This window comes from Quercus lobata, chromosome 12 (genome assembly GCF_001633185.2).
Source record: "Quercus lobata isolate SW786 chromosome 12, ValleyOak3.0 Primary Assembly, whole genome shotgun sequence".
In the NCBI taxonomy this organism is placed as follows: Eukaryota; Viridiplantae; Streptophyta; class Magnoliopsida; order Fagales; family Fagaceae; genus Quercus; species Quercus lobata.
Window position 1 is genome coordinate 36496770 of NC_044915.1, and position 64975 is coordinate 36561744.

Sequence of the window (64975 nt, forward strand, 5' to 3'; positions counted from 1 at the left end):
ATGTAACACTTTTTTTTTAAGGTGTTCGATTGATTTAAAAATTTTTTTTTTCCAAGGTGAAAAATTAACTAAGAGTTTTGTTAAGAAAAAAAATTTGTTTACACTCGTTTATTTAGCAAATAAGTTATGCAAGGTTAAGTCTACATTTTTGGCTCAATTATTAATTAGTTGAACTCAAGCATGGTAATTTTTTAGTGAACAAGCTTGTAAATATGAGTATCTTTTATATAATATTATATCTTAATATGTATACATATAAAAAAATACTTGAGTATGAGATGTACAAGTTTGTAACTAAGTATATAAGATATCAAATTATATTTTATAATTTATTGATAATATGAGCAATCAATTTTCACCTTTGAAATTAAAAATATATATATTACTTTTAATCATACAAGGTTAATGAATCTAATTTTTATAAGTTCATGAATGCAATTATTATATCTAATTCACTCAAATAATATAAAGAAGAAAATCAACCAAACTAACATATAATCTAGCTTGGTAATGAGTTCAAGCTCGGCTCGTGTTTGTAATATAAATGAACAATTTTGAACTTTTAATACTCTTAGTTAATTTAGAGTCCTACTTTTTTTTACCCTAAAAAAAATTTAGTTAAGATGGTGACATTCCCTTCTAATCTACCAAAGGCACAGAAAAAATTTCTAAAATAGTATTAATTAGGTATGGTCTCTTATTGTTTTAAGTGTAGAGAAACCTTTTTCATATTGCAAGCAATGTATACACACACACATAGTAGTCTCTAATATGTGCAATATATGAGAAATGTTTAACAAAATATTTTTTTTTTCTCTAGTTTATTTTTATCTAAATATGATATTGATAATTATGTCAATAATTAATTGTTATTTATTATGATTGTATTTGTATATATAACTATATTTTCTGTCATTTTAAGAAAATATGACATGACAATATTTTAATTTAAGGTTTAAATATAGAATAAATTTTAAAATCAATTAAATATATATATAATAGAATAATGATGTGTAAAATATTGATCTTCAAAACTTGTGCAGGAAAGTTTCATGAGGTTAACAAAATTTTAAACATCTTAAATTTATATGAGAGAGAGAGAGAGAGAGAGAGAGAGAGAGAGAGAGAGAGAGAGAGAGAGAGAGAGGAATAAAAATTGTATTTTATTCTATACTTTACTAACCACAATTTGCCACACATTTTTTTTCATGCATGGTATATAGAGGGACAATATTAAATTGCATATGATGTAATTCTTTATCATCATTACCTTACTTAATAATTTCTTATTAAATTAATATTTTTATAGAATTTGTGTGATTAAGGGTTTTTCTATTGACTAAATTTAACACAGACATATATATATATATATATATATGAAAAAAATTTGGAAGAGAATTTTTTTTTTTTTTTTTTTTTTGAGTTGGGAAGGATATTTTCTACTTCGATGCTACATGCAAATTGAAGAAACTAACTCTCCATTTGTTTGAACTTTGAAGGGTTTAAATAAAGGATTAATAGGAAGAGGGAATAGTGGAGGGGGAAGGAAAATCATCATTTGAGAGATAGGTGAAACGGTGAAACTCCTCCAAACCCACTAAACCCACTTTTTTTTTTCTTTTCTTTTTTTTTTTCTCAACATTCACTATGAACCAGGTAGAAACTAACCACTTAATCACTCAATTATTGCACATAAAAAATTATTACTTAAACCACTTTTTCAAGTGACTTGAACAATTATTGAGTTTTTTTTTTTTTTTGGAGTAAAGAACAATTATTGAGTTATGCAAGCATGAATCACGAAATAAATTCGGGTTTGGTTGGAAAACCTTCCTAAGGACATTTCTCCCTCTGTCCTTCTAGATGTTCGTAGAGTTGTTTTCAGTTTAATAAATTCAAAAGCGTATTGTCTGGTTTTTAATAAAATTAAAATAAAAAGAATCACGAATATATTATATATATATATATTTTTTTTTTTTTTTGAATGAAATCTCACTTTCCAAATCGTTGGATTAAATTGCAAATAACAGAGCATGTGAATTGAATAGGTATTAAAATCTTTTGATTAAGCTTCACGTCTTTGGATGTTATATTTGACAGAACCGTTACTCACAGACATATGACGCACAAAACGACGTCAGTATCACTTCATGCTTTTTAGAAATTTTTTACAGCAACAAAAATTTGCAAAATTGCAAAAAAGACTAAATGGGCGGCTTAACCGGCAAAGGACGCGAAATAAGGCGGATGGTCCACGTGTATGGTAGGATGGGGCTCCCACGTGGGCAAAGAGTGGGATTGATGGCTAGCTGATAGCTGTCTCATGATTATAGGCTCCTTTAATTGTAGTCGGGAAGGAACTCTACGTCTGTGCGACTGAAACAATTTGCATATGCGCTCACCTACTAGTCCCCAAAATATATAATCATGACTACACATGTTGATGTAGTAGTTGCCTTCAATATATATATATATATATATATATTTTTTGCATAAACGGGAAATATCTTAGATAAACAGAAGTCTTACAATAGAAATATTACAACAGGACTACAGTGCAAGAAACCGCATCCGCACACAAACTAAACTAAAACAAGATAAACACACTCTGAACAACACCAAACCAAAGAGAGGAATAGCTGAAACCAAACAAAACACTATTGGGTTCTTATTAACCGCAATGACTCTGGGATGAGACAAAACCTATAGAGTTCCATTATAGACATTGTCACAAAAAGGTGGGGCGTGTATCATATAACACTTCCCTTTTCGATTGAGAAGCACCCTTCTTTGTCGATAAGTCCGCACAACTATTAGTTTCTCTCCCTATATGTTTAATGCACGCCTCCTAATCCCTGTTGAGGAGCCACCAATCCAAAATCAAGTTAAAAAATTCCATAAGATACTTCTCATTAGTATTCAACCATTTGTAAGCAAGAAGAGAATCTGTTTGAAGACAAACTCGATGATGACCATTGGCCCATGTTTGAACCAACGCCTCTCTAATACCCCACAGTTCAACCATAGTATTATTAGTGACTCCCAAGTGCAAGGAGAAACCCCATAACCATTCTTCATTAGCTGAGTGTGCTATGCCACCCGCACCGAACTCTCCTTAATTTATCCCAAAAATAAAAAACCCTCCCTCTCCTTACCAATATATCAATCATTTCAAATTTTATAATTATAAATAAACAAATATATAAGTTTAATTCAACTGAAATTTCAGTTAACTCATCTGATAAAATTTGGTCAATTTTTTCATTATTTTAGAATAAAACACAAGTTTCACTTTAAAATTTGAAATAATTTTGATAAGTTTACTTTTAAGGTTATTTTTCCATTAAAAAAAAAGTAAACCATTATAAAATGTTTTTATCTATCTATCTTTATAGTTTTTTTTTTTTTTTTTTTTTAGTATATAACATTTTATTTGAGTTTGTTTGTAAGGATATTCTTCTATTAATTTCTATTAATGTGGCTGCTAGGTATCAACTAAATTCAAAAGAATATTATTAGATAAATGTTATGTTCACAATATTTTACAACAAATTCTAAGTGGTAAAATAGTAAGTTTAATAGTTTGTTCAAATTATAACTAATAATAACTTACTATCTAAGATCTGTTGTCAAAGTATTATAAAAATATTGTAAACATAATACCTCTCATATTATTAAGCAAAGAGCATATCATTTTAAGTACAATTAATTCACCACCGTGCACCTTGGCACAATGGTTACTCCACAAGTATAAGTGCTTGTGAGATGTGGGGGACAAGAGCCGAAATTCAAGTCTCTAGAAAAAGTTTTTCATATATATACACTTATATTAAACTAAAGTAGAATTTATATCTTGTATAAAAAAATATAAAAAAAAAGTACAATAAAATCATGCTATACAAAAACAAAAATATTTACTTATTATTACTTTTTTCTCTCTCTTTTTCCTTTCTTTCTTTGATTGCCACTAGTGTGCTCACCCAAACCCCTTTTCATCTCAAAAACTAAAACCGTTCTATTAGGTTCGAATTAGGTGGTGACAACTTTGTATTTTAGAGCCAGTTTCACTTCCCACAACCTTTTTTTGTCCTCATCTACCCTCTTCCTTATTATCATTCACAATACCACCATTGTACCCACATACAACTAAAGCACCTCCATGAGGACCAAGCTATAACCTCCTCATTATTGCAGCATATACACACTCAAAACTACCGATCAATCCATCCATTGATGACCCATAAACTAGTACCATAGATAGCTACCATGGTCAATTGTCCAACTTTACCTAATAATGACTTAATTTTGTATAATTGTAACATTATTATAGAACATTATCATACTTATTTTAGGTTAATTCATGCATTTCATACATAGATTTAAAAATAATTCTCGATAATTAGGCCAAAATTGGCAAATGCTCATTTCACACAAACTTTCTAGCATTTTGCCTCATTTCCCAAATTAATTAGGGAAATGCCCCTATAGAAAATCGAGTTTCAAATATAAAACTCGATTTTTGGAATATCGAGTTATAAAGAACGTGGACTTAGAGAACTTGAGTTCCATGAACTTGAGTACTTCACATGGAACTCAAGTACTTTACATGGAACTCGAGTTCCCAAAAAAAAAAAAAATTTAAATTTTTCAGCGTGCTATAACTCGATTGTTCAAAAATCAAGTTTTAAATTGAAACTCGATTTTTAGGAAATTGAGTTTCAAAACAAGGACATTTCTCTATGTAGTTTGGGAAATGAGGCAAAATGCTGGAAAGTGTGTGAAATGGGCATTTGCCAATTTTCTCCCGATAATTAATATAGTTATCAAAATAAATCTTAACGGGTCGATATATCTTTTGTATGAGTTTGGAACTAATTTTAGTGCCCAAATTATAAAATAAGTTTATGATAAATTTTTTTTTTTTTAATAGGGTGATCTAATGGACTCAATTTTGATATGGGCCTTAATAAAAGCTTAAGAAAGGTCTACCAAGGATTAGGAATTTAGGATTCGAACTGGCCTAGGTCTTATTATTTTGCACGTACCGTTTGGCTCAAATATAGTAATGAAAAAAAAATAAATAAATAAATAAAATAATATCCAAGGATGTGGATTTTGTATGTTTTGTTCTTGTAAAAAATGTCATTGTGTGAGTTTTATCAAAGTTCTACTCATTAGAGGTAGTATGGGAAAATGTAAAATACTTCCAAAGATCTTGCTTTTTTTAAGTTTGACTAATGAAAGGTGAGCAAATCCTTCTTTCTTATGTTCATCATTTCCTCTTTCCAACATTAGTATCAAAGCACATGATTTAGTGATTTTCATTGTATGTATGTCTCATAATGTTTTCTTGATAAGAAAACGTCAACATGGACCACGCTTTGAATCCGCACACCATTTTTGTTTTATAATGAATTTTACATGGCACACGCCACATTTTATTGTGTAATACCACACAATATCTTTATTTTAACGAAAATAATGTCGAAAACATGCCTCTAAGATTTCAGGGTCATTGGTTATGTGATTAAAGATAAACTTTAGACCCTAGTTTTGTAATTCGAACTTTGTGCCTCATTTTTTATGAACTAAGTTGGTTTAGAAAAAAAAAATACGGATAGAAGCTACATCCCATAAGATTCTCAACTGCATATATTTGCTTGATTTTAATAGGAATTGAGAATGTTATGAGAGATCAAAATTTGGATCACCGTGACCTTTGGTGTGATGGTCATTTTATAAATGTTTGTGGAGTATATGGGGGCAAGGATTGGGGTTCAAGTTTTCAAGAGAAAGTTTCAAACACATATACATATAGATTAAGTTATAGTAGAATTCTATCTTGAATAAAAAATAAATAAAAAATAAAAGTTTGGATTAAATTTTGAGAAATTTCTAGAATGAGTGTTTCAAGAGTTTCAAGACCTTCCAGAACCTCTCAGGCAAGAGAGGGTGTACTCCACCGCTTGACAGATTGTCCAAACAGTTGGTCTACGTCTATCTAGCTTTATAGGGTCTTGAAATATCCTAATTTGACTTTCCATGATTTTCAAATAAATAATTTTATTAGCATTGTTCATTAAATTTTAAATCTTAATATATCTACTTGGAAAATTCATATGTTTTATTTTATTTGTTTTGGCGGTAAAGGTGTAATATTTTGACTTTAGATTGGCCTCGTTTAATTTTTTAGAAGCCTGAGTTAATAAAAATTATTTTTTCTAACAATTCCCGGCCAAAATGGCCCATTAGCATTAATTTTTGAAATATTTAGTAACAGAGCACTGTTTCGGAAATAATTAGGGAAATATCACTTTTTCGGGTCCTATAGCGGCGTTTTCTTGCAAAAATTTTTTATAAGTCCCATAACAGGTTAAGGGGCCCTATAGTGGCGTTTTTAAGCCATATAGTGACGTTTTTGGGCCCTATAGCGGTGTTTTCCTGCAAAAATTTTTTTTTATAAGTCCCATAACAGGTTCAAGGGGCCCTATAGTGGCGTTTTTAAGCCCTATAATGACGTTATAATGACGTTTTTGGGCCCTATAGCGGCGTTTTCCTGCAAAAATTTTTTATAAGTCCCCATAACAGGTTCAAGGGGCCCTATAGTAGCGTTTTTTATTAAGCCCTATAGTGACGTTTTTGGGCCCTATAGCGGCGTTTTCGGAAAAAGTGATATTTCCCTAATTATTTCCGAAACAGTGCTCTATTGCTAAATATTTCAAAAATTAATGCTAATGGGCCATTTTGGCCAACAATTCCCACTAAAAGAAACTGTCTTATCAACGACAGAAAGTAAGGGAAACTGTAGTTTATGGTATAAATACTAAAACTTAAGACTATTGGAAAACTATCATATAACTAGAAAACCTTAAGAAAAGTTTGGGTGGAAATATTGTTGAGAAGTGCTACAGTAAAAGAGGTTTAAAACTTATGTTATGTATCTAAGAGTTAATCTTTTTTGGATATACATCGCTGTAAGTTTCCTTAAAAAATACCTCCTCCTATTTTCTTATGTTTGTGTTAAAAATACTTAGTATTCTAAAATAAAAAAATAAAATAAAAAACTTATCCTATACATGTATGTTTAAGTTTTAAATCACTCTTTGCTTCTCATCACATATTAGTATATATCAAAAAAAAATTAGAAACATTAGTATTTATCACATTAAATTCACAAATTGAGCTATTTTAGCAGGGTAATATTATTATGAAATTGTCTTGCGCCAGTGGGCGCACAGGTCAAAGATATCCTCGGCTTGAGAATTTAAAATATATATACTTATAAAGTCTTATAAACACATATGCATACAGAATCGGATAGGGAAGAAGGATATCTTCCGCAAGCCCAAGTCCATTTTTACCAGTCAGCTAAAGCCCAAAATATCTTTGTTTTTATTTGTATATAATTTTTGAAAAGCCCAGTATCTCATAATATTCATATTTGGATTAAGAGGGGGAGAAGAGTATAATTGACCAAAAATTAGAATTTTTGGCCAATTATACTCTACTGATTAAGGAGTGCCCCATCCGTAAGGACAAGGAGTAGAAGATTCTTGAGAGAAATTGAGCCTATTCCCAAACTTAAAGTTTAGGCTCTAAGCCCATTAAGACTTCCTCAAATCAAATTTCCACGAATGCAAATGCAGAAGCCATTTTACAAGTCATCATGGACCCCTCAACGTAACCACAAAACACACACAGTTCTAAAGCAATTAGGATTGAAATCTTTTCAGTGCTCCTTGGACACATGCACTGTAATTTTCTTAAAAATTTTATTTATGGGTCTAACGTATTAAGAAAGAACTTGGATCAACACTGTAATTTAGATCTTTCGCAAGCCCAGATCCATGTTTACCTGTTAGCAAAAGCCCAATTCAATCTCGGGGCAAAAATAGCCCATTACCATCAATTTTGAAACTAATTTGCTCAGAAACACTGTTTCCGAAATATATAGGTATATACCACTTTTTCGGGTACTCGAGCTTACCAAGCTCGAGTACCATGTTTTTTTAGTCCGCCTGGCACCGTGACATGGAAATAAGGAATTAAAAAAATAGCTTGGTACCCGAGCTCAGGAAGCTCGAGTACCAGAAAAGCCCGTTGTCCCCCCTGTTACCCACAAACCAAACCATTTGTTAGAGTGCTACCCACACTTACACTTTCTCAAACTCCCTCTCAATCTCAGATATCACTTTCTCAAACTCCCTCTCAATCTCGCCATCACTTTTTCAATCTCCCTCTCAATCACGCTATCATCTTCCTCACGCTCTCATTCTGAGTCTCGTTCTTGTTCTTGCTCTCGGTCTCGCTCGCGGTCTCCCTCTCAGTCTCGCCGGTCTCGCTCGCGGTCTCCTTCTCAGTCTCGCCGGTCTCGCTCGCGGTCTCCCTCTCAGTCTCGCGCTCGCTCGCACTGTCACTGTCGGTCTGCATCTTCAGTTTGGATTCACCAGGTATGTCTCCTTATCTCAATATTTGTTTCAGCATTGGGTATTTGTGGGTCTTTGTGGGTATTTGTGGGTATATGTGGGTCTTTGTGGGTATTTGTAGAGGAGATGCTGTAAATGTTATTTTGTAGTTACAGAACCATTCTCTGGAGCCAGATTGGAGCATTGGGTATACTTAATCGTAGATTTTTGGTTTCAAAATTATCTTTCCATTATAGCTTATACAAATTGAACATTTACTCTACACTGACAAGAAGAGGCTTATGATACATGTGTCAATAAGCCAACTTATATTGAGGGTAAACCTTAACTAGGAAGTGACCTATGTGTGATTTGTGTTAATTTTCACTTGATTTTAGTAGTGTTTAAATTTAAAAATGCATATAGTTTTACAGACTGGGATTGGGTCCAGTGCTCTAGTGCATTGGATCCAAGCTTTGACCCTAGTTTTACTAAGATTCAACATGAAGTCCAAGATGCTAATGATGTAAGATAACGCTTTTTTTTTTGGAAGCAGACACGTGAATTGTGATTTGTGAGTTAGGGCCATATTTGTCTCTTAAGTCATAAACATGTACTGGAGCTGAAATGCTGAACTCTGGATTAGCAACTCAGTAAGCTCAAACAAGAAGAGTTGTTCAATTCGTATTTGGAAACTCTCTAACCTAGAGAATGGTGTTGAAAAGTAATTCAATTGTTAGTATAAGATTCTATAAAATATAAAATTTTTATTTGACATATATTAGAGCAGTTCGTCCCTATATAACATAAATGTTTTGTTCATGCTGTCTCATAAAAAGCTATGAGTGATACCGAAACAGTGAGAATAATACTTTAGGAGTTTGTTGCAAATTAACAAAATTTGACATGGTTCTGCCCCATTCTAATTTCCTGGTAGGGCTGATTATATGCGATGGAAGGAATGGAAATATTCTTTACTTGTCTCAAATGTTATAGAGAGATGAGGAATGTTTATATTTGATTAAATTGCACTTTGTTTCTTAAAGTACGTGGTCATTTTGTTTTGTCTCTAAAGCTTAAAGTTTAAACATTTAGATTTTGGATCCGAAAAGTATAATACGCTTTGATATGCGTCCCTTTGTCAATACCCGTTGTTGGGGCCGTTGTTAAATTCCTACTAAGCTGAAAACAATGTAGTTTTGATGTACAGTATTAAACCACATCCTGTAAACTATGCTGTTTTGAGCACATAAAAATTATATTATATTTTTTTTTCCTAGTAAATTACTATTTTTTTGGTTTGTATTTTTATTTATTTAAATTTTCTCTCTATACCCATTGAATCCATACCCATCCATCCACAATTATTGCCACCAACCTCCATCAATGCCACCAGTCAAGTGTTGAAGAAACCCATCTTAGCAGCCTTGAATCCCATCAAAACATCTCTATAATCAGCTTTCAAGACTCTTAAGAAAGAGAATGATCATTGCATTATGTATAAGCAAGTTTGTTAGGTTTCTTTTTCTTGAAAACGAGTCGTCTATTTGTACTTGAGGCCCTTGGCAGTTAGGTGAGAGACTGACAATTGTTCATTTCACGTGTTTCTCTTCTTGGGCTTAAATGACAATTGCCATGGAGTTAAATGTTGTTTGTAATGGTTTCTGTTGGGGTTAAAATAATTCTGAAGTGGGATGAAATAGAGGCACAGTAAGAAACGTACAACTGAAAAGGTGTAGGTGATGTGGTGCCCCCAGTAAAAATAATTGAAAACTAGGACTAATGCTAGGCATAGTAATACTCGAATAGTTGAGGGCAGGGTGGAGCAATTCCCTCAACGTAGTTAAGGGCCTTGAGCAATTTTTGAAACACACATCTGCAAAAGCGACACATGGCATTTATGCAGTTAACTTTGGAATAATTGCCTCAAAGAAGTTGTAAGAAGTTTACTGAGAATAGTTGAAAATTTGGAAAGTGTCATTAACAATTAGCAAGGAAACACATGGAAGGCATAAATTGATAAATGATAATAACCGCTAAAATCTTAAGTATTAATAGAGGCATATTCTACAGAAAATAACACCGCGAATACACTAAAAAATTTGTTGAGATCATTTGTACTTAGTTTTGTAGGAGATATTGTAGTTCTTAGGAGTAGTGAAGAATTTATGTTTGTAAGTGCTTTCTGTGAACTTTGTGATCAAGTTTAATTAAGTTAGTTTCTTGTATCTAGTTGCTGTGCTTGCTTTCAATTAGTTTGGTTTTAGAATGATGATTAGTATATGGTTTATGTAGTTTACTTTGAATTGAATTAGTTTGTTTACTTATATTTCACTTCAAGCCAATTTATTTCGAATTAGATTACTTCAAATCCATTGCATTGGAAATAACTTAGATATCGGTACTTAGTTTCTTAGAAATTGTAGTCATTCTAGTCTTTGTCTTTCATTGTTACTTGCATTACAACAAGGGTCCTCTTAAATGAGGTGTTTCCAAACCTCAAACTCTAATCCACAAAGTTAGATCTCATTTCATGCCAAAATTTTGTCCAAATGGCCAATTTAGGCTTCTGACTTTTGACAAAGACAAAAATATTAGGTATATAGTGTACCTATTTATGTACCAGAGCGGAATATTCTGGTTAGAATGGAATGAAAGTCAAAATATTACTGATAAATGCAAAACAAATAGATGGAAAAAAAAATAGTGTTTAAAAAAAAAAAAATCTTTTGACAAATGTGAACTAATTGAATGGACATGAAATATATTTTACTGTTTTCTCCACAAGTAATTAGTATTTCTTTTTTAAATGCAAAGATTAAGGAAATAAAAAGGGATCTTCATGATACACATATATACACCATACAGGGAGCATATCGTACTATTTAGTGATTAATAGGAAATTAGGAATTATCTGTGTAATCTTATGCCATGTTTCAAAGTGTGAAACTATAGGAGATAGGAGATATTTAACAATAGTTTTGAAATATTTATTATAACCTAATATAGGCTTATTAAAGTAACACCTATATATAGAACAAATTCATGTGGCAGTGTTTTAAGATATATAGCCTCTAAACTCTTACACACAAATAGAATTCATTGTCGCACTTCTAATGTTTCACTTTTTTGCATTAAGCTTGAAAGTTGAAACAGATCACATATAATGATGTTGCATATAACCATAATGATGTTGTTTCCAAATGCCAGATATGGACCCACATGGAGCTATACAGACTTTGTGCACGAGGCAGGATAAGCATCGTTCAAGTTTGCTTTTGGATGCTCATTTGGAAGGCGAGGTATGCCCTTGTAATTATTTTGTAGTCGAAATATGGGCGGAATTTAACTTTGAAGCGTACTTATTATGTGGTACTGTAATTATTATTAATACTACGCTGCTCTATTTGCAGGAAGTGCCAGGTGTATTGACTTGTCGTAACCGAGACAAAGGTCTGCTTCAAGGAGGGGTAGATGGGTTAGATCCACGAATTCTCGCTTATATCACTGATGCGGGGTTAGATGGGCTGCTTCGGGTCCCACGTATGGACATTGACCACGCATTGATCACAGCGTTGGTGGAGAGATGGCGGCCGGAGACGCACTCATTTCACTTGCCCCACGGTGAAATGACTATCACACTACAAGATATGGAGGTTATAATGGGGGTACCTGTAGATGGCTTGCCGTTGGTGGAATCTATACCCTCGACGGGCAGTTGGCGTGACGTCTGCAGAAGATTGCTAGGGTGTATACCGCCGCCACATAGAGAACTTAGAAACAACAAAAAGAACACTGGAGTGCTGGAAGGGGCGAGCATAAAAGCCAAATGGCTTGAGGATCAGTTTCGCGACCCTCTCCCGGTTGACGCCCCTGAGGCGCTTGTGCAGAAGTATGCTCGTTTTTACATATTGGAGTTGTTAGGTGGTACGCTATTTATGGATAAGTCTGGAGAACGGATCTCAGTTAGGTATTTGCAATATTTCGATCCAATCAGCAACGGAAAGAAGTATAGTTGGGGTAGTGCAGCACTAAGTTGGCTCTATAGACACCTCTGTAAGGCATCAGAGAAGACAGCCAAGCAGATTGGGGGTGCACTACTATTGGTGCAGTTGTGGGCGTGGGCGAGGTTTCCCCACATATGTCCTGTGATGAGGCATCCACACCAGGCACTGCCTCCAGGTCCACTTGCTGTCAGGTATGTAGCATCTTAGCATATGTACTGATTTTCCTTTTCCTCATTAACTTTGTTCGCATGGGAATTATGTAAGTAACTAATATGAAGGTTATGTCTGTGTTGTTTGCTAGATGGAAAGGGGCTAAGATAACAACTGAACATTCGATGCACGTCCTACATGCCTATCGTGTGTCGCTTACTTCACTGCGGCCAAATCAGGTATCGTGTCTTACAAGTGGGAACCGTTTTGGCATGTAGTTTTTGTACTTACAATTCACTTTGGAGTGAATAAACATTCTTAATTTCATATCTTTCTTAGTTATCAAAAAAAAAAAAAAAACATTCTTAATTTCAGAGTTACATGTATTGTTCACATTTGTTACACAGTTTTTCTAATTATATTGTTAATATGGTTGTTTGCATCTGTTGAATCATTGCAGATTGTTTGGGAGCCGTACAGAAATTATTTGCGTTCTCTACCCGCATACTGTACGGCAGGCCAACGTATATGGAGGTCTATTGTGCCGCTGATACATTTTTGGGTGGTTGAAGGCCATCATCCCGAACGTGTTCTCCGACAGTTTGGGATGAAGCAAGGCATACCACAAGATGTTGATACTTCAATTGAACTGCACAAGATCACCCTCCAGGGCAAGCACGAAAAAGATTGGGCCCGAATACATGCCCCGCATATTGCTAAATGGGCTGCGCACGCCAGAATTGCCAATGCACCGACCTTTCATGGGGAGATGAACTACAATGACGAGTATTTGGTTTGGTTTCGTCCCCGCACTATTCGCCATATTACAAAAGAGACTTCGTACTGGGACACTTTGGTAAATTTACAAAGACTGTTTCGTTATAAATGTACTTTGCTTCGCATAGTTTAGTTAAACCTACAATTCACTACTCTTGTATATTTCTGACAGGTTGAATCACAGTTGCACATTATAACGAAGTGCGAACCAGGGTCTGAGATCTACACCGACTGTATTAATGCCTTGCAAGCTGTTGAAGAGATCGGTCGGTTATCCTTGGACCGTGCACGTGTCGTGGGCAACACAAGTTCACCAGCTGTACGACGTGGTCGGCAAGCAAGTGGACGTCAAGGGCGTGGAGGATCCACTTCTAGCCAGCGTCATACATCTAGTCGGCCTCCCACATCTGGTCAGCGTCACACACCCGTGCCCACATCTAGTCGACGTCCCACATCTGCTCAGCGTCCTACATCTGGTTCGCGTCACACACCCGTGCCCACATCTAGTCGGCGTCACACACCCGTGCCCACATCTACTCGGCGCCACACACCCGTGCATGACCACACCATGGAGGAAGCAAGTCAGACAACAGATGAGATGTGGGACGACACTGCTTATGACGTAGGCTCCATGGCACACGATGATGCGGGTCCATCCCATACGTTTGCCCAGAGAGACACATTTGGGTCCCCATCCATGAGGAGCGATGGTACTTGCCCACCCACACCCCCTAGTACATCTTTGTTGCCCACCACCTGTACGTCTCCCCCACTGACTGCCGGCCCTGCCCCCGGAGTTTTAGATGATAGAGATGAGATGAGGTTCATGCCCACTCCTGGGCGACCCACCCCTGTTGCTGTCCCCCCTGAGTTTGTGCATACCGAGTTTATCCAGACACAGATACCCATCCCCCCAGCAGAGCCTTCGCACATCGAGGATCGGCCACGAAGGCCGCAACGCACACGGACACATCCTCCTGACTGTGGGACTGGACATGGTACTATAGTTTGATTCGATACCGATTACATATACATCGCTTTATAGTTAAATCATTTGCATATTAATATTTGCTTGTGTTGTGTTCTTTTCAGGCAAGGTGAGACCAGTGAAGGAACCGGTGAGGAGAAGAAAACGAGAATGATTCAAGGGTAGAATTTGTGCTACTTTGGGTTGGTAATGGTATAGGATCTTTTTGTCATGTATCGGATCTTCTTGTATATATTTTATATGATGAGCCACTATTATGCAATCCACATGGATTACAAGATATAGACTGGAATGTTATAGGCATTCTTATATAGATGATTTCATGGTAGTGGTTGATAAGCATTGTGCATGCTTTAGTAAGCATTGTGGCAACAATCAGTTGTTATGGGATGTTTCTATTAATGGGTATTTGCTAATTGTAGAGATGAATGTAGAATGTTTAGAAATGCAATACAAGGAAACTTTTTGTTGAAGTTGGGCGTAACGAATGTAGATGCAATTAAAACTGTGAATTTTATTATTAATTGTGTGTTCAGCCTCTAGAAAGGGTCTACGAAGTGGAATTATTAACATTGTTTAGATTTAGGTCCAATGTAGAGTGGATTTGGCAACCCAAACCTTTCAAATCTCGCCTGTCAAGGGCTGGAATTTTTATTGTGTATTTGTATATTTATCAAATTTTTCACCTTTGAAACTTATGAGGAACCCTTTATTGTAAAGGTCAGCTACTGCCATATCAAATTAGACGGGGGGGGAATTTTCAGGTTCAGTTGAGCAGTTACAAGTTTTGGAAGGATTTTTTGTTCAGTACCTACATACTACTAATTTTTTTTTTTGGTAAAAGGTACCAAAAGGCTGGGACAAGTTGGTTGTATCTATTATCTCTATTGAAACTGGGAAAACAATTGCGAAGTCAAGCAAAGCACTTGTACATAATGGAAGTTGTCAGTGGACGGATTCTATTTCAGAAACTATATGTTTTTTGCAGGATGACTCTTCAAAGGAGCTACAGGATTGTTTCTTCAAGCTTGTTGTCTCCATGGTATTGTTGTTTCTACCACATACTCTTTCTTTTGGTCATTAACCTTTTTTCATCTTCCTTTTTTCTTTCCTGCTAAATGAGATATGATTCATGACATTCTCTCTTTGCCAATTTTCCAGCCTCTAAATAAATTTTGATTGTGCTTCTTGTACTTCTTTTTTATTTCAGTTTATCTATTAGAATGTGTGTGTTATAGACTTGTAGTCATCAGCTCCATCTGTTTAACCATTCTGGTTATCTAAATAATTTTGGATGACTTTCTTACTGTAGGGTTCAACTAGATCTGGCATCCTTGGAGAGGCTACAGTCAATATGACAGGCTATATGAGTTCACCTGCTCCTGTTCCAGTTTCACTAAGATTGAAAAAGTGCAATCATGGGACAATTTTACAAGTGAGTTGTACAATTGTATGCTATTTGTTTCTTGGTGTTTGTTTAGACTTTGCCACGTTACACATCATTAGAAAAAAAATTAGGACCTTCTTCTTATACCTATCTGATTCTTTTTCCCCCTTTTGGGATAGATATTTTATGTCTTTATTATGAAAGCAACATCCTGTTCTAATTTTAAACCTTCTTCAAAGTTTTTAGATTTGGTCCACTTTGTCATAACTTCATATGAAGCTAACGAAGGCCATTATATAACATAGGTATATTATCATTCCTATCATAGCGGAGAAGCACATAAAGAGTATTGTGTGATCATAGAATACTTATGAAGTTGAAGGAAAATTTTTATTAGACTGCTATTAGACTCCGTATGCGTTGTGGTATTGAAAGTGAGACTGGGAAGAAGTAACATATTCATGCAAAAACGAGAATATTAAAATGAATAGGTGGAAATACACAGAAAGATAGGATTCGAAATGAGGAAACTATTTTAAAGATCAGTGTGTAACAAAGGTTCAAGCCCTTGAAGAAGAATTAAAGCTGATGAAGGACGGGAAGCAGAACCACAGGGAGTCCAGCACTATGAAGGTTCCTAGTTTGTCTAAAACCCATGCTAAAGTTACTCCTGTCCATGAAGATATGAAGCCCTCAAAGGTCAGTTTCATTTGTTCTGCAATTGCATGGTAATATTCAGTGTCAACACTAACTAAATAGCCTTTTTACTTGTACATTGGTTTAGAAGAATGAAGTGGTGAAAAACACTAGTCAGCAACGTGATAATAAAAATAAGCAATCCTTGAAGAATGCTCAAGTACAAGAACTTGCAAAAAGATCATCAGAAGCTTTGTAGCAACCAATATCAAAGAGAGGTAGGGTATCCGAATAATTGGTTTATTCAAATATTGCCCCATAGCTATTGTACATTAGACTCAACTTATTTAGATAGGGCTAAACGGATGGTGGAAAATCTGCTGATTGTCACCAAAAGAACATTTTCTCATCTCTTTGATCATGCATATATCTCTTGTTATATCTGCATGAGAATATTGAATTGCAAAGGAATCCTTTAGTATGGATGATCTCATCTTAAACTTTTTTTCACAACATATTACTCTGTTGTTTAATTCTTAAAGGATGGTAGTGGCAATGAGATTCTTGATGAAAGTCCTCTTGCTGTTGGAGTCGATCCTGCTTCAAAGATTCAGTTGCTTGAGCATGAACTTGCCAAGGCTATGGAAGCAAATTTAAAATATAAAGTTGAGCTTGACAGGTATCTATAAAATAAGGATCTTATACCTTCAAAACACATAAATGTGCATATTTTATTGCTTGGTATGGTATCATCCGTATATGCTTCTCGTGCTTTGTGAAGGAAATCTTCATTTAAAAACAAGCAAAGATGGATAAAGAAAGGGCTTTTCATTTGTAGTTCCTTGGATGCAATTAGATTCTTCTCATTAATTCTAATTAATTTTGCAGAATGAGAATATGAGAAGACGAGATTCCCAAAACTACAAAAAAATGATTCTTACTGACTTCAGCCTACCACACTTATACAAATAATGTACATTGATCAAAGCTTTTAATGTTGATTCCTTGACTTTTTCTGAAATAGTGATCAAAAACAAACTTCTTAACCACAATCATCATAGTCTAGGAGTCTGATTTTTAATCTTATTACTCAACAATAAATAGCAAATAAAAGAACTGTAATTTTTTTTATTACAGGAAACTAGCATATGCCTTAAGCATGCAAAACTCTACTTAATTTTTTTAGTTCTACTTTTCATTCTCAACAGAATTTTCTGCATCTTTGCTGCAGGTTGTCTAAAAGCCGAAACAACCATGCACACTCCTAAAAAATCAATAGCAGAAGATGACATAGTGGCAAAAGAAAGTAATGGACGCACAAAATCATCACTAGAGGCAGAGTTAATAGACATTCGCCAGCGATACCTCCACATGAGCCTCAGATATGCTGAGGTAGAAGCTGAGCGTGAGGAACTTGTGATGAAGCTCAGGGCTAGCAAAAATGTAAAAAGATGGTTTTAATGAACTCATGACCATAAACAAGCAATTTCTTGTACTTTTTCAGTCTCCCCAATTCAGGTAGCTTGTTCCACGAATTTTTGAAGTATCTACGATTTCTCAATCTTTTACGTATATTCCAGAGTGTGAGTTATTGTAAAGAAGAATAATACACCCCTAGCCCAAGTTTGTAAATGAAGGAACAATTGAGGCTGACCGGATTATAGAGACGTAAAAGAAATAAAACAAATGGTTTTCTTTTTTCCTTTTCTTTCTTAATTTCTTTCTTTCTTCTTCTTTTATTTTTTATTTTTATACAAACAAGAGGAGGAAAAAGAAGGAAAGAAACCCCAAAGTATAATGTTTTATAATGTGGGAAAATGGAGTAGGTCTACTTTCCTGAACTACGTCTCAACAAGATTTTTAAAAGTAATACAGCAAAATCCAATAGCATTTCAATTGTCACTAAATAAATTCGAATATCATTTGAATATTCTTGTAAGTATACTGTATTTGTTCGTATGGAAGCCATTGGTGGTGCAAAGAGCTTACAAACTAGAGTTGAATTTTACAATGGCCTTCTTCTTAGAGGTGAAGATTTTTTTTTTTCAACATAATTTTGTCATGTTAAATTGTTAGGGTTGATTTCTTTTTGATTGAATTTTATAATTTTTTTTCAGTCCCTTTTTTTAAAAAAAAATGGCAGATTAGTACCCGAGTTTAGTGAACTCAAGTACCAATCTGCGATTAACCAAAAAAACCAAGGTACTATGCCCTTTTTTTTAAATATAGGCAGACTGGTACCCGAGCTTCCTAAGCTCGGGTACCAATCTGCGTTTAACCAAAAAAACCAAGGTACTATATGCCTTTTTTTTGAATATGGGCAGATTGGTACCCGAGCTTAGGAAGCTCGGGTACCAATCTGCGTTTAACCAAAAAAACCAAGGTACTATATGCCTTTTTTTTTAATATGGGCAGATTGGTACCCGAGCTTAGGAAGCTCGGGTACCAATCTGCCTAGCTTCAGAATCACCCAGGTTAAGCCACCGTAATTTTGAAATTACGCAGATTGGTACCCGAGCCCACGTAACTCGGGTACCAATCTGCATAATTTGAACTTAACGTTGGCCTACTACGGCGAAAATGGCAAAATGGCCATCAAATTCTAAGTTTTTAGATAATAGACCCATTTTGGAACAATATTACTTATTAGCAATTCGAGTTTGAGAGGCTCGATTTTGGATTTCAAAATCGAGTCTTCACGACTCGATTTTCATCATATTTCAATTGCAAAACTCGATTTATAAGCCTAAAATGAAATCAGATACAGAAGAAAAAAAAAAAAAAAGAAAGACGACGAAGAAAAAATCAGGGGTCGCGCGGCCAGCTCGCGCAAGGGGTCGCGCGGCCAGGCTCGCGCGAGACCTGGGGCTCGCGCGGCCAGGCTCGCGCGAGACCTGGGGCTCGCGCGGCCAGGCTCGCGCGAGACCTGGGGCTGCGCGGCCAGGCTCGCGCGAGACCTGGGGTCGCGCGGCCAGGCTCGCGCGAGACCTGGGGTCGCGCGGCCAGGCTCGCGCGAGACCTGGGGTCGCGCGGCCAGGCTCGCGCGAGACCTGGGGCTCGCGCGGCCAGGCTCGCGCGACGGCGTGGCCGCGGCGTCGCGCTGCCCAGGTCGCGCGACCCAGGTCGTGCGGCCTCTGATCTGGGTCTATTAAGCTATATACTTTAAAAATGGGTCTATTAACTACCTGCATGATCATGGACTTACGCAGATTGGTACCCGAGTACCCTGGGCTCGGGTACCAGTCTGCATTCACCCAATGTACGGGTGAGTTGGCCCTGTAGTTTTTGAAATTGGCAGAGGTACCCGAGTTTCCTGGGCTCGGGTACCTCTGCCTAATTTCAATAACTACGGGCCCACCAAACCTGTACATTGGGTGAATTTTTTAAAGTTTTTTTTTGGGTTGACAAGACTTTGAGAATTAATACAAAATTTACTTCAATATGTACAGATGTACAAAAAAAAAAGAATTATAATTTTTCTTGTACAAGTTTTAAAATTTTGAATTGTTATATGATAGTTTATTATAAGTATTAATTGTTATTGTGGGTAGCTATGATCATTTTATTTTATTAAGTTTATCTAATGTTTTTATTGTTATGCAATTGTTATATTTTCCATGAAAGTAGTGACAAAACATTTCTCTTATATTTATTAAGAATAATGCACACACATTATTATTTACACAAATAACATTATAACAAAAAATAATGCACATAATCAATATTACATACAGTCATACACATCTAATATAAAGAATAATGCTAGAGATATCCACTATTTCTCAAAAAATTTTACAAACTGCTGATGTAGTGAGTAATTATTAGTAAATGAAAAAATTTATATTAATAAACAACAACCAATAAGAAGTTCACCATATTAACATTTTGTAAAAATTGTAAAATAGTTTGTGGTTGTAACATTACTCTAATATAAATTTATGACAAAGTGACACTTACAATCTACACAAAATTACTCTATTTGTTACTGTTGGAAATATTTGTTATAGGAAATAAAGTTTTTCTTGCATTCTTTTCAGCCTTACAAAGCTCCTGCCCACTTGTCTGACGCCAACTACCAACTTAATGGTATAGAGTGAAGCCAACTACTACTAAGTTAATGGTATACACTGAAGCCAACTTCAGACATATTGGTAGACACGCAGTTCAGTACGTTGACAACCACCCTCACCAGCTTACTTCTACAATTTATGAGATGGCTCTTGCACTTGCCAAGTCCATGTGAAGAGTCAGAATACCCATGTGAAAGAATACTTAAGCAGAAGCTATTGTTGGGTCACCATCTATGGATCTTAGTGTCAGTGTTTTTCCATTGAAGACAAACCATTTAACTGTTGGGTCCTGCCTGCTGTGTACATAGAGGTAATATAGTTAAATGTTTGTCTCATTGTGTTTACATGTGTGGTTCGTATGAGATTTTTTTTGCATGACCACCATTCATGAGTTGAGGTTGTGGCAAGATATCATTTTCACATATACAACTGCTGATTTATATATATATATATATATATAACTTTTTTCTCAAACAAAATGGAGCACAAGTATATTGTAACAAAATAAAATAGAACGAAACAATTGCAATTAGAAGCATTTTTTTTTTTTTAATGAACAAAACAAAATAACCAATTCATAATTACTAATAGTTGAAAGAGAGATAGTAAATCCATAAATTATTATATGCTCTAGAAGAATAATACATAAAGTTTAGACATGTACTTTGATTCGTTAAAATAAATGCAGAAAACAAAATCATCTATAACTTTTTTATTTTATTTTGTGACATGAAAAAATATTAAAAATGTAGCAAATACTTGTAAACTTGTGTATATATCGTACTGTCTGATTGCTTCTTAAAATATGCCCCATTCAACATTTATTTCTCTATCCTTCTAGATATTTAAAATTTAAGTTTACAACAAAAATTCAGATTTAAAAATTGTAAAAAAATTATGAAATAACAGGATTTCATCATTGATTTATGGGTTAAGCTATTTATGAGATAAGCAAGAAAGGCAAGTGTTGTGAATAGTGATAGTGGAAAAAAAGTGAACGTGTATACAATATCACAATCCCATTGGGGGGAATTTGAAAATTACCATAAACCATATGTGTAAATAACAAAAAACTGAAGAAGAAGAAAAAAATTTGTGTCATTGTCATTATATTTGCCTATGCTTTGAAGAATTCATTTCATATTTTATGTTTCTATGTATTTATTTATTTAGATGTAAAAGAATACTATGTCATTGTATATTGTTTATTCTATAATTTACAAGTTATCTAAATATTAAATAAAACATAGTTTTTGTTAACAATTTCCTAGCAGCCAAGTATTGCAATTAAATATATTATAAATTATAGATATGTGATTAAAACGTTTGAAAATTATTTATATCTCTATACAGAAAGTTTACAAGGTTGAGTTTGAATATAAATTGTTTTTATCATACCTCATCTTTATTTAAGTGGTTATAGATGATGACAACTTTTATATTGTTAATAACAGGTCGGTGATGGATTTTCACTTTTTCTATGTGTACTATGACGGGGAGATGTATTATCATGAGTTGCACGGGTTGTCATACCAAGGCTCGAACCAAAAGCAAAAATACGTTAAGGTGAAACGTGGGATAGGGCTTACGAACTTGCAACGAAGAATATTGAAGGCGATGGGGTTAGACCACTCTAGGCATAAGATTTCCATCGTGTATCGAGCACCTCAACGGGTTGTAGACACACAGGTTTTCTACAATTCACTACAATTATCGGGTGGCACCGAAGTGAAGATGATGTGGGAAATGGTTGCACAAATGGTGGCTCGAGGATTCATTGCTTCGGATCTCTATGTCACTATTGAGCCCGCCACAGTAGAGGCTGGAGAGGGTTCAGAACATACTGTTTTCGATGGAAGAGTAGATGAGCACATTGAGTCAATACCAGAAAGATCTTATCAAGGGTGTGTACAGAACACAGGAGATTTGTATGGCAGTGAACCATGGCAGACATTTGCCCATGGGAACTCGATTGAGGAGGAGGAAGGGCCCCAGCAAGTGCATGAAGGAGAGCATTTAGCTGATGATGAGCTCCATAGGGGCACATCCGACAATAACCATAATGATCACGGACTTGGTGATGATGCAACCCATATCGATGTTACTAGGGATGACTTCGAGGAGCTCCTAGATACCATGGGTGAACATGAGGATGTTGATCATATCGAAGATGTAGTTGTAGAAGAAAATAGAGAGACATGCCCCGGTCCCGATCCTACGCCGGAATGGTTCACCCAAAACAGTTGGGATAATATGTTTGATCCATCACCGGTTATGCAAGCGGAAGTATTACCATGGATGCCTGGGGAGCAACCAATTAAAGGGATGGTATTCGCGACTAAATTGGCGGTGCGACGTGCGTTGACTTGGTACGCAGTGCGAGAGAATTTTAGCTTCAAAACTGAGCATTCAGACTCAGAGAGGCTTATGGTGAGTTGCGAGAATGATTCCTGTCCATGGTCAGTCCGTGCGATATGTTGCAAGGGAGACAATATCTGGAAGATCGCAAAATGCAAGGGCCCCCACATGTGCGACAAAATTCAGAATGCTCATGATGGTCGGATGATTGATTCGGTGTTCTTAGCATATGTACTTGAGCGCTATATACGAGAAGACCCTGCGTATAAGATAAAGAACTTACGCCACGTTGCTTTGGCAGAGTTAAAACACGAAATATCTCATTACAAGGTATTCTATTCTTTAACTTGCATTATATTTTCAATACAACATAGAGACATCAGTCTTTTCGGAAGTATAATCATGATATTTTTTTTCCCAAAACCCATGAATACTTTATATTATGAAAATTGAAATTGAAAAAAGAAAAGAAAAAAAGGAATGCGGAGCGAAGAAATATTATAGTCTTACAAGTCTTGATTTGTTTTGTTCAAGTTTTTTAATTTAACTTGTATTCATTTCTAACGTAATCATTATGGTTCACATACAAGGTATGGGATGCCAAACAAAAGGCCGTTGCATCTATATACGGGGATTTTAAGGAGTCTTATGCGGAGTTGCCGCGTTTTTTGGCAGGACTGAAGGACGCAAGTCCGGGTACAGAGTATAAGTTAATAGTCGACGATAATTATGAACAGGGAACCTGTACATTCAAGTCCGTATTTTGGGCATTTCGTCCATGTATTGTTGGGTTCAAGAAGTGTAGGCCTGTGATTAGCATTGATGCAACCCACCTCTATGGAAAATATAAAGGGAAATTGATGATTGCAATGGCGACAGATGCTAATAATAAAATTTATCCAGTAGCCTTCGCCGTTGTCGAGAGCGAGAGCACAGAGACTTGGGGTTGGTTCTTGGCTTGTATAAGAACATATGTTACTGACCGGAGACACCTGTGTGTCATATCTGACAGACACCCTGGGATACAAGCTATCTTTAGAGACAATAATCGGGACTTTTCCCTGCGGCCTCCCATGACAGAACATCGTTACTGCCTTCGTCATGTATGTAGTAACGTCAACACTAGATGGAACAATGAAACTTTAAAGAATCTAGTATGGAGGGCAGCAAGTGCTACCCAGGAGCGAAAGTTCAATGCCACCTTCGAGTTAATTGAGAATGTCAACCGGGATGCGCACCAATATCTAAAGGATGTGCCCAAAGAGAAATGGGCTCTAAGTTTTGACAAGGGTTATCGTTATGGGGCAATGACGACAAACGTCTCTGAGTGCTTCAATGGTGTTCTAAAGGGTGCTCGTAGCTTGCCCATTACGGCAATGGTGAAATACACATGGTTCAAATTGAATTCTTATTTCGATGATCGTCGCAATAAGAGCATAGCACAGTCAACTTCGGGACAAAAATGGACTAAATATGCCTTGGATATCTTCATGAGAAATAAGGCGAAGGCGGAGCGTCACAGGGTGACAAGATTGAGCGCGCAACAACAATCATATCAAGTAGATACACCGCATAATCCAGAGAGTGCTGGACATGGGGATCACACACATGGAGTTAATTTGTTGCAAAGAAGTTGCACATGTCAAAAATGGAAGTTGTACAAGATACCATGTTCACATGTCATTGCAGTTTGTATTAGGTATCGACATGATGCAGAGCAATACATTGACCCATGCTATAGCGTGGATGCATTGTTTCGGAGCTATGCTCCCGTTTTCCCTGTGTTGAAAGATAGATTATCATGGCCGGATCCTGAAGAAACTCGAACGGTCCTCCCTAACCCCCGATTGATTCGGGAGAAAGGCCGCCCTGTCTCAACACGAATCAGGAATGAGATGGACGAGGGTGGGAGACGGCCGAGAACCACACCGTGGAAGGAGGGGGGGAGGAAGGTGCAATGCGGGTTGTGTGACCAAGAGGGGCATAACCGAAGAACATGCCCTAAGCGGAATGAGGTACCGACAAGTGGTGGTGTCGCAGACTAGGTACGCTAGTTTTGAACTGTGGCATTCTTCTAAATGCAATTTGAAACAAAATGCATGCGTTATGCCATTCAATTATGTATTTTTATAAATGAAGAAAGATTGGAAAAAATTTGAAGGACCAACTATGACACAAATCGTTAAAAGATCATCTTTGCTTGTGTACATGTGGTAAGGAACAATTAGTCTCTTGACGATGCATACCCAATTCCAAAGTTTTGGGACTAAGACTTTCTCTTCTTATGCTTGGTGTTGATGACTGCATTATTTCTAGTGTTGATTTTGTATGTGTTGGATCATTATGTGTAAAATGGTAATGCCCATTTTTTACAAGTGTTTTTCGGGTCGTATCATCCATTGGATTGAAACAAAAAATAGGATATGATGTGAATGAAGTGATAAGTATTCAAATTCAGCATGCTGAAGTCTGTATTTTTGCAAAATATTTCAACAATTGATGGTATTCTAATCAACTCATTTTCCCATTTATCAACTGCTGTCATTTATCTACCACATTGTTAAGAAAAGTTCAAAAAAGTAGGACTTGTTTTGATTTTGTGTAATTATTACCATGAACTTCCAGATACTAATACTATAGTCTATTTGTTTGATATTATTTCATGAGCATGACTACTACGTTGCTGATTTATCTGTTTCTGTTGTTTTCCAAAGGATGCTTCTTCACATCATCTGGAGGGTTAAGGAGTTATGAACACCCCCATAATGAGGTGAAGCCTGTGCCAAGGGTGGACAGTTCTGGTCAGGTGTGTGGTGTAACTTTCACCGTGGATGAAGAGTCGAAGAGGGAAACTGTCGGCATGCCAAGAGTGGGAAGTGCTGCCAACTGCTCATCTAACAACTAATATTGTTATAGTTTCCTTTTATGGCATGGCTGTCATTATTAGTGGGCCTTGCCTTTGATCTCCTTTTTGTTATCATACTACTCTCATCTTGACAGCATTTTATGGGTGCTTAGATTTATATCCTTTTTAGTACTGTCAAAACTAAGACATTATTTTATGTTGCTGTACATGTTGCGTAATGTCAACCTAAGCCAGGATCTCAAGTTTCATACAAGAAATAATATGATTGCTCTTCAAGATTGATCAATGGTAGATTTCTATTTGATCTTTTTCTTTATTTTTATCGCTTCTTGAATCAGGCTTGGATGATGATAATAATTTCGGTCACATTCGTGATGATAATCAGGGCAGCTAAAGCATTTCAATGCTTTCCTATGGGTCTGCTTCATGATTTACAACTTTAAAGTAAATCATCACATGACAGATAAATACTGAAATACTGAAAGCATATACGAAACCATTCTAATTAATTCTCGTCAATTCAAAAAAAAAAAAAAAAATTACCCATCTTTCTTGGACTTTGGTGAACTCAGGTTCCAAGCATTCATTCATTATAATTTTAATTTACCAAAATCAATCCAAACAAAAAAAAAAAAAGAAAAGATTTAGTTCACCAAAGTCAGGTACAAATCTGATAGTTTTCAAAAAGAAGGCAGATTGGTACCCGAGTTTATTGAACTCGAGTACCAATCTGCGTGGGGAAAGAAATTGAGCACAAAAAATCCAAGGTCGAAATGCCTGTTTTTTCAAATTACGCAGATTGGTACCCGAGCCCAGGAAGCTCGGGTACCAATCTGCCTAAGTTAAAGATCACAACCAAAACTAGGCCAACGTAGGTTTCAAATTAGGCAGATTGGTACCCGAGCCCATCAAACTCGGGTACCAATCTGCTTAAGTTCAAGATCACCCAGGTACTGGGCCAGCGCAATCTACCAAACACAAACAATATGCTAAATTCCACCTACGTTTTCCAACTTCAACTACACTGTGACCACTACAGAGATCAATCGCATTATGCAATATGCATTATGAAGGTTCAAATGCCTTTTAGCATTCAGATGTATATTTTCCAGCAAATATTTCCAAAGCATAAAAAGCTAGATGAGGTTCATTCTATACAATAGTATGTCAAAACTTGACACAAACCAAAGCAATTTGGGAAAAGGGTGAACTGAAACATTTTATCTTGATGCATTATTTTATTCCACCAGCAGTAGAATGATTACATGAGAACTTCACATATGAGCAAACCTACTTCTCTTAAGCTTATAAGAGATGCAATCTGTACAGAATCAAAGATCTGTAAAACGAGAAAAAAGAAGTGCAAAAACATATGGGACCACAAACAACCCTGTGTGCAAACAGAATCCAAGATCTAATGTAACAATATGATATAGAGAAGAAAGTTGGACCTGGTTCTAAAAATTTGAAATTTTAAACCAAATAAACAGATCATGCACAAGCATGTGCATGCAATATGCAACAAAGTACCAATTTGCTTCTTGAGACCCACCATAGGCTTATCATAAAATGGAAAGTTCTGCATTTGACGCACTGCATTACTGGCAGCTGTTATTTCGGTAAACACAACCCATGCTTGGCCTCGAAGCTTGGGTGTCTTCAAGGCAACAACATCCAAAATCCTTCCATATTGTGAGAATAAGGCATAAAGGGATCTCTTCAATTCTGTAAAAGGAGGAAGAGCTGAATTAATACAATATGAAGATAATATAATGAAAATGTAATCACTCAGCCTCCATTTGTTTTTATGTAAACTATTTTCCGGAAACTGTTTTTCAATTTTTCTTATGTTCTGTATAATAAAAAATTACTAGTTAACAATAAGAGTTTTCATTGTCAACAGAAATTACACCAAAATCGTGGATAATGATTTACATTTTGGGAAAAGTAACCATTTTTCAAAACTAAGCCAGTGCCCCCTTTCTACCTCTCCTGACCAACACCCTCCCCCTCCCCCACTTTGCACTGCCACCATCAACACTCCCCACTCCCTCAGCTACCACCCTCCAGCTCTCTCATACACACGCCCCCCCCACCCCCCACAAAAAAACCATCTCTAAAATAGGACAGATTTAGGAAATTTGTTTATGAGTAATTGTGGTTGTTTTCAGGAATTAAAGTTGACATGTATGCAGTCATTTCCAAGGTGTGTGTGTGTTCCAAGGCACATGGACACGCAACCCCTTTTTCCATATCCTTGCTTCCTAGCTTAGAATCTCCTAGAAATTCTAAACTCAACAAAATTCCAAAAGAGCCATAATTCATAGGGGTCGCAGAAAGTAGAGTTTTGCTCTTGAATATAAAATTACCCATAAATAATAAAATAAAAGCCCAAATTATAATTGTAAGCCCTAAACTTCTAATTTCTTGTCCTTTTAAAACCAGAGGAATCTTACTTCAATTGGTCATGTGACACGTGTGTGCCCCATAAGATAAATTTTGAAACAGACAAATTTGTGAAGTAACAATGAAGTAGTCTTCCATGTCTTCATCAATCTCCCATTGCTCTTATTACCCCAATCTGCCTACTTTTTTCAGAATATCTGTTCTGAATTATCTCTACAAAGTCATCTTTTAACCTAAAAAAAGATTATTAAAAAAAAATTGCTAGGAAACTATATCTAAATGAAGATACCTTCATTATTGCAACTAGCATTGAACCCGCACAATGCGCGGGGAACATTTTACACATTTAAAATACCATCAATTTGACATAACTATACAATAAATACAACAGTTAATATGTTGATTAAAGGCTTTGTTTTAATAATGCCAATCAATTCAAAAAACAAAAATGACAATTGTGGGATATAGAGTTAGGTTTAATAACATTGTCAAAAGTCCAAAATTCCCCATAGCAGAAAATAAAGTCTACGAACTCATTAACCCAAAAAACATTTAGTGAGCTTAGCCATATTCTAGCCCTGATGAACTGTAAGTGCCAGCTCTGTTTCACTTGGATGAATTAGGCCATCATCATTCACCTGTAAAAACTATAGCACAATAGCACTTGCAAAAAAAAATTATGACAACTACATATCTTCTCACATGCATTATTTTTTTATTTTGTCCATCTTGAACATGCCAACTACAAAGGTATACACAATAAGAACAAAATGGATTCTTTGGTGTGCTAAATGGATGATTGTTGTCCATGTTTAAATGTAACCTCTATAATGATAGAAGCTAATACAACCTTTTGAGCTCCGCATTTCAAAAATTGTTTTCTTTAGTAGAAGTGCACTTCTATTCATAATCCACTCAAACTAAGAAGAACGTATTCAATAATAATATAAGGTAAAATTCCAATGTATAAAAACAAAGAAACAATATTTTAATATCTATTGGAAGAAACACTCTAAATTAAATCTATGAAAAGTTGAAAACCACAAAAGAACCTGAAACAAAATTGGAAAAGAAAAACAAATTCATATTTTTTCTCTGCCAAGTTACACTTTGCTCAATCTTTTGTAGTTTGAATTCTAAGTATGCATCTTATAATCCTAGCCATCAAATCTCCTCCATGGAAGTTTCAAGCGTGTAATGGTCATAAGCACTATAGTGTCAAGAAAATTTTTACTAAACTAATGTCCAACGTTGAAGCACATACATGCTGGAGGAATTGCATCTAAAATCTCATCTTTAACAAATTTAAACACATCAAGTAGTTTGGATATTTTCTGTTTCTTAACTTTTTACATCAGAGAACAAAGGTAAAATTCCTTCTTTTCACCAAGTATAGACATTTCCTTCACTTCAGATAGACTATTATTTCTGATTTAATTTCTTGGTTCTTTTTTTTTAGGCAGGGAAAAAAACTTCTTAGCGTATGAACGATTCAACATAGTTCTCCAAATTTACCTAAGACACTATACACACACCATAAAACTATGTTCAAATCATATTGTATAATATAAACTAGTTCAAAATGCCTTAGAACAAGTAAATTTCATGACTAAAAGCAACAGGATTTTTTTTCCCCAGTCCAAGATAGAGAAACTTCAATTAAACTTAGCTACACTAAGTTCCAAAATGACCAACACAACCTCACAAGTCACAGCACCCACACAATCAAACTAGTTAAGTTCTTCACAACACATTATTCACCAAAAACTAAAACCCAAATAAAAAACTTACAATAACCACAAATTCAATGAATTCTAACCCATTCCCATTATCATTGACCCTCATGCAAGAAAAGAAAACAGTCTTATCCTGCCCTGCCCTTATTATCCACCTACAGAAACAGATAGAGAACAGCCTCAGAAGAAAATCATAATCAAACGGCCCAAAGAAATTATTGACCTGGACCAGGTCAGTCAGGATGGAAGTCCTAGTTTTGAGTTCCGGAAGACTAAAAGAATAGTTGAATTATCAAATACTGCAAAGCATGGGAGGTTCTTCTGAAGTTGGATGTTTGTGAGGAGGAGATTGCGAAACTGACTAGGTGGCACCGTATTGCTATGATACGCAAACTTTCAAGTGAGCAAGCTGCATCGGGGATACAGATTGATCCCACAACTATCAGCAAGTATGCGCGTGGCCAGCAGATGTCATTTCTTCAACTGCAACAGCAGACAAGGGAGAAGTCTCAGGAGATTTGGGAACGACAAGTTCAGAGTCTTTCTGCCTTAGATCGTGAAAATGAGAGTGACTCTGAAGGAAATAGTGATCTTGATTCATTTGCTGGGGATTTAGAGAATCTTCTTGATGCAGAGGAATGTGAGGAAGAAGTAGGTAACTGAGTCAAAGCATGACAAAGCAGATGGTGTTAAGGGGCTCAAAATGAGAAGGCGCCCATCCATAGCTCAGGCAGAAGAGGAAAACGAAGATGAAGCCGCTGAAGCTGCCAAATTATGCAGGTTACTCGTGGAAGATGATGAGGCTGAGAGGAGGAAGAAGAAAAAGACTAAAGTTGTGAGGGAGGAAACAGGGCTGGCTTTGGGCTTGCAACCAAGTTTTGGTTTTGAGAACACAAATCGGATCAAGCAAATTGTCAGTACTGCCCAACCTGATGGGTCCTATTCTTCCAAAGAGATATTTAATAAAGACATGAATGAGGTAGAAAATGTTATTGCGAAAAAAGGCAAGTATGGAAAGCTTTAGGTGAAAGCTTTAACGAAAAAGAATGATATCACAAGTGTTGGTCTAGTCAGTAAGAAAATCAAAATATCGGGAGATAAAGTCAAGGTTTTTAAGGACAAGAAATCTGCAAGAGAGAGTTTTGTTTGTGGGGCATGTGGTCAGCTTGGACATATGAGGACAAACAAGACAGGAAACATGAAAAATATGGATTTTAGGGTGAGATGGGCAGGGGATGCGCACCCTCAAAACCTTTTTCTTTTTCCCAGAGAATACACACCCCACAACCTTAATTATGGACTAACCTTTTTTTTGCTGTGAGGTGTACTTATTCTAGTAATGATCTCCTTTTCAATAATAGAATCCTAAACTGAATTTATACATTAAGAGAATCATGAAGCACATGCAGGAAACACAATTCTTGTGTCACCCCAAAGACAATTATGTGGTCCATCTTATCTTAATTTGGTCCGTACTAACAATGCCCCCCTTCTTTCTTTCTTTTTTTAGTGGAAATCGCCATTTTGTTAAATGATAGATCTGTAGTAGTATCTCTTTTCATTTACAATGAATGCTGGGGGTTTAATAATGTGGATTTGTTTGTCTATAACGTAAGTTTACATTATTAGTGCAATTTAAAGCTATAAAAGTCTTCTATCACTTCTGTAAAAAAAAAAAAAAAAAAACTATAAAAGTCCAAGATTTATACCTTCAGCCTTCAGTGCTTCCAATTTTTCATTCAAACACACTAAGTTCCAAATTCACCAACACAACCTCACAGCACCCACACAATCAAACTAGCTAAGTTCTTCACAACACATTATTCACCAAAAACTAAAACCCAGATAAAAAAATTAGAACTTCTTTCAAAAAAATCAACATGCTAAGTTCTTCACAACACATTATGCACCAAAATTCAAAAAAGTATGAAATTTCTTGAAAATTTAAAACAAAAACCAAGACATGGAATTGCAGCGCCAAAACCAGTTGGATTAGTGAAAATTAAGAGAAAAAGAACTCAAATTTTTCGGAGAGAGAGAGAGCTTACAAAGCGCCATTGAAGGGGAAATGGTCCGCTTAGCGACTCTGTGAAATGAAATTGAAAACCCTAATTGGTCGGACACAGGGAGAAGAAAGGGCGAAGAAGAAGATGAGGACGAAGACGACGTCGCACCACTGTCATCCAACGGAAAGGCCATTACCATCGCTCCTCCAACAACCACCAGTTTCCCTTCTCCTATTCCCTCAGGCGCGACGGCGACGGAGACCACGATTCCACTCCCCCGGCCATCATCGATACGCGAAAGCGATCACAACGACGTTTTTAATTTCTGCTGCCGATGGTGTGAGGGTGTGAGGGTTTGAACGTTTGGGGTTTGAACGTTTAGGTGTAAGTGAGAGTGAGAGTGAGACTGTGTTCTGGTAAGGGTGAGGGTGAAGAGAGGCCGAGAGCGAGGCGGCGACGGAGAATGAGGCAGATCGCGAGATTGAGAGGGAGAATGAGAGTATTTGCGAGATTGAGAGGAAGAATGAGAGTATTTGTGTGGAAATAGCTTTAGATTGAGAGAGGGAGATGAGGGAGATAGCGAGATTAAGAGGTTTCGTGTTTGTGGGTATGTTTTGCTCTGTTCTTGGTTGGGTATTGTGGGTAAAAGATGGTTTAAGTGTGGGGTACTAGGGAGACATGGCTGAGCAGTACTCGAGCTTCTTGAGCTCGGGTACCAAGTTTATTTTTTAAATTCAGATGCCAACGGCAGGTGCCACGGTGGAACCGAAAAATGGGGTACTCGAGCTCGCCAAACTCGAGTACCACAAAAAGTGGTATTTACCTATTTATTTCCCAAACAGTGTTGCGGGCCTAAATATTTCCAAAATACATGCTAATGGGCCATTTTTCCCCAATCTCGGAATATAAAGGAGTCCCATCCCCCAAGGAGAGGTAGCAAAGCAAAGCACCAAAAATTTAACATATCCGAAGATTCTTTAGAGAAAAATTTGGGCCTATCCAAGCCTAGAAATTTGCACTTAAAGGGCTCTAAAAGCCCAATTCAACTCTATCTCAAATCAAATTCCATGGATCTTCAGGCCACTGTGTCGGCAACCATTTTTTGCCAAGTCATCGTGGACCCCACATTTTCGAAGGTCTACTAGTTTTGAAATTAAGAAAAATACAAAAGTACCCTTCGTTTGAAATTGGAATGACCAATTAACACGCCATCGCACAGCTCAACAGTCAACACGATCGTCGTACCTAGCTAGCCCATCGTCCCCTTGAGCCGCTTTGTTTTACTACTTTCATTCTTTATTTTATTTTTCCCTTTAAAACCAAAAGGGAGAAGGGAAAAATAATCAAAGATGAAGATGAAGATGATGAAGGTGAAGATAAATATGAAGGCGGAGGTGGTGACTTTGATTTTGGTAAATCTAGCTGGGATCATGGAGAGGGCAGATGAGTCACTATTACCGGGCGTGTATAAAGAGGTCGGTGCGGCTTTGCACACCGACCCGACGGGTTTGGGTTCTCTCACTCTCTTCCGGTCCATTGTTCAGTCCGCCTGTTACCCAATCGCCGCCTACCTCGCCGTCCGCCACAACCGCGCCCACGTCATCGCCGCCGGTGCCTACCTCTGGGCCGCCGCCACTTTTCTCGTCGGTTTCTCCTCCACTTTCACCCAGGTAAGCAAATTCAATATATATATATACCCTCTTGCTTATTTTATTTTTAGCTGATTAAAAAGGATTTTTTTTATTTTTTATTTTCCATTTCTCTATTATGTTAGTAAATATGGTAAAAAATTAAATTTGATTGTTTTTGGAGGTTGGTTGCTATGACATTAGGGTAATTAACTAGTTGCGATTGATTAGGTAGTTGGTACGATGAATGGTAAATAAATAGTTTGGGTAAATATTAGGAAAAACGTTTGAGGATATTCCTTTCTCGTAGCTATATTCTATGCTAGTCTAGTCGTTTACAACAACACTGTAGCTTTTTGCTAAATTGGGAAACTGGTTTTGTTGGATTAGGAGAAACCAAACAAGCTAGGGAAAACCAAAAAAGAAAGTGAAAATGTTGTACTTATTCGGTTACTTATAAAGGAAACACTACATGTTTCAAATATGGCAACTAGTTCTATGAATGTGGTTTTTGTGTTCTCGGGTCTAAAATAATAGAAACTGTTCAATTAGTTTCGTTAATGGAAGCCTTGGATGTAAGAAGCAAAGAGAAACTTAGGGAATATCTCATGCATATAGGTTTACAGAAATGTGGAGCCCCTCTTCTTCCTTCACTCATGACCCTAAACAGTTTTCTTTTTTGGTTGATAAATAAGAGGGGAAGAGGATTTTGAATCTAGTCATCTCCATTGGAAACACTAGGAGGTGCTAGGGAAAACCAAAACTCAAATTAAAAATTTGCACTTATTTAGTTACTTACGAAGGAAATTCTTGTTTCAATTTCGGCAGCTAGATTTATGAATGCATTAGTTTTTGTGTTCTTGGGTCTGAAATAATGGAAACTATAAAATTAAACTTTTTTTGTTAATGGAAGCCTTTGATATAAGAAGCAAAGAGAAACTTAGGGAATAATTCATGCACATAGGTTTTCAGCAATGCGGAGCCCCTTTTCATCCTTCATTCACGAACCTAAACAGTTTTTCTTTTGATAGATTCAATAGTTATAAAGGGAGAGGGGGGATTTGAATATGAACATTTTCGTTGGAAACACCAAGAGGTTCCAGTTGAGCTAGACAGCTCTTGGCTTGACCCTGAACAGGTTAGAAGCATGTGTATGAACAACAGCTTTGAGATAGGAAATGTGAAATAGAGTGGCAGACTGATAAATTTCCTAGCATTTTTTAATATCCAAGAGCTTCTGTACAAAATTTCTAAATATTTATAATTTGAATTTTAAAGTTTGACCTTCTTGTGATACATAACACGCTAGAAGATGCTTTCTCTTCCATCTATCCTCTGATGGCATCCTTGTCAAATCAAACAAGAACAAAACCAGTAATGAAACCATGAATGAGAATAAGATTCACAATTTTTGTAGGCATTGAGCTTTATGTGATATTATCTAGATTCTGTTATGAAATGGAGCTTCATCAAGTTCAAGACACTCAAATTTGAACTTTAAAAACAGTGTACGTGTAAACTGTTTATTCATAATAAATTTGTGGTCAAAATACAATTTTGGTCCCTAAGTTATGTGTCCAATTTCAATTTTGTTCCTAAGCTATTAATTGTTTCAACAGTCATTCAAGTTTTAAAAATGCTTAACTATTACCCTTACCTGCCTCACACCATCATTATGCAAACCTCAATTATTGATGTGATGTTGGCCCATATATTGGTCTCGTAAAATCAGAATGCATGGAGACACATGACACGAACATTAGACACCACGATATTTTCTATTTAATATTTTTATGTATTAAATTTACTTGTCTCCCTCCATATATTCTGATTTTGTGATATGAGAATGCAGCAAAATATACAATGTCAGTATTGTAGTGACATGTATACCAAAAAAATAAAAAAGGAAAAGGAAAAGGAAAAGACTGTCACATTAGTTATTTGCATGGTGTTGGTAAGGCAGGGAAAGGGTAAAATCAAGGCACTTTTAAAAACTAAATTGAAACAATTGGTAATTCACGGATATGAAGACCATAATCATATTTTGACCCAAAATTTTCTACTTTTAACTCTACAAATATATACGGTTTTAGAGCTATACAAGTGAAGTGCTATCATCCTTGGCATACCAGCTGATTGTGTTCTCTTTGAAGTCATTTATCTTCTGTCAAACAGGTGGCCATATCTAGAGCTTTGAATGGGATTGGCCTTGCACTAGTTTCACCTGCAATTCAGTCCCTTGTAGCTGACTCAACTGATGACAACAACCGTGGTACAGCTTTTGGGTGGCTTCAACTAACAGGCAACCTTGGTTCAATTATTGGTGGACTCCTCTCAGTGTTGATAGCTCCAATAACATTCATGGGAATTCCTGGTTGGAGAATTTCCTTTCATCTTGTTGCAATCATCAGTATTATGGTCGGTGTTTTGATCCAACTTTTTGCCAATGATCCTCGCTTTTCAGATTCTAATGCAAAAGATAGAGATCTAGTTAAGAGTAAATCTTTCTGGTTAGAAGTGAAGGATCTGGTTCAGGAAGCAAAGTCAGTTATTAAGATTCCATCTTTCCAGATTATTGTGGCACAGGGTGTCACTGGTTCATTCCCATGGTCAGCTCTGTCATTCTCAGCTATGTGGTTAGAGCTTTCTGGCTTCTCACATGAGAAAACTGCATTCCTCATAGCCCTGTTTGTGATGGGTAGTTCCTTTGGGGGCCTATTTGGTGGTAAGATGGGAGATATACTTTCTACTCGTCTCCCAAATTCTGGAAGGATAATTCTAGCACAAACAAGCTCAGCATCAGCTATCCCTCTAACAGCAATACTTTTGCTGGCTTTACCCAATGGTCCATCTTCTGGAGCAGTCCATGGTTTGGTCTTGTTCATTGTGGGCTTCTGCATATCCTGGAATGCTCCAGCTACAAACAAGTAAAGTCTTTCACACTTTAATCCTTTTTCCTTTTCACCTGCTAAAGTCATTTCAAAAATTTAAGATTTATATACACAAATAATCCAATAATGTCACTAAGTAATTGGGTTTCTCATAAATGAAAACATTATGTTCAATGACAGGAGCAATTACACACAAACTGATCATGTAAAACCAAGCCATGATCGATATGATCAGAATAATCGTAGAAGTTGTGACAATTAGGTTATTTGTTTAATTAATAATAGTAAAGAAGAACAACTATTATTATTATTATTAATAATAGTGAAGAAGAACAACACTTATAAAAAAAAATAGTAAAGAAGAACAACAAAGACTTGTTTCAGATGAAATTATTTCATTATTGTGTGATACCAAAGTCCGAATCAATCATTTATCACAGAATGCAAAAACTAACAAGAAAAATAAAATATTTGGAGAGAGAGAGTGACATAGAGATTAATGCTGGCACAAAGAAGCCTAAATTCAAGCTTTTGGCGAAGGGGCAAGACATAATAATGGGATTGAGGGTAAGGTCATGAATTCAATATCCACTAAGTGCATTTGTAACTTATTGGTGATAAAATTAAGTTTAATTGTCTGCATCACTCATAAGTTGCTGATTTTGATTATATGGTATATGCAGTCCAATTTTTGCAGAGATAGTTCCTGAGAAATCCCGAACAAGTGTCTATGCAATGGACCGATCTTTTGAGTCCATACTATCATCATTTGCTCCCCCTATTGTTGGGATATTGGCTCAGTATGTTTATGGTTATAAGCCAGTTCCTACCGGGTCAAGTGAATCTGAAGAGATTGCCACAGATAGAGGGAATGCTGCATCATTGGCCAAGGCACTCTACACGGCAATAGGAGTTCCAATGGCTTTGTGTTGTCTAATTTACTCATTTCTCTATTACACCTACCCAAGAGACAAAGAAAGAGCCAAGATGGAAGCTCTGATAGAATCAGAGATGCAACAAATAGAGTTGGATAATTCACCCACGGGTGAAGAATTTTCTCAAGTCTGGTTCTCTGAGTCAGGAGAACATTTTGGTCAGGAATTGGAGAATGGCTTTGATCTAGAAGATGACGAGAAGAAATTGCTCTACCATTAGCTGACATTCTCCAATATGGGTAAATAGTAATACCAAGAAGCATAAGCTGCCCTATTTTCCAAAGCCTGCATTCCATTGAAAAAGGTTGCCTGTAGGTAAAAATTCAAAGCTTTTGATTGGTATTAATCAAAGGAAAATTTTCAACATTGTGGTGAGAGATGCATGTTCAATGCTCACAAATGAGTACCATAATATACAGAAGTCACATACCCGTCTTGTCCTGATATTCTTTGGCCTTGAACATGCACCGGAAAGAAATGTAGTTGACAGGAACAACTGAAGGGTTTAAGATTATCGAATTGGTCTTCGGTTTTGCTTGCCAGCTTTCGTGGAATGAGTAAATCTATTAAAAGACCCTATTCAGGGGTAATACAAATAATCTCACATATTCGAAATTATTGTTGGGTATGTTAAAACTCCCAATTTTGACCAGTATAGCGTGTATAGTGTGTAGCAGAACATGTTTTGTTGATCTGACAAGGAGTTCCCATCGATTTCTTTTCTGACATTCATTTTGTGTATAATGGCCTCATATTTTTGGATCCAATGTCAATGAAGCCTTTTTTTTTTTTTTTAAATTTATATATATATATATATATATATATATATATTTTTGAATAACTGTTATCTACGATTCTACATCTTGTAGACAGCATTATCTGATGAATAATTGCAACATGCCTATAAATGAACCAACTACATATTGACCTTTTTCCAGCCTTACGGGACTTTCAGAGATAGCCTGTCTACCAGCTATGGTTTTGCTAGATGATCTTCATAAGTGGAATCTAATGAAAAATTTCCACATCATAGACAAAATGGACTGAAATGTATACGTGTATCGGTGTATGTTCTTCAAAGATGGATTGATTAGCACAGTCCCAAGTTCTGCCAGAAATTATTCTTATTTTATCATCCATTCTCATGAAGCTTGCCTCCGCCACAGTACTAAATAACTTGATAGTTTGAACTTTGAGTTTGAACCCTCTGCCAATTGTACGTGTGTGTGAGAGAGAGTCGTTGCCAGAAGAATCAAGGTGGGGTTTTAGGTACGATAATAATAGAATTAGATTGCGCATCGACTTGAAGTCGATCATAACATTAGATGTTGAATTTTTACACTGCAAGTGGCAACATACATGTCCTTATTTTTCTTAACGGGTACCAAAAGGTCAAAAATGACTCCGAGATAGTCCCATAACTAACATGTATAAAAATTTTGTTGAACACTAGCAAAATTGATCTTGATTTTATTTTAATAATAATAAAAATTAACAGAAGTTATAAGCTTTCACCTTTAGTTGCGTTGCACAATCATCTTATGACAAATTTCATTTACAGAACTAGAAACCATGTTATGGGCAAAATAGGTAAATACTCTTAATTTTAAAATTATGTAATAAAATACTCATCTTTTCAAACTATTTAGTAAAATGCCCTAGTTTTGGAACTCAATTTTAACAAAATTGAGTTCTATGTAAAACTCATTATCCTCAAAATCGAATTCTATGAATATTTTTAAGTAGAACTCGACAATATTTTTAATAGTTTGGAATTAGATGTATTTTGTTACATAGTTTTAAAATTAAGGGCATTTACCCATTTTGCCCCCATGTTCTCCCTATATTTAAATAGACCTATGATATATGAGATTCGGGGGAAGGGTATTTACCCCTAATTTGAAAAATATGTAGCCAAATGTCAATGTTTTTTAAACTCGATTTTAACAAAATTGAGTTACAAGTGGAATTCGACATTAATAATGACGAGTTCTATACATATTTTGCCGCTTAAATTTTTTTGAAAATTTAAGTGGAACTCGACATTGCAAATATTGAGTTTTACTTAAAAATATACATAGAACTTGATTTTGAGGATATCGAATTTTACATAGAACTGGATTTTGTGAATATTGAGTTTCAAAATATGGGCATTTTTGCTAAATAATTTCAAAACATGAGCATTTTGCTACATATTTTTCAAATTAGGGGTAAATATCCATTTTTCCCATTAGATTCAAACCCAGATGTTTGGCAACAACATCTTATATAAATGTAGTTCTATTAACCAAAAAAAAAAAAAATTAGAGAAGATAGGGTGGACAGCAGCAGCTTGCCAAATCCTTAGATGGGTTTTGAAGCAGAAATCATCACGAAAAGACCATTTCTTATACTTGTAAAGCCAACTAATCCACAGGCTGTGCAGAGATCTTGTAGTTCACGTTCAGATAGGAAGAAATGGCTGCCTGACATTGCCGCGATAATCTATAATAAGGAAAGTAAATTATCATCAGCCACATATCAAAGAAAACAAATTTAATGATGACTGGAGGAAAACTCTTTAGACAATTTTTTACAGGGCTATTTTGATAATGATATTGTCGAAAGAAGGCTGGGAAAAGTAATTCTAGCTGCTTCTGAGAGCACAAATAATGACATTCTTAATTTCTTACTTTGAAAAACCTTACAGAGCAGCAATATAGAAACCATAGGGATATTCACTCTTATTTGGAAACAACTTAGAGAGCAATAATGTAAGAAACCATGATATTTGCCATTATACATAATACATCTTATATCCAGCAAAAATAAAAGAAATCATGATGGCAGAAGATAAACAGGAATCCAGTCCCTTTGATCTAAACTATAATTGTTATGCCAAACTATCTATTCCAAAGGAATATTTTGACTTAAATCTCAGAAAGTCATGCCAGATTCAAAGTTGAAACAATATACCTGACGTTGTCTCCTCAAAAATGGGATAAAAGCAAAAGGCCCATCAAATATGTAGGTGGTAGCAACAAACACTCCACCGGGTCGCAGAACTCGACTAATTTCAGCTACCTACAAAACCATAGCTACCCAATTATGTGAAAATATTGAATGTTGGGATCTTAGGCATTATAGTAATATTGGATGAAGTGAGGGGACTACAAACACGAGAAGGTGCGTAGTCTCCTCAAAAAATGGGAGAACAGAAAAAGGCACATCAACTATGTAGGTGGTAGCACAAACACTCCACCAGGTCGCAGAACGTGACTAATTTTAGCTACCTACAAAACCATAGCTATAAATGGTAACAAATCTTGGAGGGCATGTCTGTATGCACCTTCTGGTGTTGTATGTGTGAATACTGAACGTTAGGATCTTAGGCATTATAGTAATACGGGATGAAGTAAGGGGACTACAACACCAGAAGGTGCATACAGACATGCCCTCCAAGATTTGTAACCATTGTTCCAATGAAATTAGATAGGATTCTTAGAAGCTAATAGTCCGTTTGGATTGAGGGATAGGGAGAGGAAATAGAGTAGAGTAGAATAGATTTAGTACAAAATTAGCTTATTTTTATCCAACTCTACTCTACTCTTCTCCACTCCCCCTCCTTTCTCCCTCCATCCAAACAGGCCATAAAAGAATTGCATGTGGATGTTTTTACATTTAGACTAACCAGAAAAATCTAATAGAGCATTTTTGACCCTTCACAACATATATTTTAAATAAGATTTCCCTTGACTAGAATAATGCATTTAGCACTTATTAGGGTCGGCCATTGAAACAACTTACAAGTTCAACTGCTCTTTCTTTTTCTTTTCTTTTTTGTTTTATATATGTTTTGACCCTAAGGGGAGGGTGAAGGTGAGATACAAAGTTCAACAGCTCTCATGTTTCTTTCAATATTAATAACAAAGTAACCCACAAGAAAGATGTACAAGGAAATGTAGTCCAGATAATTGTAGGAGCAAATTCCATACAAAAATAGAAATGAATATAAAATTAAAAAATTTCCGCACAAATCTAAAAAGCATGTAAATATAAACCTTCCTTTTGGACAGCTGGGGTCCATTAATTTAAGGGAATCATTTTCCAATAAAGAGCAGAGTGCGATATCAATTAATGAAATTTTTTTGGGGGGAACTCTGTGCAAGAGGAAAAATTAATTTCAAATCCATATATAGAAGAGATACTCACAGCTGTTGATGGTGAAGGCCAACACTGTAGAGCAGCACCAGCATGCACAGCATCAACAGAACTTGAAACAAAAGGAAGCCTAGAGATATCAGCTCTGACCAAGATTAAGTTCCTAACAGAAAACAAACTCACTCAGATTGAAAACTCAAATGATAATTATGAAAGTTCACTTGTCTTATGTAATGAATTTAAAAGTTAAACTCTGTACTCTTTTGGAAAAGTTTCCTCCTGCTTAATGAATTCATAACATTGCTGCAACATGTTCTCTGAGTAGTCCAGAGCAATGACAAGAGAAAACAATCCACTCTGGGCAAATAGTCTTGAAAATAACCCACTCCCACAACTAGCATCAACTATAATTCCATCTAAAGCTGGCTTCAAGGAATCCCTCATCAATTCAAACTGCAGCCAGATCACTACATGGTTAGTAGGTCAGCAACCCAAAGTGGATACACACTAAACAAAATCTACTAATTTCTGTATCTATTTTACACCACTTAAATATTATATGAGAAATATTATGAAATATATACAATTTCTGATAGCAAGCTTTTCAAATGGGTCCTTATGTATTTGGCAGCAGTAAAATTAATCAATTTGTATTTCCCTAAACTAACCAGATATAAGGCATTTCTCTCTCTCTCTCTCTCTCTCTCTCTCTCTCTCTCTCTCTCTCTCTATATATATATATATATATAGTTAGTTAGACGTAATTTCTTTACAAAATAAAAGATGCCCAATAAGGCTTTCCAACAAAAGGAAATCACACCCTCAACTGTAAGCTATCTAATAACTCTAAGAAGATGTTGCCTAAGACAACCTTCCACTCAACAAACATCTTGGTCAATATCGCTTGATAACATGAATTGGATGCTTTACACCATCAAATCTACTATTACACTCTCATAACTTCATCCACAAAATGCATGATGGGACAGCATTCCAGGTTTTAATGGTGCTATTCTAGAAACTGATTTTCACTTTAGATACAAAACATATAGGATGGATTGAATAAATTTCCACAGAATATCCAAGAAACCTTCATGTACTAAAAATCTGTTGACCATGCTTTCACCTGAGTTGCTCAAAGCTACAATTTCTTTTAAAAATTGTATAAGCTTTACATGCAATCCATAAAATAAACTATAATTGAAATTTAGTACAAAAGTATTTTTAAATCTTTCTGCAAGAGATGAAATAAAGAAATAGATAAATTTTCAAATCACCTCTTTCTCTGGGCCTGGAAAACCACCCCAGATAGAAAAACTTTGACGCCAGCCCCTCTCATAGAGAAAAGATATCAATGGGAACCTGATCTAGCAAACAACCAATAAACATGATAAGATATGCAAATCAACTCAATAACCATTATATGCTTCATATTAAACAACTGCACCGATGCAGTATAAGACAATTAAATGGATTATGCACAAAAGCACCTAAAGTTGCACCAGCTACTATATTTAGTCCATGTTCATGCACTATCAAACTCCGGAGGAGACGTAAATTGAACTCAGGACCTCCTACTCTGATACAATGTTAAATTATCAATTCTCTCAAAAACTTAAGCTATTAGGAGATGGTAAATTTAATCATTTAACTAAATAATTCTAACAAAGACAATACTATTGAGATTAACCCCAAAATGGAACCTAATAGAACTTATAAATACTTCATAAAACACTTCTAATGCGAAGAGACTGCGAGAATTTGCATCTAAATAATCTTCCACCCGTCTGTTTCCTTCCATCTCCAATAAACCCCTACTCTAAAAAGTGTATCAAGACACTGAAGCCATTGTAGGTAACATAATTGAAATGAATAAACAATGTGGCCACCTGAAAAACTCGGTGGAAATTGGCATCCCCACGCCATAGTCCTTGGTCCCACTAGCCACCGTCACGTCATAATGTGTTTGGTTGCCATAGAATGACTTCTTACAAGTGTTACATTGTAAAGTAGACCCAGCTGCAGACTCACTGCTTAAAATTCACAATGCAATCAGAAAAATCAAACTTTTGAAAGCATAATGAATTGATAATCAATTACATTGCATGAAATTTCCAAGAACCATTCCATTAAATTAAATGAAATTACTTACACAGATAAGACATGACTGCCAATCAACGTTAACGATTCGTAGCATATAGGACAAGCTAAAATGCTCTTGCTGCTGCTAACCTCATTTTCAACCACAAAAGGTTCCTAAACATTTATAAAATTAAAAACAGAAAATTTTCAAGAACTTAATAGTCATATTTTTATAATATTTTTTTTATTTGTACAATTATAATTGCAATTTAGAGCAGTCAACAAATTATTGACTCTGTTTGGTTCCAAAGAATCCAATAATCTCCAGTTAGTATCATTCAACCATACAGCCAAACAAGGCCTTCAGTTTACCTCTACCATCCATTTCTTAAATTTCTTCCACTTTCTCGGCAGACAAACAGAAACATTAAGAATTGAAGAATTTGACAAGGAGGAGAGGAATTTGGTTACCGTTGGGGGCTTGGTGTCGACAAAGGCGGTTGAAGAAGCTCGAACTTTTACCGCGAAAATACGTTTATTGAAGAGTCGTGGACGCGCACAGGGTTTGAAGAAACAACGCCTCGAGTTACTGAGTATCCTTGGAAGCGACACACACGAGAGGTTGCTGATCACTGCCGCCATGACCGTTCTCTCTCTCTCTCTCTCTCTCTCTCTGTGTGTCTCTTTCAGTTAGTTAGTGGTTTGAAATTTCAGTTTGTTTGGAAAAAAAGAATAAAAATTCAAAAGCATAGAGAGAGTAAGAGATAGAGGAGCAGTGCCAGTGATTAGTGAACGTGTTCCAATATTTACCTCAATTTTCCTTTTCTCTTTAGAGATTTTCTTCTTTATAAAACATTTGCAGCAAAGAGAAACTTAGGGAATAACTCATGCACATAGGTTTACAGCAACTTGGAGTTGGAGCCCCTTTTCATCCCTCATTCATGACCCTAGACAATTTTATTTTATTTTATTTTTTGAATAAATTCAACAGTTATAAGAGGAGAATGTAGAGTTAAGCTAGAAGGCTCTTGACTTAACCCTAAACAGAAGCTGTGTATGTGATATTAGGGAAAGCAAAAATAGTTTATTAAGATAGGAAATGTAAGCAAGAGATTGGCAATGGAAAAGTGAGTTGAGTTGGGAGTTTCAACTTTGAACAACAGCTAGAGTGGCAGATTGATAAATTTCCTAAAGCCTTTTATAATATCCAAGAGCTTCTGTACAAAATTTCTAAATCTTTACAATTTGAATTTTAAAGTTTGACCTTCTTTTGACATGCTAGAAGATGCTTTCTCTTCCATCTATCCTCTGATGGTTGTCAAATCAAACAAGAACAAAACCAGTAACGAAACCATGAATGAGCATAAACAGTGTCCGTGTAAAATGTTTTATTCATGATAAATTTGTGGTCAAAATACAATTTTGGTCTCTAATTTATGTGTCCAATTTCAATTTTGTTCCTAAACTATTAATTGTTTCAACAGTCATTCAAGTTTTAAAAATGCTTAAATATGACCCGTCCCTGCCTCAAACCTCAATTATTGACGTGATGTTGGGCCATATATTGGTCTCATAAAATCAGAACACATGGAGACACGTGACACGAACGTTAGACACCTCCACAATATTTTCTATTTATTATTTTTAAATATCAAATTTACTTGTCTCCCTCCATATATTCTGATTTTGTGATATGAGAATGCGGCAAAATAATGAAATATACAATGTCAGTATTGTAACGACATGTATACCAGAAAAATAAAAAATAAAAAGGAAAAAGACTGTCACATTTGCTCATGGTTACAATTTTGTATTGTAGGCTACTCCATGATATTGAGAAAGTATTTCCTAAGATGGGTTCATGAGACTTATGTCTCACTGACATGTGTGTCTCATTTCAGTTTCAGTGAGACATGGGTCTCATGAGCCTATCTCATACAAGATTTTTCCTTTAGCATTTGGCGGTGGTATATAACATGGGTGGAAGTAATGGTATACCCTGTTATTCGCTGATGGTACCTTACCCAACTTGTACCTTGGGTGTGAGATGATAATTACACATGCTCGGGCCACTTTTTTTTGGTTCCTAAAAAAAAAAAAAAATTGCATACTGATGGTAAAGCAGGGGAAGGGTAAAATTGAGGCACTTAAAATAACTAAATTGAAACAATTGACAATTCACGGATATGAAGACCACAATCATATTTTGACCCAAATATTTCTATTTTTTACTCTACAAATATATACGGTTTTAGAGCTGTACAAGTGAAGTGCATATCCTAGGCATACCAGATGATTGTGTTCTCTTTGAAGTTATTTATCTTCTGTGAAACAGGTGGCCATGTCTAGAGCTTTGAATGGGATTGGCCTTGCGCTAGTTTCACCTGCAATTCAGTCCCTTGTAGCTGACTCAACTGATGACAACAACCGTGGTACAGCTTTTGGGTGGCTTCAACTAACTGGTAACCTTGATTCAATTATTGGTGGACTCCTCTCAGTATTGATAACTCCAATAACATTCATGGGAATTCCTGGTTGGAGAATTTCCTTTCATCTTGTTGCAATCATCAGTGTTATGGTTGGTGTTTCGATCAAACTTTTTGCCAATGATCCTCGCTTTTCAGTTTCTAATGCAAAAGACAGAGATACAGTTAAGAATAAAACTTTCTGGTTAGAAGTGAAGGATCTGGTTCAGGAAGCGAAGACAGTTATTAAGATTCCATCTTTCCAGATTATTGTGGGCACAGGGTGTCACTCGTTCATTCCCATGATCAGCTCTGTCATTCTCAGCTATGTGGTTAGAGCTTTCTGGCTTCTCCCATGAGAAAACTGCACATTCCTCATAGCCCTGTTTTTGATGGGTAGTTCCTTTGGGAACCTATTTGGTGGTAAGATGGGAGATATACTTTCTACTCGTCTCCCAAATTTTTGAATGATAATTCTTGCACAGACAAGCTCAGTATCAGCTATCCCTCTAGCAGCAATACTTTTGCTGGCTTTACCCAATGATCCATCTTCTGGAGTAGTACATGGTTTGGTCTTGTTCATTGTGGCCTTGTGGGCTTCTGCATATCCTGGAATGCTCCAGCTACAAACAAATAAAGTCTTTCACACTTAAATCCTTTTTCATTTCACCTGCTAAAATCATTTCACAAATTTAAGATTTATATACACAAATAATCTGATAATGTCACTCAGTAATTGGAAGCCATGATCAATATGACCAGAATAATTGTTGAAGTTGCGACAATTAGGTTATTTATTTAATTAAATAATAGTAAAGAAGAACAATAAAGACTTGTTTCAGATGAAATTATTTCATTATTGTGCGATCTCAAAGTCCGAATCAATCATTTATTACAGAATGCAAAAACTAACAAGAAAAATAAATATTTGGAGAGAGAGAGAGTGACAGAGAGATAAATGCTGGCACAAAGAAGCCAAAATTCAAGCTTTTGGCAAAGGAGCAAGACATAAAAGATTATTCACTACTAGTAAGCTGACACTTTTTTTCATGAGCTATAGCTCAATTTTTGACCTTTTTCCAGCCTTATGGGATTTTCAGAGATAGCCTGTCTCCCAGCTATGGTTTTACTAGATGATCTTAATTTGTGGAATTTAATGAAATATTTCCACATCATAGTCATAAAATGGATTGAAATGTATACGTGTATCAGTGTACTTTCTTCAAAGATGGATTGATTAGCAGAGTCATAAGTTCTGCTAGAAATTATTCTAATTTCTTCATCCATTCTCATGAAGCTTGCCTCCACCACAGTATTAAATAACTTGATAGTTTGAACTTTGAACCCTCCACCAATTGTGTGTGTATGAGGGAGAGAGAGAGAGAGAGAGACGTTGCCAGAAGAATTGAAGTGGGGTTTTAGCTATGATAATAAGAGAATTAGATTGCGCATCAACTTGAAGTCGATCATAACATTAGATGATGAATTTTTACACTGCAAGTTGCAACATACATGTCATTATATTTCTTAACAGCTAACAAAAGGTCAAAAATGACCCCAAGATAGTCCAATAACTAACATGTATAAAAAATTTGTTGAACAGTAGCAAAATTGATCTTGATTTGATTTTAATAAAAATAAATAAATAAATAACAGAAGTTATAAGCTTTCACCTTTATTTGCGTTGCACAATCATCTTATGACAAATTTCATTTACAAAACTGGACACCATGATCTCTCTATATTTAAATAGATCTATGATATATGAGATTCTAACCCAGATGTTTGGCAACAACACCTTATATAAATGTAGTAAGTTCTATTAACCAAAAAAAATTAGAGAAGACAGTGGAGAGCAGAAGGTGCCAAATCCTTAGTTGGGTTTTGAAGCAGAGATCATCACAAAAGGTCCATTTCTTATACTTGTAAAGCCAACTAATCCACAGGCTGTGCAGAGATCTTGTAGTTCACGTTCAGATAGGAAGATATGGCTGCCTGATATTGCCGCTATATTCTATATAAAGGAAGTAAATTACTACCATCAGCAACATATAAAAGAAAACAAGTATAATGATGACTGAAGGAAAGCTCTTTAGACAAATTTTTGCAGCCCTATTTTGATAATGATATTCTCGAAAGAAGGTTGGGGAAAGTCATTCTAGCTGCTTCTGAGCGCACAGTTAATTGCATTCTTAATTTCTTATTTTGAAAAAATTTAGAGAGCAGCAATATAAGAAACCATGATATTTGCCATTATATACATCTTATATCCAGAAAATATATATAAGAAACCATGATGCCAGAAGATAAACAAGAATCAAGTCCCTTTGATCTAAACTATAATTGTTATTCCAAACTATCCATTCCAAAGGAATATTTTGAATTAAATCTTGGACAGCCATGCCAGATTCAAAGTTGAAACAACATACCTGGCGTTGTCTCCTCAAAAATGGGACAAAAGCAAAAGGCCCGTCAAGTATGTAGGTGGTAGCAACAAACACTCCGCCAGGTCGAAGAACTCGACTAATTTCAGCTACCTACAAAACCATAGCTACCCAATTATGTGGAATTATCAAATGTTGGGATCTTAGGCATTATAGTAATACTGGATGAAGTAAGGGGACTACAACACCAGAAGGTGCATACAGACATGGCCTCCAAGATTTGTAACTATTGTTCCGATGAAATTATATAGGATTCCTAGAGGCTAAAAGATCCACATGTGGATGAGTTTTTACATTTAGACTAACCAAAAAATCTAACAGAGCATTTTTGGCCCTTCACAAAATATATTTTAAATAAGATTTCCATTGACTAGCACAATGCATTTGGCACTTATTAAGGTTGGCCATTGAAACAACTCACAAGTTCAGCTGCTCTCTTTTTTTTCCCTTTTTTTTTTTTTTTTTTTTTTTTTCCCTTTTTTTTTTTTTTTATATTGAAATGCAGTCCAGTAGGAGCGAATCCATAAAAAAAAAAAAAAAAAAAAAATAGAAATGAACATAAAATTAAAAAATTTCCACACAAAGCTAAAAAGCATATATATAAACCTTCCTTTTGGACAGCTGGGGTCCATTTGATCTAAGGGAATCGTTTTCCAATAAAGAGCAGTGTGCAATATCAGTTAATAAAAAAAATTTTGGGGGAAACCTCTGCAATAGGAAAAATTAACTTCAAATCCATATATTGAAGAGATACTCACAGCTGTTGATGGTGAAGGCCAACAGTGTAGAGCAGCACCAGCATGCACAGCATCAACAGAACTTGAAACAAAAGGAAGCCTAGAGATGTCAGCTCTGACCAAGGTTAAGTTCCTAACAAAAAAACAAACTCACTCAGATTGAAAACTCAAATGATAATTATGAAAGTTCACTTGTCTTATTTAATGAATTTAAATTTAAAAGTTAAACTCTGTACTCTTTTGGAAAAGTTTCCTCCTGCTTAATGAATTCATAACATTGCTGCAACATGTTCTCTGAGTAGTCCAGAGCAATGACAAGAGAAAACAATCCACTCTGGGCAAATAGTCTTGAAAACAACCCACTCCCACAACTAGCATCAACTATATTTCCATCTAAAGCTGGCTTCAAGAAATCCCTCATCAATTCAAACTGCAGCCAGATCACTACATGGTTAGTAGGTCAGCAACCCAAAGTGGATACACTAAAAAATATCTACTAATTTCTGTATCTATTTTACACCACTTCAATATTATATGAGAAATATTATGAAATAGATACAATTTCTGACAGCAAGCTTTTCAAATGGGTCCTAATGTATTTCGCAGCACTAAAATGAGTCAATTTGTATTTCCCCAAACTAACCAGATATAAGGCATCTGTGTGTGTGTGTGTGTGTGGTTAGAAGCAATTTCTTTACAAAATAAAAGATGCCCAATATAAGGCTTTCTAACAAAGGGAAATCACACCCTCAAATGAAAGCAATCTAATAACTCTAAGAAGATGTTTCCTAAGACAACCGTCCACTCAACAAACATTTTAGTCAGTATTGCTTGATAACATGAATTGGATGCTTTAAACCATCAATTCTACTATTACACTCTCATAACTTTATCCACAAAATGCATGATGGGACAGCATTCCAGGTTTTAATGATGCTACTCCAGAAACTGATTTCCACTTTAGATACAAAACATATAGGATGGATTGAATTAATTTCCACAGAATATCCAAGAAGCCTTCATATACTAAAAATCTGTTGACCATGCTTTCACCTGAATTGCTCAAATCTGCAATTTCTTTTAAAATTTGTATAAGCTTTACATGGAATCCATAAAATAAACTATAATTGGAATTTAGTACGGCAGTATTTTTAAATTTTCCTGCAAGAGATGAAATATAAAGATAGGAAAATTTACAAATCACTTCTTTCTCTGGGCCTGGAAAACCACCCCAAATAGAAAAACTTTGACGCCAGCCCCTCTCATAGAGAAAAGATATCAATGGAAACCTGATCTAGCAAACAACCAATACACACAATAAGATATGCAAATCAAGTCAATACAATTATATGATTGCTTCATATTAAAAAACAGCACCGATGCAATATAACACAATTACAAGGATTACGCACAAAAGCACCTAAAGTGGCATCAGCTACTATATTTAATCCACGTTCATGCACTATATATGACATAGAAGAAGAAGCCAATAATACCAAGGTTGAAAATGAAGGACTTATATACACATTGAAATTTCTTTATCCAGAATCTGAAATAAGACAATACTATTGAAATAAACCCCAAAATGGAACCTAATAAAACTTATAAACACTTCATAAAAATGCTTCCATCGCAAAGAAACTAGGTGAATTTGCATCTAAATAATCTTCAACCCTTCTGTTTCTTTCCATCTCCAATAAACACCTACTCTAAAAAGTGTATGAAGACACTGAAGCCATTGTAGGTAACACAATTGAAATGAATAAACAATGTGGCCACCTGAAAATCTCTGTGGAAGGTGGCATCGGCGCACCATAGTCCTTGGCCCCACTAGACACCGTCATGTCATAATGTGTTTGGTTGCCATAGAAAGACTTCTTACAAGTGTTACATTGTAAAGTAGACCCAGCTGCAGAATCTCTGCTTAATAAAATTCACAACGCAATCAGAAAAATCAAAACTTGTGAAAGCATAATGAATTGAAAATCAATTACATTAAATCAAATTAGTCAAATTACTTACACAGATAAGACACGATTGCCAATCAACGTTAACGATTCGTAGCATATAGGACAAGCTAAAATGCTCTTGCTGCTGCTAACTTCATTTTCAACCACAATAGGTTCCTAAACATTTATAAAAATTAAAATTAAAATTAAAAACAGGAAATTTTCAAGAACTTAATAATCATATTTGTATAATATTATTATTTTATTTTTTAATTCGTACAATTGTAATTGCAATTTAGAGCAGTCAACAAATTATTGACTCTGTTTGGTTCCAAAGAACCCAATAATCTCCGGTTAGTATCATTCAACCATAAAGCCAAACAAGGCCTTCAGTTTTCCCCTACCATCCATTTCTTAATTTTCTTCCACTTTCTCAGCAGACAAATAGAAACATCAAGAATTGTGCGTACTTTCTCAAATTGAAGAATTTGACAAGGAGGAGAGGAATTTGTTTACCGTTGCGGGCTTGGCCTCGACAAAGGCGGTTGAAGAAGCTCGAACTTTTACCGCGAAAATACGTTTATCGAAGAGTCGTGGTCGTGCACAGGATTTGAAGAAAAAGCGCCTCGAGTTGCCGAGTTGACTCGGGAGCGACAAAGACGAGACGTTGCTGAACACTGCTGCCATAACCGCTCTCTCTCTCTCTCTCTCTCTCTCTCTGTTAGTTAGTTAGTGCTTTGAGATTTCAGTTTGTTTGGAAAAAAGAGAACAAAAATTCAAAAGCAAAGAGGGATAGAGGAGCAGTGCCTGTCATTAGCGAACGTGTACCAATATTTGACTTTCCTTTTCTCTTTGGACGTTCTATACTTCTACCGTAAATTTTAGAGATTTTCTTCTTTATAAAAAAAAACTTTTGCTCTTTTGTTTTTTGTTTTTGTTTATTTTATTTTATTTTTTTCCTGAATTAAAAAGACGCTTTTGTTTTGTATGGGGAAGAATGGGCTCTCGAGTCGACCTCCACCGGAGAGCAATGGCAAGAATTGATTGTATAGTGTAGGGACAAATTCGGCAATTAAACACAACCTGGTTAATCAGCCCAAAATGAATAAAACAAGTCAATTCTTCTAAATAAAATAAAAGAACAAGCAAAAAATCTATCTGGTAATTGATTTTTTTTTGTCTTTTTTATATTTATTTTATTTATAATTGTTTATCAAAATAATTATAATTCTATAATTATAAGTTACAATAGATGTCTTGACAACACAGTAAGATGCCAATCAATAGAATAGAAATTAAAAGATTAGATCATGCAAATAATTAAATGGGTAAATTACAAATTGCACCTCTAAAATTTGGGGTGCTTGGATTTTACACCCTGAAATTTCAAAATTTAAATTTTATCTCTTAAATTTTGGAGTATTTGGATTTTACACCATGATATTTCGGAATCTAAACACCCCCAAATCTAAACACTCTCAAACTTTAGAAGTGTAATTTCCAATTTACGCTAATTAAATTAAGAAGAGGAAAAAAAAAAAAATTATTTTGCTTTCTATAGAATGAGATAGAGTTCAATTCCTTCCTAATTGAGTTTTGGATTATCTTCGCTCATTCATCCAAATTTTTAGGATGTGAGATAGAGTTCAATTCCTTCCTAATTGAGTTTTGGATTATCTTCACTCATTCATCCAAATTTTTAGGATGGTTTAGTATATTATTGGAGAAAAAACGTAGAAACAAATTCTTAGATGTTGTTTCTCTAATTAGTGAATTAAAGTTATACTTATTTATTTGATGAATCGATAGTTAGGAGGGGGATTTAAATCCTCAATGTCATCATTGAAAACACTAGGAAGTACCAACTAGTTCAACTACTAAATTCTTAGTAGTTCAATCTATATTTATATAGTTTCATTTTAGTCGTAGAAGTTATAACTAAAAAAAGAAAAGGTGTTTTTGGTCCCCTTTAAGCATGCTCCCAACATATTAGTAATAATTTAAACCTGAATGTGAGGATGTTCACTAAGAGCTTTATAGTTTTGGTTGGCACCTCCTGGTATTTGAAGCATCCACGATTCAAATCTTCTCACTCCAACTACCAAATTAGGGGGGGGGGGGGGGGAATAAAAGGAGCCTTTGTAGCTAGTGGCGAGTCATAATTTTAGTTTTGCAGGTAGGGAAAAATTAAAAGACAATATAAAAGAAAAAACCTAAATATATTAATAATAAAATATATAAATAATTGCAAACAACTATAATTGTCATACAAAATCTAATATAAATGTAAATTATAATTTATTTTTATACCTACTATAATTTAGTCAAAGTAAGAGATTAATTTAAATACATATGGTGTAGACTAGACATGGCAAAATGGGTCAGAATTATTTGACCCGACTCGTTAAAAAAATTCGCTAAAAAAATATTTAAACTACGTCTGGATGCTAAGTGCATAAAGCACAAAGCCTAGAACCAATAGATTATAGATAAATGTCCACACTTCACATACATAAGACAAGACAAAACAAGACAACCCATTTATTAAAAAAAAAAAAAAAAAAAATCTCATTCAATTTGATATGACACATATGACACTTCACAGCTCTGAGCTCACAAACTTGACTCACAATTTCAATCAAATGTAGTCTAGTAGTCTAGTACACTAACCTAATCTTTATTTACTAACACGGTAAATGGCTAGACTTAAGGGCTTGTAGTTGATTCTTTAAAAAAAAAAAAAAAACCAACTTGTAGTAGCTGTAGTCCACAAAGGCTGAAAGGCACAAACCACTAAGAGGTAAGAGCTTTTAGCCTTTCACAATTTTAGTATTTAAGAGAAGACTCTTGCACCTCTACTCTTTTCCCGCCTCTACTCTTTTCTCTTTGCACCTCTACTCTTTTTCGGCCTCTATTATACAATTTTAATTCTTTATTGATTTGCTTTCGTGGTACCTTAAATTATATTAAAATATTGTATTGTTGATAAAGATGCTGACGAAATTGGTCAACTTGAGCTACAATTTGCAAGTATGAGTATTTGCAGTGCTGAATCTACTACCAAAGTTAAGTAGATTAAGATTGAGGTGTAACTCTTATAAAAAAAAAAAAAAAAAAAAAAAAATTTGAGAAAAATCCCCTCTAGGGTAGAGATCTTATTATTGCATCCGTAATAAATCGAGTTGATACACCTCAAAAACGTTTGGTAGAACAGACTCCATCCAAACCAAAAAAGGAACATTGGCAGCTCGTTTAGCAAGCTTGTGAGCCACACAATTTCCTTCTCTATTAATATGCTGAATTGAAATATAAGAAAAACAAGAAAATAAATTTTTGATGTCTAACAAAACATGACCCATAGCCAAATGATCCATGTGCCCTCCATTAATAGAGGTAATAGTGTTTGCAGAGTCTCCTTCCACAATCACTCTGTCAAAACCGAGTTCCTTAGTAAAAACCAAAGCTCGGCGAGCTGCTAGCACTTCCACCATCTCCACCGAAGCAGGTAGTGGAATTTGTTGTGAGAGAGCAGCCATAACTAACCCTTGTTCATTCCGGATTATAATGCCGATGCCAGCTAGTCCAACCTATGAGAAAACCACTCCATCGAAGTTCGCCTTGACACAGGTTTCAAGTGGTGGTCTCCAACGTACTGCACGGGCTGTCCGTGGTATCTTGGCATGTGTAGGACGCAGCTGCTGAAATTCCTAAAGAGCATTGAAAGTCGAGGTCGGAATCTATCCCAGTGGAAGTGCCGTTTCAACCATTCGAACCTTGTTGCGCCTCATCCAAATTGCAGAGACTGTCATTGCAAAGAGCTCGAAAGAAGTTTTCCCAAGTGAAGCTCTATCAATCACTTCGAAAAAGGATGCGCAATGTGTTGTGGTTGCCTGCAGTTGATCGAAATGGACTTTCCATGTGTCAATCAGTTTCGGACAAGACCAGATCGCCTGCAGAGTATCCTCTGCGTTAATCTTGCATTCCTGACATAGCGCATCGTTGAGGACCTTCCTTTTGACAAGGTTAGCCCGAGTTGGTAAGGAATTATTCCCAGCACGCCACAGAAGGGTCTTAACTCGGTTTGGAACTCGGAGACGCCAAATGGCCTTCCACACCATCGTAGTGTCCTCTGCACCTGAGCTGCTAGCTGCCTCTGTTTTAGCTTGGTCCAAACAGAGTCGATACCCAGACCTTTCCAAGAATATCTCGTCCCTGTTATGGGGCCAGTATAGGGTGTCCTCTCTATTGAAAAGACTAAGGGGAATGGCCTTAATGATTGCAGCTTCCTCAGGTACAAAACACCTATCAATCTCATCCTCCTTCCAGCACATACTTTCATGATTTATTAAACTATAAACCCTTGCATCTGCTTAACCGTCTATTACAGGGGATAAAATAATGCCTTGTCGAGACCCAGGTAACCAAGCATCACCGTAAATGTGAACTTTAGAATCATTCCCGATTCTCCACTTCAAACCCCTCCTAATGATTTCTCTTCCCTTCAAAATGCTTCTCCAAGCAAAGGATCCTCTATTTTCCTTGGCATCAAAAATGGTCCCATGTGGGAAAAATTTTGCTTTGAAAAACTTGAAGAATAGAGAATCTTCGTTTTGTAATAAACGCCAAATTTGCTTGCCAAGCATTGCATCATTAAACTTTTGTAATTCCCGAAAACCCATACCTCCAAGCGATTTAGGCCTACACATTTTACTCCATTTAACCCAATGAATATGCCTTCTAATGCCTCGTTGACCCCACCAAAACTTCCTAATCATTGCCTCGATCTCATGGCAAAATGTAATAGGAAGCTTAAAACAACTCATAGAATATGCGGGAATGGCTTGCACTACCGCCTTCAAAAGAACTTCCCTCCCAGCTTGGGATAGAATTTTCTCCTTCCACCCTTGAAGCTTCTTCCAAATCCGATCTTTGATGAAAGCCAAGCTTGCTTTTTTGTTCCTTCCCACAAAAGATGGCAAGCCTAAGTATTTTTCATACTGCTTTACTTCAGGAACACCGAGCAGGTCTATGATGGAATCATGAATCCCTCTATCCATGTTTTTACTGAAGAAAAGAGTGGTTTTATCTCTATTCAGCTTTTGTCTAGAAGCATCTTCATAAATAGAGAGAAGGTCCTGGATGTGCATAAATTCCTGAACTGAAGCTCTGCAGAAAAGCAAGCTATCATCTGCAAAAAATAAATGAGTTAATCGAGGTCCATTTCTGCAAATAGATATACCTCTAATCTCTTCAGAGGCAGCTGCCTTAGCTAGTAAGCCATGCAAACCCTCAGTACAAAGAAGGAAGAGATATGGAGATAAATGATCCCCTTGTCTAAGCCCTCTGCTAGGGTGAATGGTGTGAGGCGGCTCCCTATTAATCAAAATGGAATAAGTGACAATAGTGATACATTCCATCATATGATCAACCCATTTTCTGTGAAAGCCCATTTTTTCCAATAAACCCTTCATAAAGGACCATTCAACTCGATCATAAGCCTTACTTATGTCAAGTTTAAGAGCCATAAAACCTGTATTACCATTCTAATGATTTTTCATGTAATGTAAGGTTTCGAAAGCATGAGTATATTGTCAGTAATTACCCTACCAACCTGGAAAGCACTCTGGTTCTCAGAAAAAATAAGTGGTAATAAAGGTTTTAAACGATTTGCCAACACCTTCGAGATCAACTTGTAAATAACATTACAAAGACTTATGGGTCGAAATTCAGATATTTTTTCAGGGTTCTTCACTTTAGGAATAAGAGTAACATAAGTGAAGTTAAACTCCTTAGGAATATGACATGAATTCAAACAATCCAAAACAGCTTTGGAAACATCATCTCCAATCAAATGCCAAAAAGATTGAAAGAAAAGAGGGGGCATACCATCAGGACCCAGAGCCTTGAGCGGGGCCATCTCTTTCAATGCAATGTCGATCTCATGTCTTGTAAATTCCTTAGTCAAGCTACTATTCATATCTTCAATGACTAAAGGCTGAATGACCTCCAACACAGCATGAGCACCAACTGGTCTAGAGGATGTAAACAAGCTAGAATAAAAGCCATAAGCAATATCTTCAATCTGTGATCTATCCATGCACCAAGAATTGGATTCATCAAGCAATCCCACAATTCTATTACGTCGAAATCTTTGAGAAGCTTTATTATGGAAGAAGCGGGTATTGCTATCACCAGATTTGAGATGCAAAGCTCGTGCCCATTGCTGCCACATCAAGCTTTCTTTTTCAAGCAACTCATTCATTTCAACTCTGAGAATTCGCACTGCTTCAAAGTCAGCCCCCTGTGCCGCCGCAAATTCTGCCCTTTCTAGGAGTTTAGACTTCTCCTCAATCTGTTTCTTCACACTACCAAAGGAGCGTTTGCTCCATTCCACTAGCTTTTCCTCACAAAGCTTGATTTTTTCCAGCACTATTTGAGAGGACGAGTATGGCATGTGAGTCATCCAAGCCTCCCTAACAGTGTCACCACAACCACTCTCTGTTAGCCACATGTGTTCAAATCTAAACAATTTGCATTGTCTGCCCACAATACCTTCAGGCTTGACAACTATGGGATAGTGATCAGAGACATTAGATCTAATACACTGCACCTGTGTGGCTGGATTCATCGCAAGCCAAGCTTGTGTAGCTAGAGCTCGGTCAAGCCTTTCCAAAACCATGTCGTCGCCACGTTTGCCCCGCCAAGTATATTTTTTACCCACGTACCCCAAATCCAAAAGTCCACAATCATCCACAACTTCTCTAAAGTCCCTCATAGCTTATTCACTTCTCAATGCCCCTCCAAGCTTCTCATGCGATAATAAGATTTCGTTGAAGTCACCGGCCACTAACCATGGCAAGCTAAATTTTCGATCAAGAGTTCGCAATAAATCCCAAGTCTCATGCTTCCTCCCAGTTTCTGGCATCCCATATATACCAGTAAATCTCCAAGAGTCATCCTTCCCTTTGTTGACGATGATGTCAATATAGTTGAGGGAAGATGAATCTACAGTAATCTGAACCGTGTTCTTCGAAAGCAAGGCCAGTTTGCCAGCCCTCGTAACTCTTGGAACAACCCACTTCTCATCAAAATGTAAATCATCGCATAACTTCGTCAGCCTATCTTCGTCTGCCCATGTCTCAGCCAAGAACATGACAGCAGGATCTTGTGCCCGCATCAACAATGCAAGCTCATGAACGGTGCGTTGGTTCCCAAGCCCTCGCACGTTCCAGCATAACCAACTTATTACTCTCGGCAGGGCTGTTGGACAGCCTCCACCGTTGGACATATATTTGAATCACCATGCTCAGAGTTTCTTGGCCGACGTTTTGCTTCTAGCTGCTCGTTGACATAAGCCTTTGCATGACGTTTTCCCAGGTTTGTTGGATGAACAAGCTCATCAGATTGAACAATGGACCGAGTAGCTCTAACCCATTTAACTGTAGTCTCCCTCACCAGGCCCGGTTTCACTAAAGGAGTACCATGCTTTGGGCTTTTTAATCCAGGCCTAAAAGGTGAGCTAGTTGGGTCCATTTGTGTTTCACTGCCAGCACAGCCCGACCCATCATTTTGAGGATTTTCATGCGTTTCCAAATCCCTAAATATCCTCTCTGAAGTTATGGGATTGTTCATGTCATCATCATGTGCCCCATTCTAACTCTGAAAACAAGGCGAAGAATCCGCCTTATTTGAATTCAAATTCTCATTAATTCCAGCCGAGATATCAGCACCTTCCTTTCCTATCTGCACCGACAGCCGGAACGAATCATCACCCTTCCGACTCTGATTGAGATTCTTCGTGTGTGCAGCCTTCTCCTTCAGTCTCTGTTTCTGTGATTCAAAATATCCAGGCACACAGACAACATTTTTGTTGGAGGAATAAAAAGGAAGGGCTCTAATACTAGAATCATATCTCTTATCCTTAGTTTTGAGAGAACCATTGCTGTGAATCCAGACTTCGCAGTCTTTATTGGCATGATCTAAAAAGCCGCACCAATAACATAAGTTGGGTAACCGCTCGTACCGAAACGCCACCCATGATTGTTCTCCATTCTCTAGCGTCACAACTCTTCCACGACAAAGGGGTTGAGTCACATCCACTCGTACCCTAACTCTCATAAATCCCTGTCCACCCAACGTAGGACCCCCTGGCATATGAATCACTTCACCAATGACAGAACAAAGCTCTTCAGCCGTAGCTTGGTTCATATAAGTGATCGGAATATCATGCACTTGGACCTAAAAAAGGGATTCTCTAAAGACCAAATCTCGTAAAGGAAGGGTTTTATTATAGAACTGGAGTATCACTACATGCTTATCAAAGCTCCATGGTTCATTTTGGAGAACCCTATCAACATCTGCTTTATTATCGAAAATGAATAGCAATCTATGGTCTCCAAGGTTTTGAATCTGAAACCCATTCTTAGATCTCCAAATAGGATTGAAAGTACGTGCCACTGCCTCCACATTCAGAATTCTAGGCGTGTAGAACTTAGCCACAATCGAGAATTCTTGTGATTTGTGCTGTGCCTGGAATTTAAACTCACCTCCTTCACATTCTGAGAGTGATAGCTTGTTCCACCTGTTTGAGAGGTCGTCCATTTGGAAATACTATCAACCAGAAAACTCTAAGCACTCACTGTTTCCCAGATCCCCAAGAAACAAAGCCCTCCAAACCTTGGATGTAAGCTAGTTACTCCAAGGATTCAAACATTTCTCACCCTTAATTCTACAGTCTAACAGGAAAATAGGTTAAAAACCCTGTTTCCTCTAGAACAGAGAAACTCGTGAATAAAATAGGTTAACCTATTTAGTATTCTTTCTCTCTTTTGGATTTCCTAAGTTGCATACCACATCAGAACCATTAAAAAAAAAAATCAAACACATTGTTGGTGCATTTTTTTATATATTTTAGTCAAATTTGTGTCAAATATTAACCACATGTTCTTATAAAATATTTACTTATTATTCTTTACTTAATATGTTATGTTTATTCTTAAAACTTTTTTTTTTGTTTAGTTTATCTTTCTAAATTATCTAACTTTACTATTATTTTAAATGCAATAGGAACATGTGTACTTAAGGAGGCTTATAACTTGACATGGTCCATGAAATGTAGTTTTTTTTTTTTTTCCTTCTTTTGTGGGAATGATATTATTAGCGATGTAAACTTAGAATATATACTTGTAATTACATGCATTTTGACAGTGAGTGAGTTATTAACATTGAAGATTTTTTCCATCATGAATTTATGACTATAAAGAATTTTGTCATGCTCAAAACTGTCATAATTGCTTTTGATTTGTTTAATTGATTTTATTCATTCTTTCTAAATAGGTTGTCATTAATTTTATTCATTTTCTCTAAATAGGTTGTCATTGATTTGTTTTTGTAATTGAAAAAAAAAAAACAAAAAAAAAGGCTGGTTTGAAAAATATAGGTCAACCCAGCCCGACCCATAACCCAATTGACCCGACCCGACCTGCCCGTTTTGCCACGTCTAGTTCAGACATCTAATTTGATTCCTTAAATAAATTGAGAAAGTAAGTCAATATAAATGTATTAAGAGGATAACAACAAACCTACAAAGTTGTATACACGTCTCAATGCCTTAATTCCTTTTTAAAAAATACGTGGAATTCAATTTTTTTTTTTTTTTTTTAATTCTTCAAAGTATTTAAAATTTTGGTTTATAGCAAAACCTCAATGCTTTGAAATTGAAAAGTCAAGAGATAGAGGAGGGGAAAAATAGTGGAGGCTCTACAATTTTAATTTGACACAAGATGAGCCTTTGTAGCAAGTGGCGGAGCCATGATTTTAGTTTTGTGGAGAGAGCAAAATTAAAAGACAATATAAAATAAAAATAAATAACCTAAATATATTAATAATAAAATATATAAATAATTGTAAACTACTGTAATTGTCATACAAAATCTATTATAAACATAAATTATAATTTATTTTTTATACCTAGTATAATTTAGTCAAAGTAAGAGATTAATTTAAATATATACTGTGGGTCCGGGAGGTCTGCAATCCGGCCCAAACTCTACCTGGGCCCAGGGCCCGTGCCGAGGAGGTATCTTGCCGAAGACGAATGATCAGTGGCCGAGGTAGCAAGGGGAACGGCTGAGAACTTACCCTGTCCTCGGCATTCCAGAGCTTCAATGGGAAGACCAACACCATGGTGTAGGCAATCCCCAAACAGCTCCCTCAAGGGGATGTGAACGGAATGGGGCCCATAGGGAAGCAGGGTGTGAAATTGGACCAAGGAAAATGCGTCCCATCTTCAGTAAATGCACCTGCCAATACCCAGAGCTGATTAATGAGAAAAGACGTTTGGACGGTGTAAACTTCGATCCAAGAAACTAATAGAAAGTTAGACGGGACGGTTGATGGGACGGATACAGAAATAAGTTCCTGCTTGACCTACAAGTGGAGGGTCAGGATCAACCAAGACGGACTATATAATAAAAAGGAAGGTGCACCAAGAGGTGGTTGGGAAAAATGGCCAAAAACCAGAGCCTCCCAGCCCACCTCCAGGAGAAAGACTCCAGGGGTGAAGGAAAACTTAAACTTGTACGAACACCACGAAAAACCCACCGCCTGTCGATCAGGCCTAGCCTTCCAAACCCACGCTCTACAAATGATATTGTTAGGGCCTTTTCACGTGCGAACCCGACACTGTTACGGTCCGCCACGAATCGTGTCCTTACATATACAATTTAAACATCTAATTTGATTCCTTAAAATAAATTTAGAAAATAAGCCAATATAAAAACGTATTAAGAGTACAACGATAAACCTACAAAGTTGTATACATGTTTCCGTACCTTAATTCCTTTTAAAAAGAAATGTGGAATTCAAAATTTCTTTCTTTACTTTTCAAAGTATTTAAAATTTTGGTTTATAGCAAAAACTCAATGTTTTGAAATTGAAAAGTCAAAGAGCTATGGGGAAAAAAAGAAAGATAGTGGAGGCTCTATTGTTTAGTTTGGTACATGGAATTAGGTATGTTTTTTCTAATTATGTTGTGTAAAATATATTGAAATGCTATAATAAGAACACTAAAATTGCATGTCGTGAATAGTGAAAAGGTGAGATCTTGTACAAGATAAATTAGAGCATCCACAGTAGTGGAGCTAAAAATTTAGCTTTTTAGCTTTTTAGCTCTACTAAAAGTTACTTTATCTATTTTACCTATACACATGCTGCATCAGTGGATCTATTTTATCTTTCAACACAATAAAATAATATAAACATCACAATAAAATAATATATCATCTATAATAAAATAATATATCCCACTACCCAAAAAACACTCACAACACCAACCACAACCACCTCTACCATCAGCCACAGCCACAACCATAGCCACAACCACCACCACCACCACCACTGGCCACAACCACCACTCTATTTTGGCAACCATAACACAACATAGAAAAAAAAAAAAAAAAAAAAAAAAAAAAACCCCATCACCACCAGTCATCACCACATGATAACCACAACCCACCTCACAACCACAAACTACAACCACAACCACAACCACAAACCACAAAACTCATAGCCAAAATCCACTGCCAAAGCCAAAATCATCCACCACCACCACAATCAAAATCCACAAACCCACTGTCAAAATCATCCACCACCACTACCATAGCCAAAATCAATCACCACCACCACAGCCACCAAACCTATATGAAAATAAAAAAAAAAAAAAAAAAAAAAAAAAAAAAAAAAAAACTCAATCTATAGATGTGGGCGTCAGCGTGGGTCGGAGACGTGGATCGGCCGAAGACGTGGGTCTGATGGACGTGGGTTGGCTTGGGCCGGTGGAGACGTTGAGCACGAAGTGACTGAGAGAGAGAGAGAGGAATTTTTATTAATTTAATCACCAATCTTGAATAAAATAATATATATTTTTTTTAGTTCTTATGAACAGTGCACATCTAAAAATAGATTTAACTCCACTATTGGAGCATCATTTTAGTGTTAGTATAACTAAAATATAGTAATATAGAATTATAGTTACACTGCTGCAAATGCTCACTATGTGAAGTGAAAAAGGTAAAATTATATAAACCTTGGGTAATAATGTAATATTAGAAAAGAAAAAGGAATAAACAAATATTTTTGTTGGAGAAGCAAAAGGGATAAACGGTTAAACTGCCATCAATTGTAAAATAAATAAAAATATAAATAAAATGCTGGGAATAGTTTGGTCTTTGCCTTGGCTCTTTGGTAGGACACTGTGTCTAGCAAAAAATTTCTCAATTTTTTTGTTTTTTCAGTTTTGTTTTCTCTTATGCTATGCGGGTACTTAATGGTGGCGCTAGCTATAGCTTGGGAGGTTCAAATGTACCCCTGATTTAGCCCCCCCAAAAAAAAATATATGTATATATATAATATTTTTTACCTCTCTAAAATAAAAAGTTGAACACTATTACTCTAATTTTTTTTAAATCACAATTAAAATAACCTTGAATATAATCCTCTTATTAATATCTTAGCATTTTTAAACGAAGAAAAAAACCCCAATAATAATCCAATTTGATTTAAAACTTTGAAAATAAAAATTTGTTGTTGAATCTGAATGTGCTTTTAATTTGTTATTTGTTAAGTGGAGAATTGGGGGGGGGGGGGGGGGCGTGGGACAGACCAAGAGTGATTGAGTGGAGACAAAAGTAAACATTAATACAACAAAAAATTTCTTAGAATTTGTTTGGGATGTGATGAAAAGTTTAGCTTATTTGAGTTTGTAGCTTCTTTTTGATATTATTATAAGTCCTAGTGCACTTTTTAATACTATTCATGGGTCTCATGTACTATTCAACTAATTTTTAACCTTTTTTTCTACACTTTCAGCAAAATGTTTTCAATCTTAGCTAAATAAGTTCCAAACAGACCCTTAGTGTCCATTTGGGAACAACTCATCTAACTTCTTGCTGAAAGTATAAAATAAGTAGAGATTCACATGAGACTCGCAAATAGTAAGAAAAAAGAAGAAACAATAAGCTGGCTTATAAGCAAGTCTCAAATGCACACTTAATACAATTACAAAGAACAATAGTTGTCAAATTTAACTTTATTTATTTATTTATTTTTATTTTTTTTGGAATACTAAGTATTTTTAACACATACACGGGAAGAGGGGAGAATGTCTTAAATTGACAGTGGAATATATCTAAAATGACTTAACTCTTGGATACACAGTACAAGCTTTTAAACCTCTTTAACTCACATTCGTTTTCCAATGTGGAATTAACCCACTATTTCTTCTTTTGAGAATACTAATTATTTTTAACACACACACACACACACAAGAAAAGGAGAAAATGTCTTAAATAAACTAACAATTGTGTATATCCAAAAAAGCCTAAATTTTGGATACACAATATAGACTTTTAAACCACTTTAACTCACACTCATTTTCCAATATAGGATTAACTCACTATTTTTTCTTTTGAGAATATTAAGTATTTTTAACATACACACGGGGAGGGAGAAAATCTTAAAGAAACTGACAGTGGTGTATATTCAAAAGGGTCTAACTCTTGGATACACAATACAGACTTTTAAACTTCTTTAACTTACACTCATAATTAAATTTCACTTAAAAACAACAATTAATATGTTTATTGTATTTGGACACAATAGATGATTTCCATGATTTCATCTTAGCGAAAATAATTAGTATGTTCATTGTATTATAAAACAATATATCAAATGAACTAATAGTTTATTTGATCTTAGAAAGAAAAACATTTTATCTTTTATTCTCTTATTAGTACCGTGGACAAATTTGTAATAAAGAAGACTCGTAGACCACAAAATTTATCTTTTATCCAAAATTCATCTTTTTATTGACCCCTATAAAAAAATCATGGAGCTGCCACTATGAGCACTGCAT

The 64975-nt window shown here is 35.9% G+C and overlaps 5 protein-coding genes and 2 long non-coding RNA genes across 11 annotated transcripts; 5 read left to right on the forward strand and 2 right to left on the reverse strand.

Annotated features, from left to right (window-relative positions):
- The first annotated feature begins 8410 nt into the window (after positions 1 to 8410).
- On the forward strand, positions 8411 to 14861 carry LOC115970972 (protein MAINTENANCE OF MERISTEMS-like). The gene is made up of 7 exons (XM_031090616.1): positions 8411 to 8450; positions 11616 to 11707; positions 11819 to 12603; positions 12714 to 12801; positions 13023 to 13418; positions 13512 to 14337; positions 14432 to 14861. The coding sequence occupies exons 2-7, from the start codon at positions 11618 to 11620 to the stop codon at positions 14479 to 14481; spliced, it is 2235 nt and encodes a 744-aa protein (XP_030946476.1). The 5' UTR covers positions 8411 to 8450; positions 11616 to 11617; the 3' UTR covers positions 14482 to 14861.
- Positions 14862 to 15008: 147 nt separating this feature from the next.
- LOC115969782 lies at positions 15009 to 16587 on the forward strand. The gene is made up of 4 exons (XR_004087072.1): positions 15009 to 15369; positions 15640 to 15762; positions 16020 to 16413; positions 16499 to 16587. It is a non-coding gene; the product is annotated as an uncharacterized LOC115969782 (long non-coding RNA).
- LOC115969781 lies at positions 16586 to 17998 on the forward strand. Its single transcript, XR_004087071.1, has 3 exons — positions 16586 to 16628; positions 16893 to 17029; positions 17582 to 17998. It is a non-coding gene; the product is annotated as an uncharacterized LOC115969781 (long non-coding RNA).
- A 15014-nt stretch (positions 17999 to 33012) lies between these two features.
- On the forward strand, positions 33013 to 37864 carry LOC115970814. 2 transcript variants are annotated; one of them, XM_031090429.1, is made up of 3 exons: positions 33013 to 33462; positions 35596 to 36347; positions 36995 to 37864. In XM_031090429.1, exons 1-3 carry the CDS (start codon positions 33142 to 33144, stop codon positions 37464 to 37466), a joined length of 1545 nt encoding a protein of 514 aa, XP_030946289.1. In that variant the 5' UTR covers positions 33013 to 33141; the 3' UTR covers positions 37467 to 37864. The 2 variants fall into 2 exon arrangements, with proteins under 2 accessions (XP_030946289.1, XP_030946290.1); XM_031090430.1 differs by having other exon boundaries at positions 33146 to 33462; positions 35574 to 36347.
- A 1621-nt stretch (positions 37865 to 39485) lies between these two features.
- Positions 39486 to 44406, reverse strand: LOC115970815 (uncharacterized methyltransferase At1g78140, chloroplastic-like). 4 transcript variants are annotated; one of them, XM_031090432.1, is made up of 9 exons: positions 44279 to 44406; positions 43940 to 44135; positions 43539 to 43642; positions 43276 to 43419; positions 42664 to 42748; positions 41646 to 41839; positions 41438 to 41549; positions 40202 to 40309; positions 39486 to 39730 (listed from the first exon to the last, which is right to left on the reverse strand). In XM_031090432.1, the coding sequence occupies exons 2-9, from the start codon at positions 44108 to 44110 to the stop codon at positions 39590 to 39592; spliced, it is 1059 nt and encodes a 352-aa protein (XP_030946292.1). In that variant the 5' UTR covers positions 44111 to 44135; positions 44279 to 44406; the 3' UTR covers positions 39486 to 39589. The 4 variants fall into 4 exon arrangements, with proteins under 4 accessions (XP_030946292.1, XP_030946291.1, XP_030946293.1 ...); XM_031090431.1 differs by having other exon boundaries at positions 43940 to 44141; XM_031090433.1 differs by having other exon boundaries at positions 43276 to 43416; positions 43940 to 44141; positions 44279 to 44404.
- Positions 44407 to 45652: 1246 nt separating this feature from the next.
- Positions 45653 to 47509, forward strand: LOC115970817. The gene has a single exon (XM_031090436.1). The coding sequence runs from the start codon at positions 45810 to 45812 to the stop codon at positions 46290 to 46292; it is 483 nt and encodes a 160-aa protein (XP_030946296.1). The 5' UTR covers positions 45653 to 45809; the 3' UTR covers positions 46293 to 47509.
- Positions 47510 to 47583: 74 nt separating this feature from the next.
- Positions 47584 to 51938, reverse strand: LOC115970816 (uncharacterized methyltransferase At1g78140, chloroplastic-like). Its single transcript, XM_031090435.1, has 8 exons — positions 51580 to 51938; positions 51137 to 51240; positions 50894 to 51034; positions 50319 to 50403; positions 49351 to 49544; positions 49136 to 49247; positions 48363 to 48470; positions 47584 to 47947 (listed from the first exon to the last, which is right to left on the reverse strand). Exons 1-8 carry the CDS (start codon positions 51748 to 51750, stop codon positions 47807 to 47809), a joined length of 1056 nt encoding a protein of 351 aa, XP_030946295.1. The 5' UTR covers positions 51751 to 51938; the 3' UTR covers positions 47584 to 47806.
- Between the last annotated feature and the right edge of the window lie 13037 nt (positions 51939 to 64975).

Coding starts and splice junctions, on each gene's coding strand:
- LOC115970816 (XM_031090435.1), bottom strand. CDS start 51,750: ATGGCAGCAGTGTTCAGCAACGTCTCGTCTTTGTCGCTCCCGAGTCAA. Junction 51,035..51,136: donor GGCAATCGTGTCTTATCTGT/GTAAGTAATTTG, acceptor TTTATTAAGCAG/AGATTCTGCAGCTGGGTCTA. Junction 47,948..48,362: donor TTTTGAGGAGACAACGCCAG/GTATGTTGTTTC, acceptor TCCTTTATATAG/AATATAGCGGCAATATCAGG.
- LOC115970972 (XM_031090616.1), top strand. CDS start 11,618: ATGGACCCACATGGAGCTATACAGACTTTGTGCACGAGGCAGGATAAG. Junction 11,708..11,818: donor ATGCTCATTTGGAAGGCGAG/GTATGCCCTTGT, acceptor CTCTATTTGCAG/GAAGTGCCAGGTGTATTGAC. Junction 12,802..13,022: donor CTTCACTGCGGCCAAATCAG/GTATCGTGTCTT, acceptor GAATCATTGCAG/ATTGTTTGGGAGCCGTACAG.
- LOC115970817 (XM_031090436.1), top strand. CDS start 45,810: ATGTCTAGAGCTTTGAATGGGATTGGCCTTGCGCTAGTTTCACCTGCA.
- LOC115970814 (XM_031090429.1), top strand. CDS start 33,142: ATGAAGATGAAGATGATGAAGGTGAAGATAAATATGAAGGCGGAGGTG. Junction 33,463..35,595: donor TCTCCTCCACTTTCACCCAG/GTAAGCAAATTC, acceptor TCTGTCAAACAG/GTGGCCATATCTAGAGCTTT. Junction 36,348..36,994: donor AATGCTCCAGCTACAAACAA/GTAAAGTCTTTC, acceptor TGGTATATGCAG/TCCAATTTTTGCAGAGATAG.
- LOC115970815 (XM_031090432.1), bottom strand. CDS start 44,110: ATGGCGGCAGTGATCAGCAACCTCTCGTGTGTGTCGCTTCCAAGGATA. Junction 41,840..42,663: donor TTCCAGGCCCAGAGAAAGAG/GTGATTTGAAAA, acceptor ATCTGGCTGCAG/TTTGAATTGATGAGGGATTC. Junction 41,550..41,645: donor GAGGAAACTTTTCCAAAAGA/GTACAGAGTTTA, acceptor GTTTTCTGTTAG/GAACTTAATCTTGGTCAGAG.